The 72,089-nt window shown below is 32.2% G+C and overlaps 2 protein-coding genes across 2 annotated transcripts; both read right to left on the minus strand.

The window, feature by feature from the left end:
* Nucleotides 1-11,699: 11,699 nt before the first annotated feature.
* Nucleotides 11,700-47,421, minus strand: LOC115874420 (potassium voltage-gated channel protein eag-like). Its single transcript, XM_030889584.1, has 11 exons — nt 47,282-47,421; nt 47,038-47,181; nt 37,165-37,416; nt 35,043-35,311; nt 32,756-32,910; nt 28,683-28,882; nt 25,007-25,766; nt 22,315-22,539; nt 20,412-20,602; nt 14,276-14,560; nt 11,700-11,927 (listed from the first exon to the last, which is right to left on the minus strand). The coding sequence occupies exons 2-11, from the start codon at nt 47,179-47,181 to the stop codon at nt 11,784-11,786; spliced, it is 2,625 nt and encodes an 874-aa protein (XP_030745444.1). The 5' UTR covers nt 47,282-47,421; the 3' UTR covers nt 11,700-11,783.
* Nucleotides 47,243-52,785, minus strand: LOC115874417 (potassium voltage-gated channel protein eag-like; the record flags this gene model as incomplete). Its single annotated transcript, XM_030889580.1, has 2 exons — nt 47,243-47,403; nt 52,534-52,785. Coding segments are annotated over 2 exons (413 nt in total), but the record flags the coding sequence as incomplete, so codon positions are not given.
* Between the last annotated feature and the right edge of the window lie 19,304 nt (nt 52,786-72,089).

Below are 72,089 nucleotides of genomic sequence, written 5' to 3' on the forward strand. Positions count from 1 at the left end.
GACTAAACTTGTTTCCATGGCTAACTACGTGAAATTGTTTAAAAATTATAAGGATTGGCTATAACTCAGTAATTTTTCGATGAAAACATATTATAGCTTATATCGCTAAAAAGCTTAAAAAATGGCGCTTTTTATGAAGCCATGATCAAGGATGTGATTATCTACAACTTTTATCTGAAAACTTTTTGTCTAATATAGCTTATAATGGAATTAGGGACAATTTTTAAAATAGCCGAAATTTGTTTTTTTGGAAATATCTAGTAAGTCATGAACTTTTTCAAAAATCTGAAAGATGCATATTTATGACCCCACAAAACTGCAATTCTTTCCCCATTTAACCGACTCTCTATCTCCAGTAGTTTCCGAGATACCCATAGAGAACATCGTAGGAAACTCACCCTGTATAGCATTAAAAACTTATTTCTATATTGTAATGACTATTAGAAATTTAGTTTTATTTTTTAAAGCTTAGTATAAAAACCTATACGGTTTTGTTTTCAAATTTATATGTATGCTATTTTATTTTGTACTATATTTTCTTAAAGTTTATCTTAACTGAACCCATTTTTGTCTAGCTTAGTTTAATAATACATAATATAATATATAATGAAATAAAAATTTGCTATTTTTTAGTTTTTGTGTGTTTTTTTAGTTTTTTTTAGAAGGCCTAGTCACAGACTACGCCGGATCGTTTATGATACATATCTATTACCCGACCAGTTAAGGGTTAACCAAGTGGTCGGCATAAATTCTATTGGTAAGATGCCTAGCATGATAGCAAAACACTTGAAGCTGCCAGATTATGAGGCCTACAAACACTGGGCATTGTTTACGGAGAACGTGAGCCACACTCCTTGCTAATGCAGGGGTGATATATTTAATTTGAAGCGCCACGGACGATGGAAATCTTCGACAGTGGCCGAGGAATACTTCGAGGATTCTATCAACAATAAAATTCAAATATCAAATAAAATTTTAGAGTGTCAAATACCGGTATCAAGTACCTCTACATCAAAATTGGATAGTGTCAATATATCTCAAGCAAAATCAGAACTACCTAGTTTGGGATTAAATATTTGTTCGTGTACTGGTTGTATTAATGTTAATATTGTAAATAATAACTGAAATATCCATTAGTGTTAAATTTGATATTTGTTTATTCTTGAATATTTCGAAAAAATAATTAGTTATGATTTAGTTCTTCATTTACATGCAGTGTGCGAAATAGACATTTCGCGCATTACTTCGCGCACCGTGTCATGGTAACAATTCGCGAACCTTGTCAATTTTTGACGTTTGTTGAAAAATAAAATATTTAATAAATATGTTATTTATATCATTCCATATCAAATGATATCATTATAATAATGGCAACATATTGATTTATTTATTATTAAAAATTTAAAAAGAAATATGATCCTACTTGAATTATAATGTATTTCAAATAAACATAAAGAAATATATTTTGAAAAATTTCTTTTAAAAAGATAAAAATTCCCATATAGTCCATTCCTATACAGTTTTTTGCATATTTAAAATTAACCAATTTGAAGTAAATTAATTTCAATTGGTTTATTGAGATGTTTCAAAATTACATGTATAATATGCAACATTTATTTTTAATAACTTTTTTAAGTACTAAATTGAAAATTAAAATTAATTTTAATGTGAAATTTGACAATATTCGAAGTACTGGTCTGGAAGGAATAATAATATAGCATGTAACTTCAATTTAAGGTCGTTATATATTCGGCTGCATATAGAGGGACTTATATAGGTACCTATGTACAATATAATGAATATTGCTACGTTCAGTAGAAAGATATGCGATAGAATCAAAAACAAAATTCTATCTTAGCATCGCGTTTACGCTCCTTCTTGAAATATAATATCTATATTAGTATTATTTACAATACGTCAGCTGGCAGAATTAGAATAATATTATTTCGTTGTGTTAAGATATAAAAAAATACAAGCATGAAAATACACTTCCCCAATAAATTAACGCACCACAAAAAAGTAACCAAAAGTTTAAGTTAAGTTTGTGTCAAAACCACTTATCCGATTGGTTGAATGATAATGATAGGTTATTTTTTCCACAATGTTACTATACTAACTGTATTTTGATAAAAACTATTTTTTTAATAATACCGGGTGTAGCAATTATAACATGTTTTTTAAATAAAATTTGTACCACCCTGTAGAGTTGATCAGTTACAATATCAAGTTAAAATTAAAATCACATTTTAGCCTTATTTTTTTTACATTTTATTTTTTTATTTACTCCATTATCTTTCTTATTACATGAGAAACATAATTTAATAGGATAACTTAATTTTATTGCAAATTATTAACAAAAAACAACGAAACGAAATTCAATGAAACAATTTCAATTGAAGTGTCAGTAGCGAGTATTCCCGCCTCTGGTACGAATTACTGCTTGACAACGACGGCCCATACTTAAAATTAGAGATCTTATGTTATTTTGGTCCAGTTCTTCCCATATGCGAGCAAGACTTTGCCGTACGTCTTTTAAAGTATTCAAGTTGCGTTCCTCCTCTAATCTCCCAAGAGTATCCCAAAGATTCTCTATAGGATTTAAGTCGGGGCTTCGAGCTGGCCATTCCATAGTATCGATTTCGACTTCCTCTAGGTTTCTTACGACTCGAGCAATGTGAGGCCTGGCATTATCTTGCATCAACAAAAAACCTCGCCCTATATATGGCGCGTACGGTACAACATGTTGGTCTAATACCTCCAATCAGCTGTAAGAGTTCCAACACCTTTCAGCTGTAAGAGTTCCATTAACGATAACAAGTTCCGTGCGACCAGTTAAAGAAATACCACCCCAGACCATCGAAGATCCTCCTCCAAATAATGTGGTATGTGAGAAATTACACTGAGCATACCTTTCGTTAGGACGTCGATATACACGCATATACGCTTGTCATTGTTGTACAGACAAAATCTAGATTTGTCTGTAAATAATACCCTTTGCCATTCAGCCTCTAACCAGTTACGATGCTCTCTGGCAAAATTTAGCCTCGCTCTTCGATTATCTAACTAGAGAGCTGGACCTCTGGCGGCAACTTTAGGTCTCAGATTCTGTTCCCTCAGTCGCTGACGGATAGTTTCTGTGCAAACTTGTAGATCGTTAGTATCTCTGAGCTGAGTTTGAAGGGTCTGAGCTGTTACGAAACGTTGTCTTAATGTTGGGAGTCTTAAAAAACGTTCCTAAATCGGATTGGTTTTTCGATTCCTGCCTTGTCCCGGCTTGCGACAATTACTCCCAGTATCTCTATACCGTTGTATAGCTCGTGAAATGGTTGAGTGAGTTACATTAAATCGTCCACCAATTCTTCGGTAGCTATAAACTTTCTCAGACAATATAAAAAAAAGATAAGGCTAATGTAAAACAAAGATAAGGCTAAAATGTGATTTCAATTTTAACTTGATACTGTAACTGATCAACTCTACAGGGTATCACTAATTTTATTAAAAAAAAAACACGTTATAATTGCTACACCCGGTATTAGTATAAAAAGGGGTTCCTATCAAAATACAGTTAGTATAGCAACATTGTGGAAAGAATAACCTATCATTCAAAAAAAAAATCGCCCAAATCGGATAAGTGGTTTTGACAAAAACTTAACGTAAACTTTTGGTTATTTTTTTTGTGGTGCGTTAATTTATTGAGGAAGTGTAGTTTTAAAGAAAAAAAGAACACTTAAAAGCTTCAAAGTTAAGTGTATAGGTGTTTAGTTAGAAAGAAAAAAGGGTGAGTCTATACAGGGTGTCCGAACATCGACAGAAATACGTTTTGTTTATAACATTCAGTACCCCTGTTAATTAACACTAAACTTTTATTAAGTTGTTTATAATTCAGCAAATATAATTTGTATTATTATTTAGAGTAAAATCTTTAATGTTTTTTAAAGAATAAATTTAATTTACTATAGGTACATCAGAGTCTGTGATATATTTATATACAGTGTGGTCTTTAAAAAAACGTAATTTTTCTTTCAGTTGTAAAAACACAGGCTAAAACTAAAATATTTTATACAGATTGTCCAGATTTCGTCATCAGTAAAAGTTTGCTTAGATAAGTTTACATTTCAGTTAATTCATTTAATATAATGTGTATTCGATTATACACGTACACTTATAATACCTGTTATACTAAGGCTGGCAAAGGTTAGTCTTGGGTCGATATTTCCGTATGTAAGAAGAGTACAATGCGTTTATAATGTACTGAACAAAGAGAGAACAGTAAACACGTTGCCAAACAAAAAAAGTCAGAAACACTTGCATTTTTGGTAAAAATAAGTGGAACTGAGTTGTAATTAAGCGTTCGACAGTGGTCGCGCTATTAGAACTCTTTATAAATAAAAAAGTTGCACGATTGCTGAAAATTGCACAAAATTTTTGCACTAAAAGTAAATGGAGTTTAAAATTTTTGAATGGAAAAAAACAACCTTATCGAACCTTTCTTATTTAAAATAAACTCTGAATTCAAAAAATTGATATCTCAAAAGTATTAAAAATGAATATGTGAAACTCTTTATAAATAAAAAGTTGCACGATTGCTGAAAATTGCACAAAAATTTTTGCACTAAAAGTAAATGGAGTTTAAAATTTTTGAATGGAAAAAAACAACCTTATCGAACCTTTCTTATTTAAACATATTGTAAAAGATCCGATCCTCAAAATAAAAAAAGTTTCAATGTCTAAAGTGGTTCTAAAAATATGGTGTTATGTGTTAAAAAGTTGAGTTTTTAAATTACCGCGACACCCTAACGATATTCTTATAATTTATTTTCAGATGCTCAGAAACATATCTAATTATTTTATCTAGTTATCTTTTGAAAAGAAGTCGTTTAAAAATAAGCGGTTTGCGATTGTGATTTTACTTTACTTGATAAGGAAAGGCATACCGGCAACGCCGCAACAGCACACCGTCGGATTTCTCTCACTCCTACTTAATAAGATACCTATGCGATTTACTTCCACACATGTAAATACCGACCCAAGAGTAACCGTTCCCAGCATGGTAGAAACTAATAGTAAAATTGACATGAAATATATTAGGAACACCTTGTACAATACACCTGTTAGAAAACGAAAATATCACACTCTCTATATTCTGTACAATTCCAGTGGTCTGTAAAATCGACTTATTTTATATTGCACTATATGTATACACTGTACAAAGTAATTTAACCAACTAGTTTTTTAATTTTTTTATAATTTTATTTTATTATATGCAAAATATTTTTAAAACTGTGTCTAGTGGAGTGCCCAGAGACTTTTACCTCGGAATTCAATTACTGTGAATGTATTTAATGTGAAACTTTCTGTATTGCGTTTTATAGATAAAATACTAAAATGTTTACCAATTTTTCTTTGATTGCTTTTAATTTTTTATTTTAGTAATTTTAGTAAATTCTTAATTATTTCCTTCTTAATATTTTGATTTTTTTAATTCTTTTTCTAAGTAAATTTATTGAAATAAATAAATCTCACGCATAAGCTATACCTATTCTGTTTATATTCTAATCATTGAAATTTTGATTGAAATCGAATTATACAGGGTAGCGCGTCATATACGACGCGGTTTTTGCAAGGAGAACAAAAGTTTGTATTGAAGTGAAATTTTGTGAGCTTAATTAAGTCACTTTAAAGCATTTTCTAAAATTATGTAGAGTTCTACAGGGTGTCCCAAAAAAAAAGATACACATCAAAGTTATGTTTTTGTAATGGAACACCCTATATAGTAATTGATTTTTGGATTCTAATAAAAAATAAAGGTTTGTTTCATTAGAAAAGTATACGACTAAAATGTATAGTTTTTGAAAGCTTTGAAAAATGGGCACCTTAAAACTTTGATGTATTTTAAAGGTTAATATATTTTATTTTAATGGGCCGATTTTGATGATTTTTTAAGCAGTGTTTTGCCAAATTATTTGACTATTTAGTATCTTTTTCTAAATTAAAAATGAAACTCCTCATCTGTTAAATATACGAGGGAAAACATAATATTTTGGTGAAAGTTTGAAACACCCTGTGAAATATGTTAAAACAGCAAGAAATTTAAAAATTATTTTATCATCTAGATACATAATTTCTCGATGGTTTGTTTTTTGGTTCATCTCATTAGATTTATTTTTGTTGGAAATATTCGGTTTTAAAGAAGGCGCTAACATTTTTTCGTAATTTTTACATTAAGACCTTTTGGGTCTAGTCAACACATCTAGTAAGTTCTGGTCCCGAAGCAGGCCTTCTTGACATAAGATTTGCTTCATTTAATCTTCTTCTTGTAATCCGTTAGTTAATATGTACGGTCCTTAAGTGCAATTCATCATCAATTTGAAAAGCTGGCAAACGACGGTTTCTTAGCCATACACTTACAATAAGTCGATCGTCTCGATTAGAAGTTGTCATACGAAGGTTCCTGGACGTCTAGATTGACATCCTCATGGACGTGGTCATAATTCAAAAACCACTCAGTATACTCTATATATGGTATTAAGGTATTTTTGGAACCGGAATTTTATAGCAAATTCACTGAACTCGAATAAATATATATCATTTTACGTATATATTTTACTCACCCTACAACAATATTTTTGAAATGTGAACTACCATTAAACATATATTTTGTAAGAGATTTGGAGTGAAAATCTCAAATAGGAATCCTGATACAGAGCTTTTCCGGAATACGGAGCTATCTTGTATGTATGCATATGTGTGTTTATTCAAATACTAAAGTGAGAGCAACGACTTTAAATGGGTAAACTTTGTAATATATCTTATTAACAATACAATGCAAAAAGTTTTATAAAAATTCGTTTACAGTAAATGAATTCCGAGGTTTGTATCCCATAAGGGCTTAAAGCACTCCACTATCAAGGTAAGCGTAAAAAATTCATTTCGAGCTCTAGCTTATATTTAAGAATAAGATTTAGAATATAGGTTGGAATAAACGGTTTTTTTTGGGCTTAATTTATTGAAATTATTTTAGTTATTGCAAAAGACATTAGTAATTCTGAATTCTTCAGGAAATAAATCAGAATATAAACTAGTTGCATAAACCACCATGCCTTACGAGACAATTATCATTAGAAAATCTATTGCTTAAATATAATTCAGTTTGGTGACATGTATTCTCGAGGGATGTCTCACTTAAGGGTAAAAAATGTACATGTACTGCCAACCGAGTGCCAATGACCGCGAAGAAAACTGCCTATGTCTGCCATATATAATTATAGTCGACTGACACCAACTACTGCCAGCGACTTCCAAGAACATGTACAGGGTATCCCATTTAGGTTGAAATCACACGGTATGTTCGTTATTAGTAAAGATAGGAGGATGCGGTTTGCACAAACCTATTCCAGTTTTTGTCAAACGGAAGATGCCGTAAACAAAAATGTTTTTAGCTCTTTTCGTTTCTGAACTACAGAATCTTTTTGAAAATTTTGCAATTTGGGACAGCCCCCGTATCTCCTTTATTGTCTATGATATCGAGAAGGTGAAAACAGTTTCTTGTAGAACTTTTTAGGTAGAATACAGTAGGGTAGTCTGTTTTCCTACGATTTTTTTTTAGAAGATATGAACTAAAGTTATGTTTTTTCAAATGGAACACCCTGTATATTTATAAATCATATCCGCAAGGCGTGTATATATAAGGTGATACAGGGTGAACCTTGATGAGTTTCTAAGAAATATATATATCACTCTATATGCATTTATTTTCACTATTTACTGCAATATTTAAAATATATCATTTTATTATTAGTGGGCTGTGATAAATAACAAAAAAATCCAAAATGATATTTACTAAAATAGTCATACACATATTAAAATTTTATTTGGGATTGATATATTTTACTTTTGAACTGTTACCACTGAATCTCTGAATATAAGCATTTTTCTTTTTTTTTTATCACGGAACTTGGGTTTCCAAATATCTAAAAGCTTGCATTATTAAAGCATTTTCCAGGTGTTCGACATTGTTGTAGTTGCCACGATATATTTCATATTTAAAAAATTTCCAAAATCAGAAATCGAGAACCGACAAATCCGGGAATCAGGGAGGCCATGTATAGGTCCATTGATTCCAATTCATTGATTTGAGAAATAATTATTTAACAAAATTCTAATATGTTCAAAGTTGTGAGGGAGAGACCCATCTTGCTGAAAGTATATTTCACGTAAATTAACTAAAAGAATATCTAAAAGTTCTAGTACGATAGCTTCCAAGATTTATAAATAGCGGTAGAGAGTTAAGTTTCCCTAATATATAAAAAAATATTAGTGGCTCTCAAAATAAAACAAGAGACAGATAGCAATATACTTTTAATAATTCTTTAATTCTTTTAATAAAAACCTTTAAATATTGCAGTAAATAGTAAAAATAAATATAGGGTGATATATATTCCTGAGAAGATTATGGCAAGCCAAATCATATAATTTATAAATATACAGGGTGTTCCATTTAAGAAAACATAACTTTAGTTCATATCTAAAATATTTTTTTTTCGTAGAATAACAGACTACGCGACTGTATTCTACGTAAAAAAGTTCTACAATAAACAGTTTTCGCCTTCTCGATAACTATAACAATAACAGGACACACAGGAGGCGCCCCCAAATTGCAAAATTTTCAAAAAGACCCTGTAGCTCAGAAACGAAGAGGGCTATGAAAATCTTGTTTACGCATCTTTCGTTTGACAAAAAAGTGGGACAGGTTTGTGCAAACCTCACCCTTCTATCTTCACTAATAATGAAAATATTGTATGATTTCAAACAAAATGGGACACCCTATACATATAGTTTTCACAGTGGGACACCCCTCCTGTATTCTAGTAAATATTTTTTATTCTACAAAAGAATATTCAAGAGCAGGCAACGCACTAGAGAGCTTGTTATGCAATATGTTTGTCAGCAGGTGTCAGAGAATATTGACATTATTTGACTAACCAACACACACACTAGGAAACTTGCTGACTAAAATTCCATTCGCCAGCATATTGTCCAACATGTTCCCAAGTGACCTGCTTTGAATACATAGATTTGTAAGTACATTGAAAAAGCTATGGTATTATGAAAAAGATGCATTTCCTGTCTTTCTCCTTTTATTTTCTATGTGTATATTATACTATAGGTAATAGAAATTTTATCTCTGTTCTCTTTAGTTCTATCCGTACTACAATTAATATTCCTTAACAAGAAAGGCTTTGTCACAGTGTGAAAATTTCATAATTAACTTTTTCCAAAATGTAAATAATCGAAATATATTGGAAATAGTGTTGTAAAAAATCAGTACGAAGCTTAAGAAGCTAAAGATCTCTTCTGTTTTATTTTTTTTTGATTTTGTAAATCATTTTTTTTATATCTCAGCCTTTTGTTAAATGCGTTACCATACGATCGAAAAAAAAAACGGCGTCAGAGATGGTTGGAAATGAAGATTGCTGTCATATTATAGGAAATATTATATACCCGTAGTTAATGTCATTGATCGTAATTTCAAAGCCGATTTGACGCCGCTTTTTTTCGATCATACCCCCGATATGAGTAAAAATAAATTAGGTAAATACGAACAACTTAATGAAATATATTTACTTACTATTTATTAATTTCTAATAAATAGTATAAAATATCGAATAATAAAGAAATAAGGTGTCAGAGTGGTCGTTGAAATAACGTTGATAATAATTTCTGTCTAATCGACTGCCGTATGGCATTTATTAAATATCGAGAAGATAGCTTTAAAGGAGTATATTATTTTTTATTTTGGAAAAAAATAATCGTGGCTAAATTTTTTTTTCATTTAAATATAAAAAAATTGGCGCCGGGAGGCACGTATAGCATTATAGCCCATATTAAAATATATTAACAAAAAGTTGGTAGGCAGTTCTTTTAGTTTGAAAGTAAAGGAATTTTTCCAATTTTTTTTATCTCAAAAACTGCGACTCTGACTGATTTTGATGTTATTACATATTTTGTTGCAAATATTATTCCTAATCTTAAATTGAAAACCGCGTTTCGCTAGCTACTGTAATTTTGGAGTTACGATTTTTTAAATTTTTTAATCCCCTCCCATACCTCCTTACCAATACCCCACCCCCACCAAAAACTAATGGCCAGATTCTCGGGTGCCACAGTATTTTTTGCCAAATTTGGTTAAAATCGGTTTAGCGGTTTTTGAGTTATCGTGTTACAGACGGATAGACGAACAGACGGACAGACACCATGAAAATAACTCATTTTGAGTGAAATTAAAAAAACTTTTTTTTTGCCGATCTTAATAGCCTACCATACCTGTTAATATGGTCGGCTAAAAATACATATAGACTTTGACGAAAATTATCATAAATTATTTTTTTAAGGACCACTTTGATCTCTTAAATTAAAAAATAAAACACATAAATATAGAATGCTTTGATAAAATAACTTAAAAAGGGCTAAATATTAAAAACTTTAAACTTTTTTTCAACTTTTCTCTTGAACCTCTATTCGTTCTCGTGGTTGTAGTATACACAACTTTAAAGGCAATTTGAATAAATATTTAGAAAAAAACTAAAACCTAAAAAGTGAAAAAATAATATTTAAATGTGTAGAATTTGTAGAAATATTTTGTGTCAAAATTGTCTTTTTTTCTCTTTCTCTCTTTCTTCTCTCTTTCCTCTTCTCTCTTTTTTTTTTCTTGCCGTCAGTCGAAACAGCCCATTATGCGTATGAATTTTCCTGTAACAACCAAACACTCAGATAATTTACTCTAAAGGTGTCTACACATTTAAACACACAAACTGAGGGCACACGACTTCTTGCTTTGTATGTTTTATTTGGTTGAATCGCAATGGTTTTGAGCATTAAAAAAGCCCATATTTATATATTTTAAAATATTATCTTTCATATTTATTTTTATATTCCCTATAGCTTTCCCTAAATTAATAAAAATATAGGATCTTCCTATGCGCAGTAGTGAAGGCAATGGGTATCGGCAGCCAGACGGGCCGCATGCTGTTCCAGAGAGCATAGTAAAAGATATATCAAAGAGCCAGACGTCTTAAAATACTTTCTCGAAAACGTTGCTAGCTCTTAGATTATAAGAATTGAATTGTGTTCGACAGTGGTCGCGCTATTAGAACTCTGAATTCCAAAATCGATATCTCGAAATCTATTATAATAATAAAATAATTCATTGTAGTTTTTCAAAAACTTTCTTAACATTTCTGCTATATTTTCTTCGTAGACAGTACGTGAAAATTGCTATGTACTAAAAGTAAATGGATGGGTTGTTTAAAATTTTTGAATGGTAAAAAACAAACTTATCTAATTTTTCTTACTTAAACGTATTGTAAAAGATCCGATCTTCAAAATAAAAAAAAATCAATATCTAAGTTATGGCGTGTTGTGTTAAAAAGTCGAGTTTTTAAATTATCGCGATTACTGACGTTTTATCGTTATAAAAAATGGACACAGGAACAATATAAGCACGAACGAATATTCGTGCGCGTTCAGCTTGTGTGTGCTCAGAACCGTGCGCACCTTTGTTATATTTTATACGAGAACGAATAGGTTAAACATAGAAGCAACGCAACTAACCATATTAAATCAAATTAGTTGTCGGTTTAAAAGCTTAAAACTCAAAATGAACTAATTTAGACCCAACTATTCGCATCGTGATCATCGTTATCCCCCTTGGCGAAGCAGCTCAAGCCGCTTTTGCGCCGTTTAAAACAGAAGCGACCTTCGACATGAGTTAAACTCAGCGACCGTTAGAGAAACTCCTTGGGTTTACGTGAGGACGGTGTCTGGACCTGTTCCTGTAGCATCTTGGTCGTTTCTGTGGGACTGGTTGCCGAACTCTCGGGTGAAGTTGGCTTGCCCGTGCCAGTTGTAGTGGTGGGAGTTGTCGGCACCTAATAGGGAAGTGATGTTAGTGAAGAGAGTTTGTAGTTCTTCACGAAATACTTCTGGATAGAAATTGAATGCAGGATTGATGGAAATCGAAATAAATGCTTACAGTGCTCATATTACGCATTCCTTTCATAGACAAAGATCCAGTAGACGTAATTTGCGTGTAGTGTCTATCAGCGCCAGGTCAACTGAGATATACGACCTTGATCGATCTATTAATTGAGATAGTAATTTCCTGGTACGCTAGATGGCGTATCAAGTTTTTATAGTTGCCTAAAAATAGTTTTTATAGTCACCTAAAAACTGACAGAAAGGAAGATAATACATTTTTTTTCTTTTTCTGCTGATCTAAATCAATTTTTTCCAAATTTGATATCAGTAAATCATCAGCTGTTTATTATTATTTCTGAACCTCCGATCTTCATTGTTGTAATTAATGAATTTTTCCACTGTATTAGTGATTTTAGATCTTTATTGCGACAGGTGAGGAAGTAATTTGTGATAAAAAACACCATTTTGCATAGACCGAGTTAGTAATTTGTGAAAACATTGTTATTTTAAATTAAATTGTTTCAGGTACCTACGTACTTTATTACAAGATTCGCTCAGTTTTGTATTACAATAATTTTTGTAAATACTTCTATTTTTATGAATATTCAAGTTACTTTTACTCTTATTTTTTTGGAAAAATAATGTACGTATAACACTATTTCATAGAAGTTTTTTCGAAGAAACTATTTCAAAGTAGGTTATTTATATTAGGTTTATTAATAAATACCTATCTTATAGTTTGAATTGAGTTTTATTCTTTATTGTAAAATGTGTGATAGAACCATTTGACACTACAACATTTTAACTCCTTTTTATATTATAATACCTATCAGTTATTTGTTGATTGATGAGTATTTTCTTTGTTCCCAGTACAATCCAATTAACACATAGGAACACTAATATCGATTTATAACGCCTGCCGATAGTACCGGTACCGCTGGCAGAACATAAGAAATTACCAAAACAGAAAACGACACACGACTCCGCTCGGACTTGGCTTCCTTCTTTGAATTTCGACATAACACAATAGGCTGACCTGGCTGACAGATGACAGTATTGGTACAAACTAGCGATACTAGCGTCGCGCGCGGCTTGTACACCAAAAACAGATGTTCGGAAAGCCAATATGAGGGTGCATAGCCTGGAACTAATGAAGGTGAAATTTTGTGCTTGGCTCAGAAAAATAAATAATCATAGAGTTTGAATGTATTACTGGTGTTTGTATCCTATTATAATATCACTATACTAAAGTGAGATACAAAATCAGCCACGGTGAACTCATATAATGTGTTTCAATAAACATGGGCCATCTCTCGTGGAAAGATTCCTCGCGTAAAAATAAGATTTATTTTTCATATCAACATAGGTCCGATTCTGCTTTGTTTCGTAGCTACAGGGTGTTAACATTTTAATATTTTTTCGATTTATTATAATTCCCTTCCGAGTACTTTCAGTGTTTCGAATGAAATTTTGAGGGTAAAAGTTACTATAAATGGGACTTTTTTTAAAGCTAAAAAAGTGTGGACATATTCACCAGGCACGTGCATATGGGTTATCACTGGAATATTTTTCTAAAAAAAAAGCATGTACGCCACTGACTGTTTTTTTCTCTTGTTAGCGAAATAGTGTAAGCAGTTTAATACCGATTAAAAGTTGTCTCTTGATATTTTATCAATTTCGGCCTCGTTCGTGAGATAAACGCAATTTTATTAATTTGCCTTGATCCAAGTCTAACAGAAACCTTTAAAAAAATTTAATATCATTAACTTGGGAAAGTTTTAAATAAGAACTCATTTTTTCCTCATGAAAAAATATGAAAAAATGTTCCTATAAATATGGGTATGGAAATGCATAGTTATAGAGTTACAGAATGTTAAAACTTATGGACACTTTCTTAGCATTAAAATATGTAGCACTTATAGTAACTTTTACCTTCAAAATTTCATTCGAATCACTAAAAGAACTTGAAAGAAAATTATAATTAATCGAAATATTATTAAGACTTTAACACCCTGTAACTACGAAATAAAGAAGAAGCGAATCTACGTAGATATGAAAAATAAATCTTATTTTTACGTGAGGAATCTCCCCACGAGAGATGGCACATATTTTTTGAAACACCCTGTATATTACTTAGGAATAGCCAATCTAATCAACCGATAGTAGATTAGATTGGCTATTGTGCTAGTAGTAATTAAAGAACTAAAAATATAGAACTAAAAGTAGAACCATAAGAATAAGTGATAAAACATTAAAATAAAGAAGTAAGTTTAAAACTTCACTAATTTGTTATTGTTACCTTTGGCGCCGATCCTTTCATTCTCGTCTTCGACCTTCTTTTCTTCAGTATGATGGGCCCGAGACCTGTACCCTCGACCCCACCCACGCCCTTCCCTGGCAGAAGGTCGGAGGGTCTTTCCAGTGGCGTGGAAGACTTCTTCACTGACAAGTTATCGGTCGAGTCGTTGGGCGATTGGGAACTGGAACTGGTCTCGGGACTGAGACGCTTCAGGATTTCGCTCATCATCTCCTCCATGTGGTTCATTTTTTGGTTCATCTTTTGGATCTCGAGTTTTACGTCTACCTGGTGGCGCATCAGAATATATTCATTCAACAAACTCTCAAAATAATCTGTCAATAATAATTTTTGTCCACGACCACTTAATAATAAATAAATATTCTACTTCCTAGAAGGAATATGGTGCCCATAATAGAGTGAAATATAACAGCTGATAACAGTGAATAATTATGATAAATCCTTTGAATAAGAAGACTAAGGAAGGAGCATATCAAAAATCTTAGGTCCACAGCGATGAGCCTCAAATATGGCCGACTTAAATTCCGGTTTATCAGTGCCGTTCTAATTTTATTTAAAAAATGTAAAACTATGATGTAGGGTAGACGTGGGGTAGACTCAATAATATGTTGTTTTATTTGACGTTGTGAATAAATGTTGGTAGTTATTAAAATTGTTACAAAAATATAGAATTCTAATAAAAATAGATAAGTTATAATAATTATTTATTAACACAAACATCCGATACGCTACTGCAGCAGGTAAATCTGGTAAATCAAATTGATGTATCTAAATTCTTTGACATCTAATCTTTGACAAGTAGTAAATAAAAGCAAAAATGCAAGAAAAAATATATAATTAGTTAATTTAAGTGAATTTTATAAATGATCGGTTTACTACACATATGTATGTTATATAGTCACTTACTAGCGAAAAGGTGTTCCATTATTTCACTCGATTTTTGCCGAGATCTACCGCACGCTACACAACCAACTATTTTAGAGTCTTTTTCGATAAATCGCGATAGTGTCACTGTTAATTTAAGTTCTGCCACAATTTGCATCTAGATTTACTACCTTTAAACAACTATCAGTAGTAGAATAAATAATAAATAACATAAAATAAGCTCCGTAAAGACTGACAAATCCATAAAATTTCAAATGAAATTCAAATGTGTCAAATGAATCGTCAAACAGAACTGTCTAGGATCCCCACCCTAGAGTGCTTTTTCCGCCCACCATGCATGAATACATGGATAGCATTATGCTCCTTCCTTAGTCTTCTTATTCAAAGGATAAATCACCCTTTGCATTTACTTTACATTTGTTGCTATGCCAACATTCACAACATCCCCATGCACAGCATGGATGATTTGACGTTTTATCTTTTCTTTTTATTAATTTTGACATTTAAAATTGTCAAATGTTAAGTAGGTAGCGATTATTAAGTGGTATATCAAGAACTCGTTTAAAATCAAAAAATGAATTATGAGAGTGATAATGAGCCCTGTGGACCACCAGAGATAGCAGAGGCGGCCAAATTAACAAGTCTTGGATTGCTACCACAAAAGTCTAAGGATCATTACATGCCTGCCTATAAAAACTTTCTAGACTGGAGGATTGCTAAAGGCATAAATTCGTTTTCCGAATCCGTGTTATTAGTATATTTGTTGCCATTGTAACGGAACAAAAATCAATCTCCTGATTGACTAAAGAATGTTGGTACGATATTTTCATGCAAAGAACTTGAAATAATATTAATGAAATTCAAATACATATACATATAACTTTAAATAAAACACAAATTACCAACTTTAGTTACACAAAACAACAAAAAATCAGATGCTGGTACTCCAATTTATCGTTCTCCAACAACTGTACTCAACTAAAGTTGGTAGAAGTATGTGTTTTATTGCAAAAAACTTAAAGCAGCATCAATAAAATTCAAATACATATATAACGATAAATAAAACACAAATTACCAACTTTACTTACACAAAACAACAAAAAGTCAGCTACTAGTGGTACGATCTATCATTTTTCAACAAATTTATTTTACTAAAGGTGGTAGAAAAAAGTACTAATAATGTCGTAAAACACATCTAATAATAAACTTCCCAAATATTTGAAAATAGAATAGTTCAAGATGACTGCGACTCTCGATGCATAGCAACTGATAATATTGACGTTTTTATTATCTTTTATTTAATTTTGACGTTTGAAATTGCCAAATTTTAAGTAGGTACTGACCTTTTCCTCTAAAACATGAATACAATAATTAATAGTAAGATTAACATTAAAAATACAAATTCAAACACACGTCATAATTATTATAATGGCCGTGGACAAAGTATAGTATTCAACTCGCAATTTATAGCCATTATTCACTCGGGTGACTTGCGCCCCTCGCCTACGGCTTGTGACGCAAACGTCACACTGCGTGAATAATGGCTAGCATAAATTGCTCCTTCAATAATATACTAATATTTTTTAGAAATATAGAGAAAAAGACTGAACGAAAATATATAATTAAAATGGCTCTCGCTAGTTTTAAAACCATAATGGGTGTTTTAAATCTTTACCAATACTAGTAAAGGAGCATCAGAAAAATGTATTGACAGGATATAGCTCTTAATATATGTTAATTCTTTAAAACTTATGTTTATTATTTAATGTACTGTTCTAATGAAAGTACTAACACAGAGCTTTATTTTACACGTACTTAACTAATATAAACGGAAAAATATATATGTAGAGACACAAATGTTATGTCCTTAAAAGCTCTAAAAATAATGCATAATCTTAAAGGTCATGATTCACATTTTATTATATTATAATTACCTATTGAAAAATTAAATATCCCTAAATATAAAGAGTGGTTTCATCTTTTTTATATAATAATGGTTAATTTTGATATAATAATGTGATTTTATGTTTGTTTGGCGGCAATATCTGTGGCATATTTTTTCAAGAGGTACAATTTATGTTTGGACAAATAAATTTTACAATTAAGCGCAGTGGATTAAAGGCTGATTCTCACTATACCTTCCGTTTCCATTCCATATCTCTTCCATATCCGTTCCGTATTTTTTATTGTATTGACGCTACACGTAAGCTTCCGTTCCGTATCAGTTCCATACTTTTTATTGGACAATTTATATCATTACGAAAGTTTTATTTTAAAAATTTGTATCGTTTGAAGAGATAATAGATTTAATTAACACGGGAAAGAAGTTGACAACACTGTCTGGGATACGGTTGAGTCCGTCCGCCAAAAACATGTTTGCAAGGAAAGGATATGGGACAGAAGGGAAACGGAACGGATAGTGTGCTTATTGTCCTATTAATTTACATGATATATTATTTTATGTTAACGGAAGGGGAAACGGAAGGTAGCTGATACGGAAGGTATAGTGAGAATAAACCTTTAGTGTTTGTTTGAAAGTACTATACAACAATAAAATTTTAATATTAATCCTAATTTGCCAGTATGTTTGACGAAAACAAAAATGGCAAATAAAATAACTATTTCTAATTATGACATTTAAAGGAACGGTTTTTATAATCCTCTGGCGGTTTTAAAATATGTTTCAATTCGCTACTTAAGATTCTTTTTTCTTCTGCAACCTTATAGATTCATATGTCAGACAATTTTTATTAATGTCACTGTTTTGTATACCTACTGTATAAGCCGTGGTGTTAAAAGAGTTCATTTGGATTTCCGACGATAGTTTTCAAATTTGTGTTCTATTTGAAAGTTTTTGTAGTATATTTAATGGACAAATATATATTATGAGTAAAAAATATGTTATACATAATACATATGTGAAGCTGTCCGCAATAATACGAAATTAGTCTTATTCTAAAAAGAAGTCCAAATAAATAAAAGAATGAAAAACTCTAAAGTATGTTCCACAAAAACAAGATGTTATTAAACCATAATAAATAATTAACATCCAAATAACACATTATTTGTCCTATTTTATTTTTTTCTGTATTTTCTAATTTATACAGGTTGAGTCTTAAATAAGTGCAAAGAATTTGAGAATGGTATATTTCGATTTCGACCCCAAAAATACGATTATAAAGTTTTATAAGCAATTTTTTTTTAAACTTGGAATATTTTGAAATAATTTTTTTTTTAATTTTGAGTTAAAAAACATAATTTCTTGTTAATATGAAAACATAGGTAGTAGATTAAATTTACAAGAAAGAAAATATCCAGTGGCTCTGAAAATTTAAGCAAAACTTCTTTTTTGAAATATTCAAAGTAAAATAACTCGGTTATTTTGGACTTATTTGAAAAATTCTAAAAAGAAAATACCTTTCTTTTATCGAGATCTAACAGCCCTGAAAATATTTACCCTTATTTAAGACTCACCCTGTATATCAGATAGCGGAATCCACGAAGTTTATCAGATCTAAGTTGGTAACTAGTGAAGATTCGTCGCTAGTCGCTTAAAAGTCTTTATTTGTTCAAGAATGTCTTTTGATTGTAATAGCGATAGGTAAATTCATTATCACATTAGTATTTTTTCATATCAAATGTATGTAATCATATCATACCATGTATTCATAATCAAATGAAATACTTAATATTGCCATTGTGTGATATCAAAATTATAAAAACTCTTGTATTCAACACGTTGGGAGACATCAATTTGGTGTAACTCATATCTTTTCCAAAACTTCATTCGTTACAAAAAATATTATGGTTCATACATTTAGTTTCATACAGGGTGGCCCATCGAAAACGTTCCGCAAGGCATAACGGCCAGGGTAATTTTTTTTTCAGAAAATCCAAAAACACGTCAATTTTGTTTGTGAGGGGGACAACTTTTGTCCCAAAAATTATTGCAAAATCTTCAATCCTCTAAGCGGGGGTGTTATCCCCCAACTTTTTTCAAATGGGAAGGGGGGTCAAGTAGCACCGCAATGAAAAGAGCTTTCTATTCTCTATATTTCCCCGCTTCGTTTTTGAAAATCGGTCGAGTCATTGAGAAAAGATGAAGGATTGAAATTTGAAAAGTTTATTTAAACATTTATCAGACTAAATGATAAGGATAAATTCCTTCGACCAATTTGCTGCTTTTTCTTATTATTTCTAGATGTTTACGCATTTTTTCACTTGCCACAAGGTTGAACGATCAGGTGCGGTAGTTGCTAGATAGCTGTTCTGTGACTTGTGCGTTGAAGCTCTTCTCAATATCGTTAAACTTTTTAACAATTATGGTGTACTCACTTGCAGAAAAAATGGATATAATCGAACTTTATTTTAAAAATAATGAATGTGGCAATCGGTTTGCGCAGATATTCAATGAACGCCATCCTGACAAACACCTTTATGGCAAAATTGTTCGCGATTTAGTAGCAAAATTTCACGAAACTGATTCCGTTATGAATAAAAAGAGGCAGAGGGAAAATCCTGTAGTAAATGAAGCTATGGAGGTATTCGTATTGGGCCAAGTTGCCATGGGTAGTACGCTGAGTACAAGAAAATTGGCCAATGAGACCGCGACCGGCGTGAATCGTACAAGTGTCCAAACGATATTAAAAAACACAAGTTCCAACCGTACAAAATTCAGTTGGTACAAGAAGTCAACGAAGACGATTTTGATAGTCGCGGGCTGGTATTTTTGGAAATTCTAGTGTGGGTCAGTTTAACGATATTGAGACCGCACCTGATCGTTCAACCTTGTAGCAAGTGAAAAAATGCGTAAACATCTAGAAATAATAAGAAAAAGCAGCAAATTGATCGAAGGAATTTATCCTTATCATTTACTCTGATAAATGTTTGAATAAACTTTTCAAATTTCAATCCTTCATATTTTCTCAATGACTCGACCGATTTTCAAAAATGAAGCGGGGAAATATAGAGAAGAGAAAGCTCTTTTCATTGCGGCGCCACTTGACCCCCCTCCCATTTGAAAAAAGTTGGGGGATGACACCCCCGCTTAGAGGGTTGAAGATTTTGCAATCATTTTTGGGCCAAAAGTTGTCCCCCTCACAAACAAAATTGACGTGTTTTTGGATTTTTGGAAAAAAAATATCCTGGCCGTTATGTCTTGCGGAACGTTTCCGATGGGCCACCCTGTATATAAATATAAGAATATAACTATCGTTTTATAGATAATACTTACTTTAAAATCCATCAGATTGGTAAGTAATTCCTTATATTCTAGTGGAGCGATTGGGTCTGGGACGGTTTGATACATTGAGGCTGTAGAGGGATCTCTTAAACCACAGTCGTAACTCTGCATTTTTCTTAGGGATAAGTTTCGGGGAGGTTCGACTTCATTCATTTCATCGATGGTGTCCTGCCTAGTTATGGCTAAACGAAATACAATAACTCAATAGCAGTGACAGTAAATATTAACATATTTGCAAAATGAGATTGTCAATAAAATTGTGAGGTAAGAACTGGTTTATATTTAAATTTGTTAAATGTATTTTTTCGATATGTTAATGTATATATACAGGGTTGTTCACCACATACGACACGGAGTATAGTAGCTAAACGATTAGATTTTTACAAATATTGTAAGTTTTGGGTTCGTTGAAGGACTATTAGAGCTACAATTTAAAAATATTTTTACAAGATACAGAGTGTCGCAAATAAACAAAAAATATCAAAGTTGTATTTTTTTAAATGGAACACCCTGTATATTATTACATTTTTAGTTTCTACGATTAAAATAAAGATAAATTTGATTAAGGTTTACCGCACTTTAATCTTACCGTTTTTGAAATATTTTCAATTTTGTGAAATTGCACTTAAAATTTTATGGCTTCATTTCTCCATGGGTATCAAAGTTTTTAATACTAAATATTTACTGAAGTTATTTATTGATCAGTTATTGTGCTGCAATAATAAAAAATATACCAGCTTATACAGAGTGTCTAAAATTTTATTTTAAATAATCACTAGCTTTAAACGGCAATAACTTGTTTAATTTAAATGGAACACCCTTTATATTTAATGAGAATCAGATGCACATTTTAGTTGTCTATCAAATTGTATTATACCATTTTTTACCTATCTCTTTGTTTTACTGAGTCTTAGTTGCGTTTTATATTTTAATTACAAAAATCCTGGAGAATATTTTGAAAGCGCAGCAAAGGACCTACCTCAAAAACCTCAAAATCATATCTCATTATACAATCAATCATATCTCATTAACAAAATATTCAAATTAATTTTGGAATAATATTTTGGAAATGGCCCATTTCCCCATTGCGCATTTCAAATGGGGAAATAGTGAAAATTCTGAAAGACCAATTTGCCGAGCCAATGTCCAGTGTAGTGTACACAATTTTGGGTGGCAGTTTACCCCTTGCTGCAATGTCACAAAATTGAAAACATTTAAAAAACGGTAAGGTTTAAGTGTAATAAACCTTAATCAAATTTACCTTTATTTTAATCGTAGAAACTAAAAATGTAGTAACAGACAGGGTATTCCATTTAAACAAAACAACTTTGATATTTTTTATTTATTTCGGACACTCTGTATCTTGTAAAAATATTTTTAAATTGTAGCTCTAATAGTCGTTCAACGAACCCAAAACTTATAATTTGTAAAAATCTAATCTTTTAGCTACAATACTCCGTGTCGTATGTGGTGAACAACCCTGTATATTTTTACGGATTATGGCGTAGGTCTTTATGTTGCTAATTTGGAATACTATAAATGATGCAAATTTGGAATAGTCCAAATTATATTCATCTTGCTGCTTTTCGATTATATATTACACTATAGCCTAATCTGCTTGATGAATTTTAACATATAAGGTGTCGATAAATTTGTTTTAACCTGATCTTAATTACAGAAAAGATATAGGGTAACATGAGCAAGAATCAAAAGACAGGAACAAATAGTGAATCTAATGCAAGCTGAATTATTTCGACCTACTCAGAACTCACTTTAGAATTTGATTTAAATGGAGAGCCAGAAGATCAGGAGACTGTAGCTTTGTTTGGGTTGAGAATGTAGCTATCGTTTAACTAATTTCTTAGGTACTGTGTTACCTGTTACGTGACCTCACCTGGATTTGAAGTGGCCGATACTTTCTGTAACTTGGGGAAAACCTTATTTCCCGATCCAGCAGTTGGCTGACTTCCAGAACTACCTGACGATGACGAACTGGGTCTATCTTTCGGATCTTTTGCGCTGAGACTACGTTGAAAAGCGGTACCGGCTTGGTTGGAACTCTCTGAGCTCGAATCTAAGCTGGCCGAACCCAACAAACGGCCCCATTTGCTCCCCCGTACTAAATAGAACATTATGAATTAATTATTTTGCATTTTTATAATAATAATAATAGCTCCCGTATACGCTATATACGGCTATTAACGCCTTGGGAGTAGCAAGGTACAGCTTGCCATGCTAGAGCCATTCGGTATTCAAGGAAGGTAATGCGGCTAGCACTACGCTTCAACCGCCTATTATTACCTCAGGATTGTAAGTCCCAAGTACTCATTTAAGGCTGAGTCGACCTAGGAACTGTAGTAAAAAATAGTCGGCCGATGAAATGCCGGGTGTAGGATTCGAACCCACTACCTTGAGATTGATTGACGAGAGGCTGTACCTCTACGCCGCGCCACCGGGCACCTCGTATTTTGCACCAATTTTGTATTTTTAAATTAGTTTATACTATACAGGGTGTTTCAATATACCGTGGACATAGACCTACTACGTATTGTTGGAATCAGTTGTTTTCATTGAACTCAATCTTTGTTCATCTCATTATACATAATATGTTAAATCAATATATTAAATTTATGAACAAGAAAGAAATAGTGAGGAAAATGTATAAAAAACAAGAAAAAGACTAAGCGGCTCAGCCCCCAACAACTCGCAACCGTATACACCATATAGCCTCAATACGGTCAATTTTATGTTTTTTGTGTTTTGGGATCGGTTTCATCGCTTCCTGGTTCCTTACCGTACTGATGAAGCCTGAAGGCAGTAACATCAGTGTGCACTAGTGTAGGTGTGTAGTTGTGTGAGTGTCAGAGTGTGCGTGTCTGCACTGGTGTACACTGGTGTATACGGTTGCGAGTTGTTAAGGGCTGAGCCGTTTAATCTTTTTCTTGTTTTTTATATTAAATTTATTTAATATTTCCGTATAATCTAATTATCAATCCATTATTGTATTCTAAATAATTCGATAATAAATCACCTAAACAACAGTCAATAGATAAACAAAAAATGAATTAAAAAAAATATTTCTGTTTTAACTTCCAAGAATGTAATAAAACAGCAATATTTCCCACACCAGTAGATATCATATCTTCCGTTCTATCATTATTGCTAAAATACTATAATTAAAAAAATATATAAAGACATTTTTTCTCATTTCGCTCTGTTGGGCTTTGAAAATAATAATGCCAAAGGTCGCTTAATTAATTTTAAAAATTAATAAGTTGTTCAGTTCAGGTCAATAAGTTGTTAGCGTTCATTGAAGAGATTTGTTTCTATTTTTATTGATAAATCTTACAAATTGTTATATATCACAATTTTTTTCTTTTTAATTTATTTTTTCAATAAACCTGATATTTTTAAAATAATAGACCAATAATAATAATTTAGTGCTATTGTAATAATATTTTTGCATTTTCTCTGCCTATACCACATTTTAAATCGATATTTTAAAAAAGGATTTATAAATTTTCCTCCGATATATTATTCAGATTACAGTTTATTCCATGTTTGTACTTTAAGCTATCGCAACTTTATTACATATTCTAAAATCTCTTATTCAATTACGCAATAATATATTTAAAGCCAATAATTTATATTTTTTAAATAAATAATCTAGATAAATAATATTTTAAGATAATTATAAACAATTAAAGAATCTATACCGGGTGCGTCTCAAAAATTGCTCACCCTGTAACTTTTTTATTTTTTCAGATACAGAAACGAGGTTTGGTATGTTAGTATATGACATAAATTAGGATTGATACACGTATTAAATTCTTTTCGACCACTTCCTGTTTCGAAATGACTACAACTTTTGATTTTTAAATGGCACGCTCGGTATTTTTTTAGTTTATTCGACAGAAAATGACACTCTGAATAGATTGACATAGCATATGTCAACTTTTGACATGTTCGCTTAAAACAAAATTGTATTTTAAATTTCAATCTAGAGTGTCATGGATGTGTTAAAAATACTAATTTTTAATCAAGAAACCTTGTAAAAATATATTTGATCTTGAATGCTTTTAGTGTCTTGTCCTGGCCGGTTAAAAGATGTCCAAATCGTATTTTTAATCATATCTCAATTTTTTCAAATGGAACGAGGGTGGCTCATTGGCGTATTTGAAAAAAGTATTATTTTACGAATAATTTTGTGCCAAACACTTGGTATTTCGGGCCAAATTGTCATTGCGAATCGCATGTTGCAATTTCAAATAAACCATATTCGAAAATACCAAAGTTGACATATGATATGTCATTCTATTCAGAGGGTCATTTTCTAATGAATAAAGTAACGAAATACCGAGGGTGCCATTTAAAAATAAAAAGTTGTAATCATTTTCGGTAAAATAGGAAGTGACCTAAAAGAATTGAATACGTCAATCAAGCCTACTTTATGTTATATACTTCGTTTTTTTTATTTGAAAAAATAAAAATTTATAGGGGTGAGCAATTTTTGAGACGCACCCAGTATAATCTCACTCCTGTACTTAATTTTTTTAGTTTAATTAAAATAAAAAAAAATATGTTACCTGAACCAGGCCGCGAAAGCATTGTTTTCACACCACTATCGTCCTTCTCTGCTACAGCTGACAATTTCGTGGTCGAAACCACCCTCGTTATATTCTTCTCACTTCCTTCCTCCCCACCTTTCTCCACGTCTCCCTGTCCCTGAGTGGCGGACGCACTCGCAGTTGCAGCAGCTTGACTCCGATCCCTCCGGAACTTGGAGAAGATTTTCCTCACGAGGTGGTCTTGGTTTTGATCGAGCTGGGGTTCGTTTTTCCTTCTCTCCGCTAGTTCTTTTTCCCTCTTGACGTCTGCCACCTTCCGAAATATTAACCGGTGCCGTAAATTGTACGTTAATATTAAGTTCCTAGCGAAACTGTTCGCGAACGCTTGGTAAAAGTCTAATACTTCCAGGAGTTTATCTCTTTTGATGGTGTGCAAGTCGCAGTAGGTCAAAGCGCGGACATTCGCTGCCGATTGGCCTACTGCGTTGTCTTTCCAAAACGAGTCTCCGAAAACATCTCCCTTGCCCAATATGGCCACCACCTCGTCGTCTTGGATGACTTCCAGAGACCCGGTTACGATAAAGCATAAGGAATCGATGGATTCTCCCGTATGATAGAGCAGGTCTCCTGGAGCGGAATGGGACATGGTGAAATGCATGGCGAGGGCCCTAAGACAACCGTCGGAGGCTAAGCGAAAAGCTGGGTGTTCGTTGAAGACTTTGCGGTTTAGGTGGACGCAGATGTCGGCTTTCATGTCTTTTGGACAAAAATTTAACACCTAAAATGTGAAATATGAATAAGTGAACCATAATTTTCAAATATATTTAAGAAAAATTATAACTAAAGCTTCATTCAGAACCTCGTAATTAGTGGTTTCAATTAGCGTAGAAATTTGTTCCTCTAATATGAATGGAAGTATTCAGAACGTCAAAATTAGTGGTAGGAATTACTCAAGTTTTCCACTAACTTTCCACTAATTTGCGACGAATGTCATTTTGGCCTTTGATTATCATCCGTCAACAGAAAATGTGGTTAGAAATCAAAAGTTTATTGTTTTATAAGCTAAATACTAGGCAATAGTAGGCTAAATACTAGGCTAATATTACCGCAAGTTGTTACTAGGATATTCTATTAATTTTAATTATGTGTTTTAGACATTGTGAATGATCGCAAACTTGAAACGATAAAGTGTAATTGAAACCACTAATTTATTCCACTAATTGCGAGGTTTTGCATGAAGCTTAAATCTAAAACCAATTCGTGTTATACAGGGTGGTCCACACTATATTCAGGAAACTTCGGCAGCATATTCTGCAGATAAAAATAAGTAAAAAAGTTAGTATAAATGTATGTTCTACCGGATGATCGAAAAAAAAACGGCGTCAGCAATGGCTATGAAATGAAGATCGCTGTCATTTTATATGTAAATTTATATTAACTCTCATCGATCGTTATTTCCCAGCCACCTGGATGCCGTTTTTTTTCGATCATACGGTAAAATGCTTATATAGTTTCGGAAATACAGGGTGTAGAAGTGTCATTTTTATTTCTATTTTTTCCAAATAATTTCTGAAGTAACTTCAATATTTAGATAAAAATTGGTGTCTAGAATTTTTTTGATATGATAAATTTGATATTGATGTCAATATGACTCCTATTTGCAGGGGGCGCCATCTACATGTATTTTAACAGTTTTGAAGAGTAATAACTTTTCGTCCGTACCTGTATAAAACTATTGAATGAAAAATTATACATTCCGGTGATTTTTTGCGCGAAAAACGTCTCTTAATAAAAATCGCTGCGAGCAACCGTTCTCAAGATATTTAGAATGGAAATAGAGTAGATACTTGTCATTATTGACAAAAAATAAACGTGTTGAGTATACAGGGTGGTATATACATTGGTATGTGGGAAACCGTAATAGATACGAAGATGGTTAAATTGGGGCAAAGCTGCTCCTTGGGGTGTTAACCAAGATGCCATCAAAAAAGTTTTAAAAATTTCAAGGATTTTGGAAAAAACGTATTTTTTTGAAAATCAATTTTCATTTTTCCTGTCGTTACTTTCTCGAAAATTAAAAAACTAATTGCACATTCTCATAGCTACTTTATTAGGACTATCTGATAGTATTTTTAGATTTTCAAATTAGCTGATAATTTAGAGGCCAACTTATTTTTTTTTTAAATACCACACTTGTTACTTTTTTTTTGTTTTGGATACCTTAACAATAACAATACTATTTAATTATTATTTAAAATAATTTGAAGTCCGACTCTGGTTTTTTTAATTATTTAATCTGATTATATTCATCGCAATAATATTGATCAGCGCAAATTAAAATTGAATAAGGAAAATCGAGAAAAATTGAAAGATTTAAATAAATAATATCCAGGTCAGCAATTTAAAGATATTATTTTTAACTTTTCTTATTATGAATTTGAAATCTCAGTGTATGATCTAATAATATGCATAATATTAATCGTAGTTATTATAAATAAATCAACTTCTACAAACTAGTTTCTAATGCTTCTACATGTTCGAAAGGGTTACAACCATCCATAAAGCACAAATTTATTTTTCGTTCAATCTTATTTATAGCTCTTTGAACATATCTTCTCCTTATGGACGACATGAACCTCGCTGGCCATTATACTGTTCTACCATTTCGAATCCAACTTCCAGTGAAATTATTTGATTGTTTATATTATATTATATTTTTATTATTTATTTTATATTATTTTTTATTATTTCATTGCATTTGATTTTCCGTATTTAGTGTTTTACCCCAAGTCATTGTTAAGTTTGAAAGCTTATCAGTATTGTAACGATGAATAGATTAAATATTAAAAAAACAGAACCGGACTTGAAATTAGTTTAAATAAATTGTGTTCAAATGTCAGAAACCAAAAAAAAATGAAGTGTGGCATATCATTGTACTCAGGAGACAGAGTTCTTGCAAAACCTTAAAAATTCTATCAGACAGACCTAATAAAGTGGCTATGAGAATGTGCAGTTAGGTGAACATCCTAAAGCGCAACTTTGACCCAATTTAACCATGTTCGTATCTATTATGGTTACCGAGATACCAATGCTCGTACCTCGAATTTGTAGCACCCTGTATAGTTAGTTGACTGAAATCACAAATTTGGGAACTTTCTATTTCAAATATTTCGAGAACCCTTAATTGGTGTCGATTTTTACCAAGATACCTTTTTTAAGTAATAAACGTCGTAAATGTATATATTTTACTCAGTAGTTTTATACAGGTACGGACGAAAACTTATTTCTCTTTAAACCAGTTAAAAATATGTAGGTGACGCCCTCTAGAAATAGGAGTCATATTGACATCAACATTAAATTTCTCATGTCAAAAAACTCCCAGATACCAATTTTCATGAAAATATTGACGTTACTTCATAAATTATAAAAAAAAATAATTTAAAAATAAAACTTCTGCACCCTGTATCTCCGAAACTAAGTATTTTAAGATATACATTTATACGAACTTTTTTACTTATTTTTATCTGCAGAATATGTTGCCGAAGTTTCCGGAATACAGTTCGGACCACCCTGTATAACGACGCGTATTGTGGATTGACGCGTATTAAAGGATGCTGTTTTCTCCATCTGAATGTATAAAATGGCAGATCGCCAGACTGAAGATTGAGCTACATTTAAATAATATTATACACACCTTATCCTGGTCCAAGCCTTTGGTCATTGCCCACGTTGATACAACGTAGTCCATCACCCTCTCCGATAGGGCCTTAGGGACCTCGTGCAGCTTCATAAACTCCCGCACGTTGTTGAGCATGTCGTGATACTTGGCCGTGGCCGAGGTCATTTGCTGGATAATCGTAGTGACATGGCCGAAAATGGTGGCGTAGAGCAGCGCTGAAAACCGGACGTAAGCAATTAGAATTTTAATCCTCATTACGCTGGCCAATTTTCGCGCGGGCCATTTTCAGCGGGCTTTATTAACGGTAGGCGATGAAAATAGGCTACGCAGGGAGAGTCCTCTGGGTGTCGTAAGCCCCGCTTGTCCCGCGGGAGTGTTGGCAGGACGTGTAGGGATAGCGACGAAGCCGAATTGAAAACGCATAATAAAAACGGAGTGAAGCTCGACTGTTCCGTTGTTTATGTTCCGGTGAATGGTTGAAATATTTACTTGATTACAGGGTGTCCTATTTTCGTGTTTTGCGGGGTTTCCCGTTTATATGTAGAGCTACAAAGATGCGTTTTTCACATCACAGATTTGTCGTAGCCTTCTTAGTTAAGAGTCAATTTCACTAGTCCGAAAAAGTAGCAAAATAAGCGTTAGGCATTTAGCGTTTTACGTAAAACTGGCTAGGTATTTTTACACAAATGAAGAAGGAAATTAAAAATAAAGGATTATATTATATCCGTATTGTAGCATATTTTTAGACAACTTCTTTATTTTTAAGATTTTGATGGTCAAACATCAACAAAATGTTCCTTATGTTTGGACTAAATTTTCTCGAAAATAAAACACAATTTAAAATACCGTTACAATACGGAAATAGATTGAAGTTTTGTGATTACAGTGATATAAAATTTATATAGTTTTGTAACAAATTGCTCAATATTTTATGGAAAATGCTGAAGTTCTGCAAACTTTAATGAAACCTTAATAAAAGCACGTGTGTTTGGAATTTTAGGTGTAGATTAACACGACAGGATTGGACTAATTATTAGTTCTATTATTAGTTCTAGTCCTAATTATTAGTTCTAATTCTAAGTACTAGCTAGTAAGGCTACTTCCTAGTAATAATTACTAAATACAAACAATTTTTAAAATTATTTTAAAAAATACACAAAAATTCTCCCTAAGAACGTTACTAGCTCTTAGATTATTATGCTGCCTTTATGAAGCTCTAAATTGTTAAAATGCTTAGAAGTAGCGCATTTTTAATGATTTAATTCATATTGAAAGGTGGAAACTATAATCCATCTAGGTTAATCCTTTTTTCCAAGCGCTTGCTTTATTATAAAATTATTAAAAAGATTGTTATAAAACCTAAACAATAATTGTTCACAAACTAACAATGAAGTAACCAAAATATTCGAAATATTACTATACAAATTGTAGTGTGCATTAAGAATAAGGGAGAACCATCAAATAATTTAACATGCATTTGCGCTTATTATATTCAAGGATAGAGTTTTATTTTCAAAAATTCTAATATGTTTTTTAATTCCTAAATTTTATTATACCTAGAATGCCATAAAATGTCTATTTAAAAATATTCTGTTCCCTACAGAATTGTGAGATAATAAAATATTAATTAAAAGAAAAATTAAAACGTTTTAAAAATTTCCTTAGCTTGTTTTGTTTTAGGAAAATATTTAAATTGCCTTCCACCAACTTACAGGCACAACATTAACATTTTCGTTTAAATTAAATAACAACCATTACATTATAAAGCCTGTTCAGGGAAAATTTGGACAGGTAACACCCAAAAAATTATATAAAATACAATTTAGTTATGAATTAAATTGACAGAAAATAACTGTCACTACGATGAATTCTCTCGTTGGACAGACTTTACGAGTTTCTTTTAAATATGTTAGAAACATCAAAACACATTTCATAACAAACAACATATATCGTATTATCGAATAAAAACAGCGTCAGCGATGGCTATGAAATGAACATCGCTGTCATATTATATGGGAAATGTCATCGATCGTCATTTCATAACCATCGCTGACGCCGTTTTTATTCGATCATACGGTATTTTTCCATACCTTAACGAAAATAATAAACGGAGCCAGTAAGTCAGTATAACTGGCATGGCCGCTTTTAACAATAAAAAAATTAATCGTCTCTCCGCCACAGATGTTTTAATCCTTCCTAATGATAGTGAATGTGTAATGTAATGATGATGATAATTATGTTTACAGAAACCACTATTTCTTTATAAAGTCGCTTTTAAATCTATACAAGGTGCTTTTAAAAAGTGCAAATATTTTTAGAGGTTTGGTTTGGTTTGGAGAGATTTACTATATTTTGACCCTAGAAACATGTCTATTAATAATAAATTTAATATCTAAAATTTGGCATTTTAAAAAAAATCGATTTTTTAAAATTTTTAGTTGCAAAACATAATAGTGATGGGAATACCGCATACCGGTTCCACATGAGTCGCGTTACAATAGCGACCGTTCCGGAAAAATACCGCGACAAAATACCGCGATTTTGTAACCGAGGTTCCGAATTCCAAAGTGTCGCGGTCCCCGCTAAAAATATATCTAACTTATCTATATTTGTAGACCAATGTAACTATCCGCCACTCATTTTCCAAAAACGATGACATTCCTTGTTATTTTCCATCAATTTTCGTTTAAATAAAATCAACGGCTCATATTTATGTGTATTGTAATATAATATATTTAATGTTAAAATCAGGAAGAAAATCAAAACCACTGTCAAAAAAAAATGTTTATTGGCCTAATCTAACCTTAAAAATAGATATAATCAATAAAACTTATATAAATGTATAAAAGCAAATAAAATATTTTTATTTTATTTTATTTGCTTTTGCGTTTCATCTTTCAAACAAAGCTATTTTATAACTTGCCTAGTACATACCAAAAATCGCTATTTCGAAAGTAACGTAGCGACGGGAGCACCAACGCCAATAGTAACCGACCAAATCGCGACAGGCAAAACCGGAACCCTAGAAGCGCTCCAGCGACTGCTGGAACGAAGTACGTCGCCGCCAAGGTCGAGCGTCGATAGCTAGTTACAGCAGGGACCAGTTAGTTCTGCCCGCGACAGACGGAACTACAGCTCTAGAAGCGCGACGGCTGGAGCGAAGTTACGTCGCCGCCGAGGTCCAGCGTCGATAATCAATTACAGCAGTTACCAGTTACTTCTGTTCCCGACAGGCGGAACTACGGCTCTAGGAGCGCAACGGCTGGAGCGAAGACGCGCGACGCTACGTACATACCATTGCCAGTTATTCCTCTTGGCGACCGACGAAATCGCGACGGCTGGAGCTAAACACGTCGTTATGCGGTTACTACGGTTCAAGCTAACTTCAAGAGCGATTATAAATAATTTATAATTTTGTCATCATTATGATCGTCGTTCTTCAATAACAGGTTCCTGATTCGTTGTGGAGCGCGAAACGACGTTAAAAAAATACCGCTCCAAAATCGCGTTACTCAAATACCGACACATCACTAAAACATAATATCTAATAGAAAGACGAAAACCCAGAAAAATTCCAGTTATCAAAATTTATAAATTTCAAAAATTTCAAAAAATTGATTTTTCGCTAAAATTTCGCCTTTTTTTATTTTTCAAATAAAATATCCCGATTATTTTGGGATTTCTTGTAAAACGGTAAAGAGAAAAGTTTCTTTTATCGAGATCTACCAGCCCTGAAGATATTGACACTTGTGAAATATGTTATACAGCGCAAGCCTCTAAATTGGAATAAATTACATATATCAGCTTGTTATATCAATCACAGTTTTATGTAATAATGTCTGCTTTCTGTAGACATATTTTTTATGTAAAAATATGAGCAACTTAAAATAATAATTGACATGTTCAAGCATTTTGTTTAAGTTCTGTGTTTGATACGATGAATTTATTCCACTTTAAAGACTCACACTGTATACCAACATTGCAAGATTTATAAAGAAATATATCGTTCCAATTTTTTTTTTGTTTTTTAGTTAATAACACATTTATAACCTGCTAATTTTATATAAAAAAACACAAATATAACTTACCAGCGATAATCATCATGCAAATAGTGAAAATTCTTTCGTTGTCAGTCTCGGCTGCGACGTTGCCAAAGCCTACCGACGTCATACAAGTCATGGTGAAATATAATGCGGTGACGTACATGGTCTTCCTTGAAGGTCCATTGATCAACTCCGGAGTACTGTAAGAAACATTACTAATAAGCGCTTAGATCTCATTTTCATAATTGAACAATGTATGATCCACTTCTACTTGATTTCAGTCCTTGACGTGTGAGTTTGGTAACACAAATAAATATGAACACTATAGCTGCTAATATACGTTAATTTAATTTCAGAGTGAAGTTGATTTTCATGAATTCATAATTTTCAAAATTTTTTTTTGAAAAAAATTTTGGCTTTTCGCCTACAAAAATTGTTCTTCAGTATTTGTATTTAGAAATGATAAATATGTTTTTCTTTGTTCTGTTTATTTTTATGACTCTTCTGAAGACGGAGATATACCTAATCAAAAGTTAAGCATTTTTTGTCTGGTAGGCAAATTTGTTTTATTAGTAAAATACCACTGACAAGCTGATTTTCTTCCAGTGGTGATAAAGACAAATTTCTTTTTAAGGTGTAGACATTATTTTCCATTCTAAAACAGTTCGTTAGGTATTTTTCCTTTTTATAAAAATTAACATAACTAACTTTTAAAGAACGGCTATTAAAAAATAGATATTAGTTTTTCAACTTTATTCAGTTATTGCTCGCTGTCGTTTATAACAGTAAAATTATTATAAAAAAAATTTGTTTTATTTTAAAGTAACAAGATTATTATTTTTGTGTAATATAGCTCTATTCAGCAATTTGTGTAAATGCACTCGACAAGAAGCTGCATTTTTAAGCAGCGCATTTTCAGTTTTAAATTGAAAAGAGTTGTACCGTAGTAGACGAGTTATAATGAAGCTATTAATTTTCTAAGGGAATGCATATTAAAACAGGTGAACTGGTTAAAGTTTAACGAATTATACGATATAAGGCAACATTTTATAATAAGGAAAATCGTTATATTCAAAAAGTTATTTGAATAAAGCAGACGTTGACCTTGTTTTTGATTGGGGAAATCATAACTAATAATGACAGTGGAGTTGTTTTCAGTATTTGTATAAAATTTGTTTGAAAGTTGAATGTAAAGTTCTATTAGTAATAAAAATGAGTTTGGGTGCTGTATGCTTTAATGAATTTAATATCTAGTAAGACCACTGTTATGTCTGCATCGTTATTTTTCATTTTCTTCTTTATATATACAGGGCGAGTCTTAAATAAGTGCAAATATTTCCAGAGCTATTAGATCTCGATAAAAGAAACATACTTTTTCTTTACCGTTTTTCAAATAAGTCCAAAATAACCGAGTTATTTAAATTTAAAAATTTTAAAAATATATATGTATGTTTTGCTTAAATTCTGAGAACCAGTGGATCTCTTCTGAGTGTTCTTTCTTGTAAATTGAATCTATTACCTATGTTGCCATATTATCAAGAAATATGTTTTTTTAAGAATCTTACTTAAAACTCACCCTGTATATAACGATACCAATTAAACTTTTAGTTACGTAATCGAGGGCGCGATTTTTAAATTCATTGTTGCCAACCATAGACATATTCTGCGCCGGGCTGACTAACTGGAATTTAAATTTCCAGCTGAGGATTCAGGTGGTAGCTCTGCTGTAAAAAATGTCAAGTTGTGACATTTATTTATTTATTTCCTGACACTCGTTTTTAAACTATAGTTTTGTATTACGAGTTTTTGGTTTAAGTGAATTTTGTTGTGATTAAACGTTTTTACTACCAGATTTTGCAGTCGAACATTGTTCTTTTTAGAACCTCTTTTAGTGCGAAGTGTAAAAAATGACTTAATAGTCGTAGCAACCTTATTAGAATATTCTGAACGGGAAAGCGGTAGTAATGGCTCTTTATGTTTCGTAAGTGCTGTTAAGCAGGTGAGTTTTGTTGATGTAAATAATAACTGTTTATATATTTATAATTAATTTACTTTTGTTTCCTAAAATATTTTGATTAAAAGAAAATTTTTAAAAGTGTATAACGCTGTGCCGGTGATCACGCGACTAAACCTTTATTTGATATGATCTATAGTTCGTATATCTTAGTTCTTTTCGTTTTGTACTGAAATGTTCTTCCATTAATCTATTTGACTTAGATATTAGCACTTTTGTTATACGTATCTATTAGATTGCCTATTAATTGCAAATTAATAGGCAAGCAATTTAAGTTTATCTACCAATATTTTTATTAATAAATCAAAACTTATTTACCTTGAGTCATTAGCCCAAACGTACGAATACGGACTTTGGGTAATATTCGCTAATTTCCACAGCCAACTGTACTGAACTCCGTTGTCCGCGTCAGATCTTCCTATTGAGTACCATATACACGCGAGCCAATGAGCTACCAGCATATAGAAACACAGAAGAAGGATCAGCATGGCAGCTCCGTATTCTAAGTACCGATCCAGTTTTCGTACTACCCTTCCTAATCGCAGAAGCCTCACTACTTTTAGAGCACTAAATAAACTTCCGATGCCCTTAGATAAAAAAAAATATTAACTAACTTTATAAAACCACTTTGAAAAAAAAGGTACCTAAACCGTTTTGCTAAAAAGCGATAATACTGCGATAATTGAGTACTGGTATGCTATACTGTGAGCAAATATCTTTGAAGAAGCACACCAGATCGAAAACAAATACATAAAACATCTACCATAAAGTTTTGAAACAACTTAAAGTGTTAAAATAGAGCAAAATATATTATTACCGTCGATTGAAGAAATAAGAAGATGCGCAACCTTATGGGCGATTTCGTGGTACAAAACATGTCCGAGATGTAGCTGGCGTTACATACCGTGCTGGCAACTGTTACTTTTGGGTCGGCATTTACATGTGTGCTGTTGCGGCGTTGCCGGTACGCCTTTCCCTGTCAAGTGAAGTAAAATCACGATCGCAAACCGCTTATTTTTAAAAGACTTTTTTTCGAAAAGATAACTAGATAAAATCATTAGACATGTCTCTGAGCAACTGAAATGGAATTATAAGGATATCGTTAGGGTGTCATTTTTTTGACGAGAAAACGTCAGTAATCGCGATAATTTAAAAACTCAACTTTTAAACACATAACACGCCATAACTCAAGAACCACTTTAGATATTGAAACTTTTTTTATTTTGAAGATCGGATATCTTACAATATGTTTACATAAGAAAAATTCGATAAGATTTTTTTTTCATTCAAAAATTGTAAACAACCCATCCATTTACAGCATAGCAATTTTCAGCAATCGTGTAATTTTTTTATTGATAAAGATTTTCACATACTGTCTACAAAGAAAATACAGCAGAAATATTAAGAAAGTTTTTGAAAAAAGTACAATCAATTATTTCTAGTAGATTTCGAGATATCGATTTTTGAATTTAGAGTTCTAATAGCGCGACCACTGTCGAACACCAACTCAATTCCAGTGTTTCTAGCTTGCACTTAAAATTTTTCAAGCTATAGGGAAAATTACAACGACTCGTTAATAAATAAACAAATAACGTATCACGAGACGTAATTAAATCGTGAAGCTGAGCGCATGATGTACACCTTTCCCTGGAATTTTAATTACGACAGAGGTACTGATTGGGTCGACCGGTCACTGCGACAAATATGCTTTATCCCCTTCCACGTCTCTTAGTAATGTGCGCATTTTCTCAGTATATTTCATACGTTTGGCGTGTTTACTGTTCTCCCTCTATTCAGTACATTATAAACGCATTGTACTCTTCTTACATACGGAAATCTTGACCCACGACTAACCTTTGCCAGCCCTTAGTATCTGAAATTTAGTTCAGTTCTGTGCCACTGCATGCTGATAGTCGTTTACAGCGCAGCGGATAAATAATACTGTACCGTAGTTCTGCTTTCAGTCTTCAGAGTGGGTGGCTGCCGGAGACAATGTTGCCAGAATAATTAGGCAGGTGCCGGATTAATCCGTAGAATTACGGATTTTCGGAACAGTACGTTAATAATACGGATTTTCTATCATTAAACAATTTAATATACTCGTAATATTATATGATTAAAAATGGGTGGCGTCATAGTTGGCTTGGAAATGAAGATCGCTGTTATTTCATATGAAAAATATTATGGTAAATGTCAATAGTTATCATTTCCAAGCCAACTAAACGACTTTTTTCGATCATATGAAATATTCAGTACATATAAAATATTTTTTATTTTAAAATGTTTTATGCGTTGGCCGCAGAACGAGTAGAGACTCCACCGTACAGCACTTGAGACGAAAAATGAAATTAAATCAGCCTTGTTATAAATTTGCCCATTAGGTTGCGTATCTTTCCAATTCTTTCAATCAACGTTATTCCAAAAATAATGTGTCACTTACGTCTTCATCATGATCGAAAGCATTAAACACGTCGTAGGGCAGACAGCTGAGTAGATCGATGATGAACCAACTCTTAAGGTAGTTCATCCTGATGACCTTGGGATCTGACACGACCTCGCCTCCGGGGCCGACGAAGGTCGTGTGAAAATTAAGAACTATGTCAATAAAGAATATCACATCGACAATTGAGTCCACAACCAGCAGAGAAACGTCTTCTGACGTCTTATTCTTAAATGCTACATTGTAAGGAACCTAAAACCAAACTAGAATCAATCAAAACCAAATCAAACCGTAGTATACAGAGTGATTCGCGGCCATGGTACGTTAAATATTTTCGGAAAACCGGTGATAGGATTTTTTGAAAATTTAGATTTTTATATAAAGACACCTGCTCCATCTATCTAAATTATTTTGAGAGTTACTGTGCCACCTTGTATTAAAAGTAGTAGCATCTTTGCTATTTTAAATGGAACATCCGTCCCAGAAATAAGTGCAAGAATTTTAACTGGTAGTATAGTTCAACCCCAGAAACACGCCTATGAAGTTTTTTTCGCGAAAAAAAAATTGAAAATTCGAAATTTTTTGAAAAAATTTTTGGAATTTTTTTAGTTTTAAAATAAAAGACATAATTTCTTGATAATATGGCAACATAGGTATTAGATTAAATTTACAAGAAAGAAAATCCAGAAAAGATCCAGTGGTTCTCAAAAATTTTAGCAAAAATTTTTATTTTTTTTGGAAATTTTCAAAATAAAATAACTCCGTTATTTTGGACTTATTTGAAAAATGATAAAGAGATAATATGTTTCTTTTATGGAGATATACCACCCCTTAAAATACTTGCACTTATTTCTGGGACACCCTGTATTTACCTACAAGGTCGCTGATATGAATGGGTAAAAAATTTAAGTATACAGGGTCGGTCATTCAGTAGTGGCACATCAAAGCTTCATTTTTTTTAAACGGAACCCCTGTATATTATTGCCATATTTCAATTCCTCCTTCAGTTCTAGGCAAAAATAGAAATACACACAACGTACCTCAAACCAACCGTTTCCGAGTTACTGACTTTTGAAAATATCACTTAAACAATTTGATTTAATTAATTTCGATGTGTTTGGTTTTATTTCACGATGCAATTCTGACGACACTGTGATACTTAAGAGTATTTGACATTAGTTTTCTAGTTAACATTTATAGATGTATAAAACGAGATTATATCAAATCTGGAAGTTACAAAATTTTTGTTTAACATTTCAAAACCAAAACTCGATATCTCGGAAACGGTTGGATTTAGGTACATTATGTGTATTACAATTTTTGCTTAAAATTGAAGGAAGAATTGAAATACCCAATAGTATACAGGGGGTTCCATTTAAAAAAAATGTATATTGGAGGTGCCACGACTTTATGACCGACCCTGTATACTTAAATTTATTACAATATGTTAGGCATTTAAAAACCTTATAACTTTTGTATTTAACTTTTTGTCGGACCTCTTATACCTTGCCCAATAATCGACCGTTTCCATACATATCAGCGACCCTGTATACATATCTAACAGTTTTCGAGATAAAAAATAAACAGTGTAAAATTGACAAAAACATAATCTTGAATAGCTTGGTAAAATCATAAAATAAACATTTTTAAGTTGAAATTTTGGTTATAAGTTAACGAAACTCGACATATAATATTTGATGTGCCTAAATCAACGATTAGATTTACACAGGGAGAGCAAAAAATTACTTATTCAAGTTTGTTATAAAATTGCTCAGATTCTTTTTATTTTAAAATCAGCTTTTTAAAATAAAATGTTAAGCTTCATTCAGAACATCTGAATTAGTGGAATAAATTAGTGGCTTCAATTACACTTTATACTTTTTAGTTTACGATCATTCACAATGTCCAAAAAACACATTTAAAATTAATAAAATATCCTAGCAACAGCTTGCGGTAGTCTGTTGTATCCATGAGAAAGCATAATATTTAGCTTATAAAACAATAAACTTTTGATTTCTAACCAAAATTTTTCTTGACGGGTGATAATCAAAGGCCAAAATGACATTCCTCACAAATTTTGAAGTATAATTAGTGGAAAAGTCAATGGTTTGTTAACTTTTTCCACTAATTGAAAATTACTCCCACTAATTATTACATTCTGAATGCTTACACTAAAATTAGGTGAACAAACTTCTACGGCTAATTGAAACTACTAATTTATTTCACTGATTTCCAGGTTCGGAATGAAGCTTTATGTATATTATTTAAAAAATCAAAAGTCTCAGTAAACTCCGATTAATACTTTGCAAGTTTGAATATTTTTCATAGTAGGGTTTAGGTATAGAAACATGCTATACATATCGTTAAAAAATAATTTGTGTTTCGATATTCTAAATAGTATACATAGGCTTGAATTTAAAATAACAATGATTTGAGCGATTTTATAACAAACAGAAATAAGTATTTTTTTACCACACTGTTTGATATCTAATTGGTCGATTTAGACAGATCAAACATGCCGACTACCCTTAAGCTCCGCGCGCACTGAATAGGTATCGGCGAGAGCGAGCGGTGCGAGCGGTGCGAGAGGCGCGAGCGGCACGACCGGTCGGAAAGTCGATTGTAGCCGCGCACTGGAGTCGCATGATCGACGGTCGAGAGTACGTCACCAGCATAAATTTGAGCATAGACGAGGAGAAGTTTATTCAGATTTAGTCAAATTCACTCTTCGGCATTTCAGTACTTTTCGGCATTTCAAAAAATTATAAAGTATTATTACTATTTATATTTTTATGCAACTTTTTATATTTTATGCTTTATGATGGAAATTGATATTATTTAGATCTTAACCAAACACACATTAATATATTTAGATCTTAACAAACCACATAAAATTAGTGAAATAGAGTGGAAGATGGAGATAAAATATACTACATGACTCTTAGCTTGACCGATTTTAACAAATTTGGTATAACTCAAAAGGGTTTAATTTGTTCTTTAAAAACAAAGCTAGATATGAAAAATAGTCAAATAAAACTTCTATTTTTAGTTTTTTAATCTAAATAAGTGTCATTACAAACATTTATATATAGCTTTTATTTTAAGTTTTTAAAACTTTGTTTTAAGTCAGTAGTAAATAAAACCAAACTTGTGTTTACATTTTGTTTAATGATTGACGTTTCGACCAATTTTAATTCGGTCTTCTTCAGAATCTATAATATACGTATAAATAATTTTCTACGTTTGTGGTAAGAAAAAATTATATATTAAACACATTGTTAGTGATAAAATTGTATTGTAGGTATATTATAGATTCTAAAGAAGACCGAATTAAAATTAGTCGAAACGTCAATCGTTAAACAAAATGTAAACACAAGTTTCGTTTTATTCACTACTAACTTAAAACCAAGATATTAAAAACTTAAAATATAATAAAAAAGTCAAAGAAAATTGAACAAAGAAAAAATATAAATAGTTTTTATAGTACCGTATTATCGAAAAGGAACGGCATCAGCGATGACCATGAAATGAAGGTCGGTGCCATTTTATATGTAAATTTATATAGGAAATGTCATCAATCGTCATTTCCCATCCAACTGGACGCCGTTTTTTTCTATCATACGGTAGATATATGTACAAATATTTTATTCAAACATAAATATTATTTTCTCTATTTGAACCTTTTACGGAGCGATCAACATAGTAACATAGGATGACTATTTATCAGCTGTTATTACTAACGTCAAAACAAACCAAAAATTAAATAATATGATAAGTTTTTTGACGATATTTAAATTCGATTTTCAAAATAATGTGAGATAATCAAAACGAGATGAGAAATAAATGGGTTTAATCGGAAGGTTTTCGAAGTCAGTTATTGAATAAGTGTAGTAAACAATATAGGTTACGTGCTTGTAAGAAATTTTTATAAATAACCGCATATTAAGTATGATATGGTACACTTTCGATTAATAATTCATCGGATATGTTTAATGTAAAACCGCTCCACTAAAACCAGTCGCTCGGCGTAGACTATTCGCCCCTTCCCATGCATTCTCTGACTTCGCCTGATGGCGCGAGTACTGCCGATAGCTCGAAGCTCACCGAGCGCACCGGGCGCACCGATATGCGGTGCGCGGGCTTACATTTATTTCAACGTAAACTGAAAATTATGTGTCGCTCGCTCTCGCCGATACCTATTCAGTGCGCGCGGAGCTTTAAGGTGTACGCGCACTGAATCGGTACCAGTCCGGCGAGAAACGGCGAAGGCGGTGACTCGACTATCGTAGATAGGTAGAGGTAGGAATCTGGCCTCTACAGGCCGAAATGTTTTAGTGGACGCCGGCGCCGTCTATATGTACGATGGTCGCAGTCGCTTTTGCTGGTCGGTCCGATCCAAATACGTTTAAATAATATATACAACGGCCTCCCCAAGCAATGAGAGGATTTACGTCCCAGTATTGAAGGAGGACAGAAAATCGAGTCGAATGTTTCAAGACATAGGTTCATCCTTGTTTAGTCAAACCTCCTACAATACAAGGATAGACTTATGTAGGAAATGCATTGAAATTCTATAGCCATCCTTCAACATCGGGACAGGAATTTAAGCGGTACCCTCCGTATACTTTATTTTAAACGTATTTGGTCCGATCCGATGCAGTGCGCGCCCTCCTTTAGCCCGCGGTTACATTGAACGCGGGTCCGTGCGTTTTTTTATACGTGCGAGCTATGACGGAATTTACTCGCACGACTATTTTATTTTAGTGGTTACATTAGATGCGCGTTCATGGTGTCTTGTGTGTCGAGTTTGTCAAAACGGACGCCACTACTTTGATGCTGTCTGAGGATTTAATGTTAAAATAACTACTTATGAACAGAAGAAAATGTTGGGCAAATGATTTATATGCAAGTAAAGGGGAAGAAAATGAATATTATGTAAAATATTTCGTGAATTAAAACAGCAACCGGTCAAGTTTTTTGAATATTTCAGACTGTTTCCAGCAACATTAATATATCCTAAATAAAAATAAACCTGGTGAATACCAGGCTTATTAATTAATTTTTTCAAATTAATTAATTTTAATTATTATTTTAAAAAATATTCAAATTTTTCGGTATTTTATATTCAAATGTATTGGGCCTAGAGATATAAAAATTCCAACGTTCGGACGTGCACGTATTAAAAAAACAAACCAGTTTGTTTTCATCCGACCAACCGAAATTGACGTACGTGCACGGACGCGTAAACTCCGATGCAATGTAACCGCCTGCGTAGATACCATTTGTTTGTTTTTTGCTGCGTGCACGTCCGAGCACGTACGACCACAAAAACGCACGGACACGCATCCAATGTAACCACGGGCTTAATCTATAAACCAAATTTTAGCTTTCAATACACCGAATTTATGATTTAACTAATATTTTATTTAAGATCATGCTTTTGTAACTAAGTAGTTTCGAAAAATGAAATATACCGGGTTTAGTATTTAATATAACAAAGACGCTACCAATTTTAGTATGAAGTGGCAACACTATAACACTGAAAATAATTCAGACAGATAGAGCAGGTGCCTTTTTGCAAAAATACAAATTTCCAAAAAATAACATTAGCGGTATTCCATAAACGCATAACCTATCATCGCCGTGAATCAACCACTATAGCTTAAAAAACCACTTCACTATTCAGGAATGAACACTTTGAAAAAGCTAGTTTTGTATTTAACAAACTTCGAGACCCAACAGATTTGTTTCGAAACTTATATAGTTTATTTTATCGATTTAACTGGGAATGAATGCACCGTATTTGTGCCGCTGTTCATATCGACAGTATTTTATGCAGGTATGGGAATATTGAGCTCTAGCTATATACAAGTAAATTACTTTAATTTTAACATTTTTGAGGCAATATTCTTAATGTGTATAAATGGAATTTTGTTTTATTTTAAATATTTCTTTCTAGAGTTTTTCACGTTTAATTTTGTATACCGGGGGCGTCTCCAAAAGTGGCTCACCCCTATAACTTTTATATTTTTTCAGATAAAAAAAACGAGACTTGTTAGTATATGGCATAAATTAGCATTGATTGACGTATTCAATTGTTTTTGGCCACTTCCTGTTTCACCGGAAATGACTACAACTTTTAATTTTTAAATGGCACCCTCCGTATTTTTTTTACTTTATTCGATAGAAAATGACACTTTGAATAGAATAACTTATCATATTTCAACTTTTGATATTTTCAGTTAAAAAAATCGTATTTTAAATTTCAATCTAGAGTGCCATGACTGTGTTAAAACTAAACTAATAATTAATTAAGACGCCTTGGAAAAATAGATTTGATCGTCTAATGTTTTTCGTGTCTTGTCCTGGCCGGTTAAAATATACCTAAGTCGTATTTTTAAACATATCTTAATTTTTTTAAATGGAACAAGGGTGGTTCATCAACATATTTGAAAAGAGTATTTTTTACAAATAATTTGGTACCACATACTAGATATTTCGAGTCAAATTGTCGTTATAATCCGCAAGTTACAATTTCAAATAAACCATATACAAAAATGTCAAAAAATTTCCGGTGAAACCGAGATCAAACCAACCAAACCAAACCAAACAATTGAATACGTCAATAATTGCTAATTTATGTCTTATACCAAAGCTTATACTAACATACCAAATCGTTTTTTTTATCTGAAAATATAATAAAGTTATAGAGGTGAGCCACTTTTGAGACGCACCCGGTATATCGTACTTACAGGTAATAACACTACACACGATGTTATTATTTTATCTGCTGAGTAAAAAGACTAAAGAAGGACTCTAAAACTAATTTATATACATGAAATAGGAGAAGTCATGAGATTCATTATTTCAAGATATTATTTTACGTTTGAATATAATTTGAATTTTTGCCAATTTTTTGGGCTTTTTTGACTTTCATTATATTATTTCTCGTTTTTATTTTATAATTGGTTTTGACAAAGCCTAAAATTATTGAAAGATATTGTGTCAAGACTTGAATTATAGTGAAATTATTGTGAATCGTCAAACAAGACTTCAAAAATAGTTACACCTAAATAATAGTAAAAAAATTCTCTAGTCAGTAATTATACCGTATTTAATCAAATTAACTGTGCTCAAATAAAATAGATTGCCACAGATTCTTAAAAAAATAAGTCAGCCATAATAAAGTTCCATCACGTTGGCAGAAGTTTAGTTGATATTCCTTCCTTGTTCTTTGTATTAGACGGTTTCAACAAAATTTACAGATAAACAACGTTTGTACATATTAATTCACAGAACAAGATCGTATACTATGTATTTCGATATATTGAAGTACACAAATCCTCTAATCAAAGATGCTGTATCTCTGAAACTATTCAGCGTGAGTAAATCCGAAATTGTGTAACTTCGTCTAATCAAAAGGGATTGTATCCATCGCTATAGCTACAAATTAATCAATACTGGATGGCTGATAATAAAATTATTAGATTGATCTCAAACTAAATTTTAATAAATATTTAAAAATATTACCCAAAAAGTAATATTACGAAAGTTTTTAATAAACCTTCTGCTTTTGTTTTTTAAAATAAATCTAATTTCATTATATATTTTTTACAACTCATTCGACACGGAGTAGTGTAGCCAAATGATTAGGTTTTTACAAATAGTAAGTTTTGGGTTTGTTGAAGGACTATTAGAGCTACGATTTAAAAATAGTTTTACATACTATAGTGTCCCAAATAAACAAAAATGTCAAAGTTGTATCATTTTAAAAGGAACACCCTGTATATTATTACATTTTAAGCTTATACGATTAAAATAAAGGTAAATTTGATTAAGGTTTACCGCACTTTAATCTTAAACAATTTTAATGCTTCATTTCCCTATATAGGCGTATTTAAGTTTTTAAAACCAATTATATTGTACTGAAGCTTTTCTATTTACTAAATTATGTACTGCAATAATAAAAATGACACTACCTTATACAGAGTATCTAAAAAAATTTGTCATAAAAAATTACTAGCTGTAAACGACAATAACTTGTTTAATATAAATGCAGTGGCATAACAACAGACTCACGGGCCTGTGTGCAGCAACACAGAATATGTAACCCAAAACATATAAAATATCAAATAAATAAAAAAAATAAATAAAAACAAAACAAAAAACAAAAACAAAACTAACTAAATTAAAATAAACAATGTAAATAGGAACATGAACATGTTAAAATTATTTTTTCCTTGCTTTAGCATGGGCGAAAGTTGACACAATATTACCAATGTCTATTGTACGAGTAACTTCTTTTTCTATTGAAATAATTGCCTAAAAAAGTGGCAGTTTCGGGCACCTCTCGTAACTCAGCTGCCTTATCGTCCCCTTAATACAACCATTAGGTAACTAGAGTTTTTGTGATTTTGAGTTAACTAGTTTGGCCAGTATAATTTTTCATGCTCTTTTTGATGCTACAATTAGCTTAGTTCTATTTCTATTCGATGGTACAGAAATCCAGTGACAATACAGCAAATTTCCTTTTTTATCAAATTTAATGCTCTAATGAAAAATCACATATTTCCAGTTATTTTTATTTTGTAAAATAAAAAGGAAAAAACAGCTACAAAATTGCACAAGAACAAGTGTAAAGTAATAAGTTATTTTCGCGATAGCGTGTGCTAGTTAAGTAGTTAAGAAGACATGTGATAGATAAGAACTTAGTTCGGGATCGCCCGATTCTGCTTGATTCGCAATAGCATGTTATAGATATGGGAATGAGGCCCGGGCCCATGTGCTTCGCACACACGGCTCATCGATAGTTGCGCCACTGTATAAATGGAACACCCTGTATGTTTTACACGAATCCGATGCACATTATTTATTTGCCTATAAAATTGCATTATACCATTTGTCTTTATAATATGTTCTCTAAATTATAAGAAAATGCATTTTCTTATAATTTAGAGAACATATAAAAAAATTACAATATGTAATATGTAAGATGCTAAAAAGAAAGTAATACTGTGCCATTTGTTTACAAAAAAAGAGGATAGTTACTTATTATCTGCAAATTACAGGTATGGGGTGTAAACTAAGAACATAGTAAACATTTTTAGTACATATATGAAAAATGATAAATAGTTTGAAAAATAGCCGCACATTTCGAGGATTGTTCAAAATCGATAATAAGAAAAATCCGAAGTAACCTATTATCTTTTATACTTCAAAGGCTATTTTTAACATATTGATACCCATGGTCATCCTAGAGTTTTGGACACCCTGTATACTACGAAATATTTTTACCCAAAATCATTGCCTTCTTTGCCTTAATAAGATAATACAATATAATCTTCATCGGCGTCAGCGATGGCTAAGAAATGAAGAACGCTGTCATTTTATACATAAATTTATATGGAAAATGTTAGCGATCGTCATTTTCTATCCAACTATTCAAAAAGACAGAGTTACGGTATAATACCGTATGATCGAGAAAAAACGGCGTTAGCGATGGCTATGGAATGAAGATCGCTGTCATTTTATATGTAAATTTATATGGGAAATGTCTTCGATGTTCATTTCTCAGCCAACTGGACGCCGTTTTTTTTTCGATCATACGGTACTTAATAAACGGGTTGCTTGAAAACTAATGCGTTTAAGTAGTTTTTTTAAAATCCGTATAATGACGACTTATTATTAAAAAAAGTTTTTTCTACTTATATGTTTTTCTTTACCCCAAGAAAAAGTAACAAACAAAACTGTATTTCTGTATCTGTGTGTGTGTCCCAAACTGTAACACAATTAATCTCTTAAGACAAAAAAACCCTAATAAAATTAACCGCTACGCTACCAAACAAATACCCTAGACACAAAACCTTCTCTTACCATAATAGCGGTATAAAAAGTCAAACAGAGTATAATCCAATCCCAGATGGCTTTGAAAGCGCAGTAGTGGAGCAGAATGTGCGGGGGCGTCTTGGGAGCCTCTTGTCGGTACTGGGGCATGATGTCAGCGCTCAAACTCATCATCTGGATATGGAAAAAGCCGAACAAAACGGAATATCCAAGGCAGCGTGTAAAATAGGTGCATTTAGTGATTGGTTAAAATGCTCTGGGTGGAATAACAGACTTGAGCCAAGTGAGACTGCTTGGTCGTGTCCTTGAGGTTGGGCAGATGGGACGAAAATTGCGAGACCAGCACTGAACGACTTCTCGTCACCGATCGGGCTAGTTTCGCAAATTTTGACAGGCCTAGAAAGAAAATTATTAGAATATTTAACTCTATTTCATGCATTATAAAAACAGAACTTTAAAATTGATAATTACATATAGATTGAAATTACATATGATATTACATTCTATTCAGAGTGTCATTTTCTATCAAATAAAGTGAAAAAATACCGAGGGTGCCATTTAAAAACAAAATGTTGTAGTCATTTCCGGTGAAACAGCATTTCCGCTGAAAGTTATATTGAAAAATAATGTTTCTTTCTTTAAAGACTTGCAAAAATCTTGCAGCAGGACCTTTCAAGGTAAAGACCAAGACCATTTATTAGACTGCAAAACCAAGATCAAGACTAAGGAAGTGTTCGTCTTGGTTTTGCATTAGCTCATTACTAGTTTTGCCTCTGAATTTTTTAATATTTCAAAAAACGGTCCCTGTAAAAATATCTGTCATTATTGTCTCCGAATTAACTAGCGCAAAAAGACTGGTTAATATGCCATTCAGTTCTACCGCAAAAAAATATAGAGCTGACGATTTTAAAAGCTGATTTACGAAGTATTTTTTTAAAATTAAACTCCATCGAAAAAAGATGAATCAGGCATGAAATAAAATTCTTTAAAAAGAATCTCGAAATTTAAACAAAAACTCAATATTTGATATTTCTATTTTATCAAACTGTTCCGTAGTTCCAGAGATTTTTAAGATTTTTTTCCACGATTCAGCAATTTTAAAATTTTCTTTATTTTTATTATAGATTTTTTTATTTTATGGTCGATTCTTCATCTTTTCGCTAGTGTTTAATATCAAATAATACTTTATTAATAATCTATAAAACTCGCTAGACAGGTCAAGTTGTTCTACTTGAAAGAAATATAATTGTCAGTCAAAAATTTGGAAATTTTTGGGGTGTTATAGTAACACAGTGAAGTCATTAATAAAAAATTAGCTTTAACAAACAAAGAAAGTTAAATAAAACATTATCGTATAAAATTGAAGAAGTTTTAAACAAGATTCTGCATAAACATAACTGGTGGCCCCTTAACATTGTATATCCATCTGAATGATTCGAAGATATATAAAGTAAAAAGTTATGTTAATTATTTCAAAGAGAATATGTAATGCTCTATCCTGTTAGATTTGTTACAAATATATTTTTATTTACCTATATAGGATTTATTCCTTAGGGGCAAAGTTTTTTTTAGTTGATTATATAAAAAGCATATCCGACTTAACTGCCTACCTTCTCGTCCATAAAATACATTAAAGTTTACATAATAAAGCTATTGAATTTAATGACTTCCTCCATCTTTTCTCTATTCTTATTGAATTAATTGAGATAAATCGTAATATTAGAAGATGGCAAGATGGAGAAAAATTAGTATGTAGCATGTAATGTAGCTATTTATTAAATACTAAAAATCGTGCTCCGTAATAACTACTCAAAATGAAGAACTTTATGAAGTAAGTTCTTACGAATAAGAACTTACTTTTTTTAGTATGAGAGTTTTGAAAAATTTCAAACTTAAATTTTTCGCTAAAATCAAATAGTAAACTCATTGAATATAAAGACTAAGAAAGGAGTATTGAATAGTAATAAAAAAAACTGTATTTGGAATATCTACGGGTTTGTTGCCCTTCCCTGTTTATTTTATGTTATTTTTTTCTGGTCGAAATGCAAAGTTATACACTTTGCATCTCTAAAACATTGAGCGAGGTTTTGAATTACAGCGAGATTATTGCGAATCTCAGAAACAGACAGATTTTTGTGCCGAAATTAGTTACTTGGCGACTATTTCCAGATTAAAAACATAAAAAATAATGGACCAACATTTCTTTGGTATGTAATTATTCAGGGTGGTACGAACTGTATTCCGGAAACTTGGCCAGCATATTCTGCAGATAAAAATAAGTAAAAAAGTTTGTGTAAATATATGTCCTAAATGCTTAGTTTCGGAGATACAGGGTGTAGAAGTTTGTATTTTGGCTACGATTTTTTCCAAATAATGTCTGAAGTAACGTCGATATTTGTATGAAAATTGGTGTCTGCAAGTGTTTTAACTGTTTTAAAAAGTAGTAACTTTTCGTCCGTACCTGTATAAAACTACCGAGTGAAATAATATACATTTCCGTGACTTTTTACGTAAAAAATGTCTCTTGGTAAAAATCGCTACGAGTTAAACGTTCTGAAGATATTTAGAACGGAAATAGTCAATAATATGTCATTATTGACAAAAAATAAACACGTTGGGTAGATAGTTATTTGACTGAAATAATAAATTTGGAAACCTTTTATTTTTTTAAATTATCATACATTTTTTATTTTATTATTATTTCTTATTGATAATTTCGATTGCAAATATCTCGAGAACCATTACTCGTAGTTATTTTTACCAAGAGACCCTTTTTAGTTAAAGAATGTCGTAAATATATATTTTTACTGAGTAGTTTTATAGAGGTACGGACTAAAAGTTATTAATCTTCAAACCAGTTAAAACATAACGTAGATGGCGTCCGGTGGTCCGGAATATAGCTCGGACCACCCTGTATAATATCGTGTCGTAAGTAGGTGAATTAACTCAATTATGCAATTTCTTTTGAGTTAGTTAATAATGTTTATTTTTTTATTTTTGCATTTTTTATGTTTTCTTCTATTTTTGCCACTCTTATAATGACTGATTAATCAAATGACCTGCAATAATTGAAGCCAATCGATTTAAGTTTTGTTGAAATTTGATCTCTATTTGTTTACAATTCGATTCAAGTATATTCAATATAAATTATTATATTTCTAGATTTTTATATGCTAAATACTAGATGAAGCCTGGCGCATCGCCACGGCGCGGCATGGCATCAGGAAAAAAATGCTTTTTATTTTTATTTTTTTAATTAAATGAAAATTTTTTAATCAAAAAAAAAATCCGGCGACGATAGTTTTTAGAAGAGCCAGTTAGCTATCTTTTAGTAAAAAAAGCAACTTTCTAGAGCAAGTCGTTACTTCAGTAGAGACGACACAGATAAACATTAGCATTTTATATATGTAGATTTTCTCCCATATCAATGCTATTGTCCATTGAATTTCTATTCTATAATGTCTACTTATGTATTCTGCCTATCTAGTAAGTCACTGATTTGCAATGGACGTCAATTATTACAATATGTTACAATTAAGGTATAAGCGTACGTGACGTGAGCTGTCAATTGCGGAAGATGGCGGAGTTCCAAACCTAATATATTTAAAAATTAATTATCTGTTTAATTTTTTACCGTGAACTTTTCCTATATTTTAATAGTTATTTTTGATATTCCAAAAAATCAGAGATTATTGGCTTTATTTATTCAGATACCTATAATTTTTACAATTTTAAAAATTATTAACGTTTAATAACCCAATCTCAAACAGAACGATTAAATTATTAAGAGAAACATTTTTTCACGCGATGGTAGTAAAAATTCAAAACCTTGACACGACACGCGAGACGACACCCGACAAGGATAGCCTGAGGCTTAGAAAAAATCGTCCGATTTAAATGAAATTTGGTATGTCGATAGATTGAACCAAGGCCAACTTGACCTTGTACGACACGTATCACTGTGACAGTTAGTTTTGACGTATGAAACGTCAAAAGTTGGCGTAGTCCGATCGCAACCATATTTGGTGGGTAGGCTATGTAAGCGATGGACGATGCACACGGTCCCATCCTGCAATGTTGGACACGACGTTTCGTTACATCTTTATCAGGGTGGGACTAAGAATTTGATATTAAAGAAAAATGTGGGTCGATTTCGGCATAATTGAGGACGGGCTACAGGATGACGCCCTCGGCCGGCGTTTCGAAGCAAATGCCTCTAAATGAATGAAATCATTAGGATTTTTCTTACTTATGGGTCGATTGGAACCAAACTCGGCACGCGGATAGAGGTACCCGAACGGAGTCCTCAGACGGACAGACAATCTTTTAAAAACAATTTTTTTAAAAGTGAATTAAATTATTAATTAATTTTTAATTTATTACTTCTTTAAAATTTTAACTAGACTTTTTTAAACATGTCCTTTAAATCCTTCAATTTCATAGCTGTTAGTAAGAATATTCACTTCAAATATGCGCACATAGTGCACACACAATTATTTCTGCATTGCAAAAAACAGAACGCTACAGATAAACCGAAATTTTATCAGCCATTGCTGATAATATTTATATACCGGGTCCGTCTCAACAGTGGCTCACACCTATAACTTTTTTATTTTTTTGTTTAAAAAACGAGATTTGGTATGTTAGTATATGATATAAATTAGGATTGATTGACGTATTCAATTGTTTTCGATCACTTGTGGTTTCACCGGAAATGACTACAACTTTTGATTATTAAATGGCACCCTCGGTATTTTTTTACTTTATTCGATAAAAAATTTTACTCTGAATAGAATGACATATCATATGTCAACTTTTGACGTTATTGCATATGGTTTATTTAAAATTATAACTTGTGGTTTGTAACGAAAATCTGACTTCAAATACCAAGTGTGTGGTATCAAATTATTCGTAAAAACTGCTTTTTCCAAATAGGTTAATGAGCCACCCTCGTTGTATTTGAAAAAATTGAGATATGATTAAAAATACGATTTGAGCATTTCATCTAACTGGCCAGGACAAGACACTAAAAACATTAGATGATCAAATCTATTTTTCCAAGGCTTCTTGATGAAGAATTAGTGTTTTTATCGTATCCATGGCACTCTAGATTGAATTTTAAAATACAATTTTTTATTAAGTGAGAATGTCAAAAGTTGACATATGATATTTCCTTCTATTCAGAATGTCATTTTCTATCGAATAAAGTAAAAAAATACCAAGGGTTCCATTTAAAAAATAAAAAGTTGTAGTCATTTCTGGTGAAACGGGAAGTGACCAAAAACAATTGAATACACCAATCAATCCTAATTCATGTCATATACTAATACACCAAATCATTTTTTTTTATCTGAAAAAATAAAAAAGTTATAGGGGGTGAGCCACTTTTGAGACGCACCCGGTATACTCCTTTCTTGGTCTTTTTATTACAGTGGTGTCCCACACAATCCCTTTGTTACCACGTACCACTTCGAGAATTAAACAAATCTTATAACTTAAAATATTACTTAATATTGGATACTGTACCTCCTTTGGAATCGTCCGTCTCTATGGGCTGTTTCAGGGCCGTGATGTCCCTGAAAGTGAGCAGGAACAGAACGACCAAGTCCCTTTCGTTTTTGATCGGCGAGATCTGGAGCAGCAGCCATAGCGGTGTCTCTACGGGAGCGAGAACCACGTTTAATACACCACGTTTATGGTTAAGTACCGCAAAAAAAGATGGTATGTAGGTAAATGAGATGGAGGAAAGATAAAACTGATCGTTAATATTTATAGGATCTGCGAAGAAATAGCAAAAAGTGATTAGATACTGACTTATTATGTATGATAAAGCGGCTACAGATGAGATCTTAGTGGCATGGCGGAGTTAAAAAAGTTAGTATTAAAAACATTAAAATAAAAAAATAACTATTATTTTTCTGAGCTGCTGTGGTATTTATTCTACACTTAGATGCAAAAAAACGCAACGGAAACATTTTTGGTCAAGTTTAAATTGTTATATATGTTACTGTAAATCTCCGAAATACGGTAAAACCTAAAATAAGCGCGTTAAACCTAGGATTTACCAAAAGCATGTGGTAAAAGCCCGAAAACTATTTATTTTGCTTCTATTTCGGACTTTTACCGGTCCCAAACAATAAATCTTAAGATTTACCACACCGCATTGGTAAAAGTATGAATAAGCAAGTGGTAATAAAAACCAACCAACCCCACCAAATAACCACCTAACCAATACATTAAAACCCCCCAAATAACCAGGCTAACCAATGCATTAACACCCTCCAAATAACCAGGCTAACCAATGCATTAACACCCTCCAAATAACCAGGCTAACCAATGCATTAACACCCTCCAAATAACCATGCTAACCTAATTAGTTAATGTTTTTGGTAAATCCTAGGTTTAGCGCGCTTATCCTAGGTTTTACCGCATTTCGGACATACAGTAACAAATATAAGACTGATACGTTACAAAAATCGGTATCGTTAAACGATAATCGTTAAAATTTCAATGCCTAAGTAAACAAAAACAGAGATGTCTTTGTATATCGACATCCTTAATTTGTCGATATTGTTGCTATAAGAAAAATAATTCGTACTTTTACCAATGCGGTGTGGTAAATTCTAAGATTTACTGTTTGGGTCCGGTAAAAGTCCGAAATGGAAGCAAAATAAAGAAGTTTTCGAGCTTTTACCATTTGTTTTTGGTAAATCCTAGGTTTAGCGCGCTTATCCTAGGTTTTAGCGCATTTCCGACATTTACAGTGACATATATATTTCATATTAATTAAACTTTTAGTTACGTAATCGAAGGCGCAATTTTTAAATTCACTGTTGCCAATCATGGAAATATTCGGCGCCGTGTTGACTAACTGGAATTTAAATTTCGCGCTGGGGATTCAGGTTGTAGCTCTGCTGTAAAAAATGTCAAGTTGTGACATTTATTTATTTATTTCCTGACACTGTCATTCGTTTTGGCACTTCAATTTTGTATTACGAGTTTTTGGTTTAAATAATTATAGTGTTATATATAGTGTTGTGATACTTTAAGCTTGAAAGTGGTTACTAGCAGACCTTGCAGTCAAACATTGTCGTTTTTAAAAGCTCCTTTAGTGCGAAGTGTACAATATAGCTTAATAACCCTAAAATCTCGACGCAATTTTATTAGAATATTTTGAACGAGACAGCGGTAGTAATGGCCCTTTATGTCCCTTAAGTGCTGTTAAGAAGGTGAATTTTGTTGAAGTATATAACTGTTTAGGTTACGTTAGGTTGCAGGTATGTATACAGGGTGGTTACAATTTCGATGCTCAACATTGGCATCTCAGAAACTTCGAGAGATACGAATTCGGTTAAGTGGGACAAAAGTTGCGTAATTAGAAGTTTGACAAACACCTATGAAGAAAACCCCGGTATCTTGATTAGTTTCGGATTTATGTCAAAAAAATGAAAATAATACGTTTATTTTAAATGACAATATCTTCAGAACTATTGTATTTATTGCAACGTAAGTTGGTAGTTTTATATTTTTGACATCCGCCAATTAAATGCCGTTTTCAGAAAATGTTTAAGCCTTCTAGATTTCGCACAACAACAGTCAAGTTTCTATACGGTGGTATCTAATTTTTAATCATTATTATGTAAATTCATTATAATAAATAGATTTTTTCAAAATTCGCCGAAGATCAAGTCTGCCTTAAAAATCCAAGTGACACTTTATATGTCAGCAAGCTATTTTGTTTTTTGTGTCAATCTAGACGCATAAAAATTGTATAGTAGAGTTCAATACAGGTCAATGGAGAACCAAAAATTTTATTGTCAAAAAATGCCAGCTCAGACGTTCAAAGAATACATTACTGTGGTCTGGTTTCTCTCTAATTAAATAAGGATTTTCTTTTGCATAATAATGTGAATTTTTTTCTGTTAAATGTACCAGAATTTGTAAATAAAGATTCATCCGTCCGTAATATTTTTCTAGAAAAAGGGGCTCCTGAACACTTTCCCGAAACCATTTGCAAAATTGTAATCTTCTCTCGTGATCACCAGCATGTAAAAAAAATGTAAATTTGGTATATATTTAAATTTAAAGTTGTGATATTTATGTTTTTTGATCATTTTCCCTACATACGAATCACTTATACAACACTCGCCAGTTATTTTACTTTACTACTAGAAGTTTCCGGATTTATTTCAATCTGAGCTGGCACATTAAAATCATTAAGCCTTTTAAAATATTGCCCTCTTTTTTCTTAAAGCTACCAGCAACTGCTAAATTTCTTGAAATCCTTGCGAAAATAGTACGATGAGGCTAGCCTTTCAGGATACAATGTTCTATAACTTGCCCATGCCATATCTATATCGGAACTTCTATTATTTTTAAGTAAACATACTGTCAAGGTGTATGTAGCGCTAAACTGTATTACTGGTTGCATAACTGCATTACTGCTACATAACCGCAACGTGCATTGAGGAACCTGGCGAATTCGCCAGAAAGTAAAAGAAAATTACAGAATTCTTTAGAACGTTCCAGAAACACTCGCCAGAGGGTATATAAAGGCCCGCGCTTTGGCAGTTGACAGTTTGAAGTTTTGAAGTTTGATAATACCGCGCTTTAAATTGTGAATTAATTGGCGAAGGTGCCAGTACTGTTAGAGTAATAGTAGTTGCATAAATTGTGTTGTAAATAGTATAAGTTGTGTGTACAGAGTGAGAAAAAAAAATTCGTTAAGTATTTTATCGTGAGTTTAAATTAGTGGACCCACGGAATCCGTAACAATACATATCTCGTGTTTCCTCACTTGTGAACATATTGTTGTCTGTTAATACATTTTACACTATTTACTATAAATTTTTGTGTCAAGATTTGACACTTGACTACAATAGAGTAAACAAAAATTAACTTGTGTCATATGAAGTGTCAATTGGATTTCCAAGGCAGACTTAATCTTCTGAGCGATTTTTTAAAAAATCGTATTTTTTAGCGAATTTACACAATAGTGAATAAAAATTAGATACCGCCGTATAGATTATTTTTTACTCTATCTAATAGTATACAGATTCAAAATGGCGGCCATAAGAAAACAAAAACTTGACTGCTGTTGTGCGAAATCTAGAAGGTTTAGAAATTTTCTGAAAACGGAATTTAATTGGCCGAGGTTAAAAATATAAAACTACCAACTTACGTTCCAATCGATACAATAGTTATTATTAATAAACGTATTATTTTTTCATTTTTTTTTGACATATATCCTAAACTAATCAAGATACCGGGGTTTTCTTCATAGGTGTTTGTCAAACATCTAATTACCCAACTTTTATGCCATTTAACCGAATTCGTATCTCTCGTAGTTTCTGAGATGCCGATGTTGAGCATCAAAATTGTCACCGCCCGATATATTTATAATTAATTTATTTTCCTAAAATATTTTTATTAAAAGAAAATATATAAAAGTGGGCAACGCTGCGCCTTAATCACGTGACTAAAAGTTTATTTGGGATGAACTGTACTTGAATTCGTAACCTCAGTTTATGATAAACTTTAGTATTTTACTTATTATACAGGGTTAATCGAAGAGTTGTTTTTTACCCTATCTTTAAAACACCCTGTGCAATAATTTCGTGAAAAAGTTTTCCTAAAACATTATTTTTGAGCATTATGTTGATATTGCAAGCAATGCCAACATATTAAATCATCAATGATTTGAGTGTCGAAAATACCTAAAGATGAATTTTACTCAATTTCTTTCAATATTTTTTTTAGCCTCTGTTACTACCCTTTACATCCGCCACTGGCAGCTCTTTGAAATTTAAATACGTGGGCATGGATTTAATCCAGTGCATCCGGTTGCACCAATAACAATTAATTAGTTCAGAATACCTATACTAAACATGAAGTATTTTGTTTGTTGTTTACTGTGACTTTGGAATGTTTCATATTAGTTAAGTAATAGTCTACTTCACCAAGATTGAACATATTGAAGTGATACTAAACAACAAACAAAATAGTTCATGTATAATACGGCCCACGCTAAAACGGACTAAATGTCATAATATAAATTTTATGTATACGTAATAACATTAAAGAGTGCATTATAGGTATGCCATGATTACTAGGCTCTGTTACGGACTTTAAAATATTTATTATTCAGTATTAAATTTTCAATGCGTCTAAATTGTATTATTAATTTTAATATAACAATTCGATGAAAACGTATAAAACATTAATTATTTATAATTTATAAAATTCATAATATACAGGGTGAGTTTCCTACGATGTTCTCTATGGGTATCTCGGAAACTACTGGAGATACAGAGTCGGTTAAATGGGGAAAGAATTGCAGTTTTGTGGGGTCATAAATATGCGCCTTTCAGATTTTTGAAAAAGTTCATGGCTTACTAGATATTTCGAAAAATACAAATTTCGGCTATTTTAAAAATTGTCCCTAATTCCATTATAAGCTGTTTTAGACAAGAAGTTTTCAGATAAAAGTTGTAGATAATCACATCCTTAATGAGATTGTGTCCTCCTTTTTTTTCTAAAGCCTGTCATTTTTGACATATGATACAAACATATGTTTTTTTAAATGGAAACCATAGTTGGTCATGACTTCATAAAAGCGCCATTTTTTAGCTTTTTAGCGATATAAACTATAATATGTTTTCTTCGAAAAATTACTGTATAATAGCCAATTCTTATAATTTTTAAACAATTTCACTTAGCCATGGAAACAAGTTTAATCGCCGTTGCTCTCAGAAATGTGAAGCTGTCACATCCAAACTTTGTAAATTAAAATAAACAAAAATTGTAAATACGAATTTTTCAAATGAAGAAAAGCGTGTAGATACGTGCATCAATAGAGTGTTTCCAACATGACTTTCATTATGACCCCCCCCCCACATAATGAAAGAAATGTTAAAAATTATTTATATCATAATTATGCAAACTCAGGGATAGGAAGAGGTGGACTAATTGCATGGGCCTGCTCGTATGGTTAACAATAAGGTTTACAAAAGAACTTATGTATGAGGCACTCGAAGTGGCGATACGAGAGAAGTTTAATTAAGTCGACCGGTCCTTCCGTGAGAATAAGTAGTAATTCAGTTTTAAAAAGATGCAACTCAAAACAATGGCGGATTTTTTGAACATTTCCTAAAATAACTTAAAGTGTATGCAGTGATATTATTTTTTTAAGTTTTAGTTAGTGTAATGTAAATTCTAAAGAACCGTTTAGTAATATATTCCGATTTTTTATAAGTTATAAATCATAACAGAATAAGAATCCATACCATGTAATCTAAGTGAAATTAGTCAAAAAAGGTAAGAACTGGCTATAACTAAATTTAACTTTTCTAACAAGTCTTGAAAACTGTTCTCTAAAAAACGTAACATTCACCGGTCAACGTATCCTCGAAAATGTATGGTCAAGAAAAGTTGAACCAATAATCTTACACGCTTTTCTTCATTTGAAAAAATCATATTTACAATTTTTGTTTATTTTAATTTACAAAGTTTGGATCTGACAGCTTCACATTTAGGAGAGCAAAGACGATTAACTTGTTTCCATGGCTAACTAGGTGAAATTATTTAAAAATGATAAGAATTGGCTATAACTCGATAATTTTTCGAAGAAAACATATTATAGCTTATATCGCCGAAAAGCTTAAAAAATGGCGCTTTTTATGTAGTCATAGCCAACTATGCTTTCCATTTAAAAAAACATATGTTTGTTTCATATGTCAAAAATGACAGGCTTTAGAAAAAAACGGAGGACACAATCTCATTAAGGATGTGATTATCTACAACTTTTATCTGAAAACTTTTTGTCTAAAATAGCTTATAATGGAATTAGGGACAATTTTAAAATAGCCGAAATTTGTTTTTTTTTCGAAATATTTAGTAAGCCATGAACTTTTTGAAAACTCTGAAAAGCGCATATTTATGACCCCACAAAACTGCAATTCTTTCCCCATTTAATCGACTCTCTATCTCCAGTAGTTTCCGAGATACCCATAGAGAACATCGTAGGAAACTCACCCTGTATAATATATAATATACATATAATAATGTTTATATGAATATCCTTACTAATATAATAAACGCGAAAGTTTCTATGTATGAATGTTTGTTACTCTTTCATGCAAAAACTACTGAATGGATATAAATGAAACTTAGGCTATAAATTACGGGTAATTCGGTACTACGATAGTCTGTTAGTTCGGTGTACTTCGGTAGTTAACGTGTACCTTAGCCACAGCAAAACCTGTAGACGGGTCTGCTAGTACTACAATAAAGTGAGGTTGGAACCTTTGGCGGAGAAATATTAAAATTAAACACTACTTCGCCACTATAGACTAAAAATCAGTAGTTTTATACTGGGCGATTGTTTCGCTATTTTCAGTTAGATTCAATAAAGGTATTTCTTTAAGGCTAGCCGCTCAAATGCAATTTCAAAATGTAAAATCAAAACATTCTTATAGACCCGATTATTTGATCGCATTAATACAGATTCATAAGAATATATCGATTTCATTTTTGCAACTAATTAATGAGCCGACTCAAAATTGCATATGAGCGCCAAGTCCTAAAGGCAAATACATATATCAATACTGTTTTACAGTATTAAATCCAATCTTTTTACATACATAAGGGCAGTATTTTTACATACATAAAGTTAGTATATTGTTATGATTTTTCTGACTTTAGCAGATCCTATAAACTTAATAACCGGTCAGGTCTTGTTCTCAGTTATTTGATAACGAAATCTATTTGCAAAAAGCTGAAATGTCAAAACTAATAATGTCATTTATATCTATATACAATTAGTAGCATTTAAGCACACACTACACTAATCTTATGCTAATTAAGGAAGCATATATGTTAAACTAAAAAGAAAATAATTAGTAAGTTTCTAGCCTAAGTAGAAAATCATTGTTTCATAATATTAAAAAATGATTATTTAGAGAGTGATCCGGTATTAATCTTAGTATAATGTCGATTTACAGAGTCGGTATTAATCTTAGTATAATATCATTCTTTTGCATCGCCCACCTGAACATAAGAAATCGCATGTAAATTTTAAAAATGACTATTTAGTTTTTCCCATTTTATTTTATAGAAAAATTTATTTCAAACTTTTTAAAGAACTACTTAAAATGAAGAAAATTATTCATTTTCCATAGCTTCTACAAATTCCTTTTTTTTTCGTATTTTCAAAAAAGTATGAAATACGAAATTAATATTACTATAAGTTTACCAATTTTCTGCTTTGCTAATTATTTTGAGAAAAATCTATTTGAAAGTTTGAAAAAACAGATTTATAAATTTTGAATAAAGTATATATCGGTAAATTGATAAGTTTGAGTATATGTAAAGTGAATTTTTAAATACCTCCCTATATTTTTAATTTTATTTTACTTTTGTACCGCCTCGTATATTTCAAGGTAAAAGTTGCTTATTTCGACAGCTTATTTCGACAAACAACTCTTATACAGGGTGGCGCACCTCATTCGCCTTGGTTGATTATACGAAAACGGAAAGATGTAGAAACAAAATATTTTAGGGGTATATGTGGGGAGGTAATGTGCACAATTTAAAAGCCCTGTTAACATTTTGCTGATATTTATTTATTCTTTCACCTCTTAATTAAATCTATTACATTTTTCAAAATATACAAATTTTTAAAACAAAACTTTTGTGATGATATAAATTGTACGGAAGAATGGGAACGGAAGGTATAGTGAGAATCGACCTTTAACAGTAAGTTGTTGAAGTATTAAATTATACAAGTTATCTTTAGATTTGCCAATTTAATGAAAAGTAAAATAATGGAAAAAATTGAACTGTACAAATACAGGGTGGGCACCTCATTCGCCTCGGTTGATTATACGAAAACGGAAAGATATAGAAACAAAATATTTTAGGGGTATATGTGGGGAGACAATGTGTACAATTTAAAATTATTTTGAAATATACAGGGCGTTTCAGAACTAAGATCCATACCAAAGTGATATTTTTTCTTATGGAACACCCGGCATTTTATTTCATTTTTGGATTCTTGGGCTCAAAAAAAGACATTTATTATAAGAGTTAAATATGTTTAAAATCTTTAGTTTTTGAGATATTTAAAGATATTTAAATTTGCATGCTACAATAGTATAGGCTATTAACACCCTGTACATTACTTTTCAGAATTAGTTCTTGTGCTGAGTTTAAAGGTAGAGAAATAAACTTTACAGAAAAATGTTATTCCTTCCTTAAATGTATACAGGGGTATCAAAAATTGCTGATCTATTTTAAATATTTTGTTATTTCAAATGCAAAACTATGTATTTTTTTAAATAATTCGAAGCAGATTTAAATGCTCTTTCAAACTATATTAGGGTTTCCTATACCTATCTGGCTCAGATTTTGAATAAAAAGCAATTTTTCAATAAAATTGTAATCAAGATGGATAGTGTTGTCATGGCAAGTTTCTAGTGACAGTAGCTATTTTCAAAATCGAAATTAGTTTATGGACTTATTTAAATTTATACCAGTTTACTTTTATTTAATTTACCTACAATAGTTTAATAAATAATACTTATTAAATATGTGTTGATTATTCTATCAAGAAAAACGAAGAAGTACTTCTTTGATTTATTTTACGATGACTTGTTGATATGTATATGGATTTTCTATAAAATAGCCAATTACGGCAAATTCATTTTCTTCACTTCCAACGACAGGTTTCTGCCTAATAGGTTTTTTATAAACCACACTACCAGGCGAAATAGGACAAGAAGTTTTTCAAGGAAACTCTTATCAGGAAGATTCCTATTTGGATATTTTTAAGCATAAGCCTTGAGTTTTTAAGCATGAGTCCAAGAAGCAATTTTCCTCACAAAATTATATCACTAGTAACATATCTATTCGTTCCGCCAGCAGATACTGCTTTATTTTTCTTGATAAAATAATGAATACTTACTTATTAAACTATTGTAGGTAAATTTAAGTAAACTGTTATAAATTATAAATAATAATGTCCATAAACTAATGTCGACTTTGAAAATAGTTACTAACTGTCACTAGAAAATTGCCATGGCGACACCGGCCAACTTGATTACAATTTTATTTAAAAATCGCTTTTTATTCAAAATCCGAGCTAGATAGGTATAGGAAACCCTAATATAGTTTGAAAGAGCATTTGGGTCTGCTTCGATTTATTAAAAAAAATACAGGTTGTTACATTTGAAATAACAAAGTTTTTATATAAAATATATCCTTAAAGATCAGCAACTTTTGATAGCCCTGTATAAATTTAAGGAACCAATACCATTTTTCAGTAAAGTTTATTTCTCTACCTTTAAACTCAGCATAAGAATTAATTCTGAAAAGTAATGTACAGGGTGTTAATAGTCTATTCTATTGTAGCATGCAAATTTAAATATCTTTAAATATCTCAAAAACTAAAGATTTTAAACATATTTAACCTTTATAATTAATGCCTTTTTTAGGCCCAAGAATCCAAAAATGAAATAAAATACCGGGTGTTCCATAAGAAAAAATATAACTTTGGTATGGATCTTAGTTCTGAAACACCCTGTATATTTCAAAATAATTTTAAATTGTACACATTGTCTCCCCACATATACCCCTAAAATATTTTGTTTCTATATCTTTCCGTTTTCGTATAATCAACCGAGGCGAATGAGGTGCACCACCCTGTATTTGTACAGTTCAATTTTTTCCATTATTTTACTTTTCATTAAATTGGCAAATCTAAAGATAACTTGTATAATTTAATACTTCAACAACTTACTGTTAAAGGTCGATTCTCACTATACCTTCCGTTCCCATTCTTCCGTACAATTTATATCCTCACAAAAGTTTTGTTTTAAAAATTTGTATATTTTGAAAAATGTAATAGATTTAATTAAGAGGTGAAAGAATAAATAAATATCAGCAAAATGTTAACAGGGCTGGTACAAATGTAAGAACTTGACAACGCTGTTTCCGATACGCTTCAGTCCGGTCGCCAAAAAATGTATGGAAGAAAAGGATACGGAACGGAAAGGAAACGGAACGGATAGTATGCATTGTCCTATTTATTTACATGATATAATATTTTATCTAAACGGAAGGGAGACGGAAGGTAGCTGATACGGAAGGTATACTGAAAATCAACCTTAATGCGATAAATAATTTGATGAAAATTATGAGAATTGTAAAAAAACACGAAAATACCTAGTTCAAATATTTCTCCTACTTCTTTATTTCAATATATATAATTTTAAACAATGTGTTTTATAACAGAGGGTGCTATTGTTTAAAGTAAATGTACATTCTGTGAAATAAATCTTTTTTTCCATATCTACGTTTACATTTCAATTACATCGAAGCCAAGTATCGGGCATTCTATTGTTGTGTTATTGAATTTTTTACATTTCTACGAAAAATATTTTAAAATCTGAAATGCTGTTGAGTTTTCTTTAATATAATCGACATTCTTTTGTTGGTATTTCTATTATTCAAGTTCAATTCCATAACAAAAGAAATATTTTTCTTATTTTACATCTTTCTTTGCTTTGCTTCTGTAGCGGTGCCGAAATAAAATCTACATCTCTTATAAACTCACGTGTCAAGCTAAGATCCATATTTAAAAAAGCAATAATAATTTTGAGATAACTGCTGTGTATATTGTAATTGAAGTCAACTATTGAAATGTTTTTAAAATAATGTTCAAGACAAGCTAACCCCTTGCCTTGCATGCTGCAACCTTATGCAAAACCATTCCGACATCTATCAAAACACGATAGCCTGTCGGTGTAAAAACTTAACCGACAGATCTTCCCCTAGGAGATGCAAGAACTTGTCGTTGGTGGGGAAGCTCCTGGTCAGGTGCTGGGCGGAATCCCACTAGCGCTTGGCTTGGTCTAACAAGCATCTCACTCATCGTCTTATCCCTGGCTGTAGTGTCGTGGCCAGGGAATTGCACCAAGACATATAACGATGCCAGACGTGGCTACCCCTGCCCGTCATACCAGGCACCCTCTATTGACAGTGGTCATGTCTCGCGAGTAGAGGGTGTGGGGTGGTCTTGGCTTAAAACCGTCTGGACCAAGAGGAAACAGCCTCACCAAAAACTTAAATCCTACGATGGCGGGACCAGGTCAAAGGGATGCGTGGCTAGATAGAGGACTAGCCATTACTGGCCTCAACCTTGGGGCATCAGGGGGCACCCCATTGTATTTATCCCTTATTTCTACATGTGGGGCTCTGTAGAAGTGGAGGGACTATCCCTAGCGACTCGTGGGAACCCTATGAGATCTAGTACTAAAAACACCACCGGTGAAGCTGTGCGGAAGCCCCCTAGCGACACTGGAAACATTACGAATGAAAGTTCCAAAAAAGGGACCAAATCCAAAGGAAACTACAAGAGGGGCGGCTGACACTTGCTTGCGATCATCCTCCACAAGGGGCACACAAGCTACCACCTTCTCCAGCAAGGGTCGGGAGCCTACCTCTAGACCCAATAAGCGACACAAGCTACCGTTTCGTCTACCCGGCCTAGGTCAACCAGGCGGGCTAGATGATTCTCTGAGAGTAGGTCTTAGCGGAGCAGAAGCACGGAGATACCTCCGACTGTTCCACGAAGGACTTGCTCCAGAGGAAGCAAAAGCGAAAACACTCCTCCGAAAAGGGGAGAGTAAAGAAACCAAGAAACAACCTGACTCATCTCCATCAAAGGGCAAGAGAGGGAGCGAGAACCTCTCACCTCTTCTCCGGCAGGGAGAGAAAAAAGCCAAACCAACCTCTAACCGTGGAAGGGTGTGTACCCTCGGAGGAAGAACTGTTGTCAGAGGAGGATGGGAAATACCCTGTCCCCTCTACAACAGGGGTATTATGGGTTATAGACTGTGTGATGACTCAAGGAAGGGGGGCACACACAATAGATCTTTAAGGTCGCAGTGATTAACCCCCCCTCTTACTCATTCTACATTCTACACCGACAAATGTAAACTGAAAACTTAATAATGACATAGATTTTGATTTAATCGTTTTGTGAAACCATCAGTGTTACCATCAGCTGTAAATAAAGATAAGCTCATCGTTGTTATTATATATTGCATTATATCTACCAGTGTTACTATGGGATTTTGTCTAATAGTCAAAAAGTCGAGGATTTGCTTTATTGCAGCATGATCAACTAATGTTCGAAATTCTTAATTTGAAGCTCATGAAAAGTTTACGAAGTGGTTTCTTCAACATCATTAGAATTATTTATAACGATCCGGTAAACAACACTAGGCTAGGGCACGTAAATGGCGGCAGTTACAATATATTATTCTGCAAGGCTGCTACAAGACAAGAACCCATAGAGGCAGCACTGCGTCTTAGTCACTTACAAGCTCATCAATATAAGAATGTACGCCTAACAAAACAAAACAAATCATGCATACCCAACCTGCATTTAAAGTGGAGTCTAAGAGTTAATTCAACGCCAAAGTACACCTGGCGTGGAAACGGACGAAGAAAATCAAGTCGAAGGAATAATCGTTAACTCAGATGAAAAATTATATAAATAATACAAAAATAATAATTTGTGTGTTTATGAAATACTGTTCTAGATTAGATTATTTCTTTATTAATTTTTTACTTGCTGCTTCATCGCCAATATTCAATTTTTATGTCGAAATTTAAAAGTTCAGAAATAAAACAAAATATTTTTAAAATTTTAAACTAATATATGCGTAGATATAAATAATCAAATTAATATTACATTAAAAAATATAAATTTATTTTACTTTTGCGTTAATCTGTCAATTTTCCCGTAAAACCTTTTGAAAATGAATAATAAAACTTTTCAAATACGTCCGATAAAAACAATAAAAGCAGCTGAATATTGTCGTATGGAAATGTGGGAGTACGGATCCCGTCATAAAATATAATGGCGGCCGGATGCGAACGCTTTTTCCGATAAAAGTGACAAAAATCGCCGACTACATACCGAATTCAAATTAAAAAAGTTCAGTGGCGATTGTACAGTCCGCCAAAGGGTTTTAATATCCGTGTAGTGCGACCAAAACATGTTCCCAATTCACAGTTGCGTTCTGTTATTAATATCGGTATTTTATGAGTTAATTTTTTTTGTAGTTAATAAATAATTTATTTTGATGATTGAAATCACACTAATCACATAGATACCGTAAATCGGGGTAACTGTGGTACGATTTTTCCTTGATATACACACAACCAAACTTATATGGAATCATCTATTATCATTCATAATTTTTGAGACGTATGAAAATTTTGTGTTTGTGAATAAAACTCAGTTCTTACCAATGACTTTTAATGAAACGAAATTAAGACTTTTCTGAAACGAAATTAAGACTTAAATTTTTAATGGCCAAAAAGCAAAAACAAAAAGATTGACAATTTTAATATTCCTTGTTGTAACCTGTAGCCCTTATGCAAGCTTCTATCCGCGCTGGGGTGCTTCTTATTAAATTACCAATCTAATTATATCTGCTAATGCTACGTCAATAAGTTGTGCAAGATTTTCTGGATTGTTTCGACGAGCTTTAACCCTTCTTTTGAGCTAGTCCTACAAGTGTTCGATAGGGTTTAGATCTGGTGAACATGCAGGCCAGTCCAAAACTATATTACCTACCGTTTCAAGACATTCTCTAGTCACTCTGCTGGTATAGGGAGGTGCACATTCATCTATCGTACAAGAAGTTAAAATTATCCCCAATTGCTTTCTTCCCAAGACTAACGATTGGTTCTAGCACCAAATCAACATAAGTTTGTTGAAGTGGTAATTGGAGAAACAATGGAGTTTTTGCTCCCAGTATAATACCTCTTTAGAACTTTACAGTTCCTCCTTTATATCTTGGTACAGACTTGGCAGCCTGAAGTCTCGCTCATCTTCCTGGAGCTCTGAGAACCAGAATTCGAGTATTATCTAAATCTTAGGCCAATTCTGGTCTCATCCGAAAAAAGAATATTTTGCCAATTCTCAGTTGCCCAGTATTGATGTTGAAGGCATCAATTTAGCCGGTCAATTTTATTTTGCCGAGATAACTGTGGGATCCGTAACTCTCTCCTACTGTAAAACCCTCGATGCATTTTTCTTATGGTTTTAACTGAAACGTTCACCCCTGTAGCTGCCAGATGTTGTCTTTGTAGCTCTGGATGAGAAACATTGGTATTTATTCTAACAATTTCACACACAAGGCGGTCTTGTTGTTCAGTTGTGATTCTTTGACGACTTTATCTGTGTGTGTTCCTAATTCCAAGTACCTTGCATATGTTTTAGATACAACACACTGGGTAACGGTTACTATCTCTGCTACGTCTCTTTAGAACATTCCTTGTTCGGTGAGAGCAATAATTCTTCCTCTCTATACATCTGTTAATCCAACATAAGGCATTTTTTAAATTTTTTGGATCGAATGAAAATTACCGGACAATCGTGATTTTACTACTGAACACAAAATTCAAAAGAAAATAAATCGCAGCAGTCGTTCATTCTTTATTATCATGTTTATTTACAACAAAAAGCTTTATCTTAAAGTTGTATACCAATTCTTATCCTTGCAAAAAATTTAGTCAGAAATAAAGAGTGATTCCATATAGGTTTGGTTGTGTGTAGTCCCTGTTATAGGTATGAAATATTTAAACCTAAGCAGTATCATTTAATGAAATCAAAATCCTTAGCAGTACTTTAATTATCGGACTTTAAGCTTCATTCAGAACCACTCAATTACTGGAATAAATTAGTGTTTTCAATTACACTTTATACTCTTTACGATCATTCACAGTGTTTAAAAAACACAATTAAAATTAATGGAATATCCTAGCAACAGCTTGCGTTAGTCAGTTATGTCCATAGATAAAGCCTAATATTTAGCTTATAAAACAATCAACTTTTGCTTTCTAACCACAATTTCTCTTGACGGAAGATAATCAAAGGCCAAAATGGCATTTCTCGCAAATTTTGAAGTATAATTAGTGGAAAAGTGAAAAGTTTGATAACTTCTTCTACTAATTGAAAATGTCTACCACTAATTTTGACGTGCTGAATGCTTATATTGAAATTAAAGGAACAAACTTCTACGCTAATTGAAACCACTAACTGTAAGGTTCCGAATGAAGCTTAAAATTATCCCAAAGTAAGTAATTTTGGGACAGAAAAATTTTACATGCAAATGGCCGTAAAGAAGCATTTTGTACCAAAGAAGAACACACAGCTATATATAAATCAAGCTAAAAAATTTGAGAAAATATTTTTTTCGTAATATTAGAGCAGTTGTGTGTTGTATGTTTCTGTAAAAAAAAGTAATAAAAGGATAAGATTTTTTTACTAAAGACAGAAAACAAATAATACAGATAGCAAATAGATTAGTTACACAGGTTCTAATGATTAAATATCAATCATAAAAATAAAACAGTAGTTCTCTCAGATAGGTACAGTGAAAGCTAACAACTTATGGTCTAAAATATTGCAGCAAAAAAAGCCGAACTGATCCGAAATTTTAAAAAACTTTGGGTCACGACCGTTACAAGAATAGCGCCGAATAGTTTTACATTGTCCTTATGGGCACTTTCCAATCTAAACTTGTTTCATTTATCTATGGCAGAGTACTGATGTTGGTGCTTTTAAATTATTATTATTAGTGGAATGCTTTAAGCCTTTATTCGATACAAACCTCGGAATTCATTTACTGTGAACGAATTTTTATAAAACTTTTTGCATTGTATTGTTAATATTTAGTATTATTACAAAGTTTACCCATTTAAATTCGTTGCTTTCACTTTAGTATTCAAATAAACACACATAATAAACAAATGCATACATACAAGATGGCTCCGTATCCCGGAAAAGCTCTGTATCAGGATTCCTATTTGAGATGTGCACTCCAAACCTTTTACAAAATATGTTAGTGTCTTCTTCAAAAGCGAATATTTCCAACAAAAATACAGCTAATGAGATGAACCAAAAAACAAACTATCGAGAAAGGATGTATCTAGATGATAAAACAATTTTAAATTTTTTGCTGTTTTAATATATTCCACAGGGTGTTTCAAACTTTCACCAAAATATCAACATTTTGTTTTCCCTCGTATAATTAACAGATGGAGTGTTTCATTTTTAACTTACAAAAAGATATTAATAAGTCAAATAATTTGGCTACACACTGCTTAAAAAATTATAAAAATCGGCCCATTAAAACAAAATATATTAATTTTTTTAAATTACATCAAAGTTTTAAGGTGCCCATTTTCCGTGCCGGTGAATGTATTTACAATAGTTATTTTTATTAGTTATTAGTGTTTATGTTTAAAAGCAACTGACGATTATACTGATGCAAATTGATTAGTTAGTTATGGATCACTAAGGAGCTTACGTCACTTTAGTTAGAATATTAACCAGTTAATTTTTGCTAATCCAATTTTTTTGAGTTCTGATCGGGACCGGTCCACACCGGCCCATCTTTCCACCGGCCCACAGGGAATTTTCCCGTTTTCCCATATGGCCATCCCTGTTAATATATCTGTTTTTCTTACACAACGTTTCGGTCAGATGTATCACTGACCGTAGTCAGTGAGGCCGCAACAAGTCAGTTTCAAAAAGACTTAAATCTTAATCCTTAAGAGTCCATTCCCTAGTCCGAAAAAAGTAGCAAAATAAGGGTTCGGCATTTAACGTTTTATGTAAAACTGGCTAGGTATTTTTACACAAATGAAGAAGGAAATTTAAGATAAAGGATTATACTATATCCGTATTGTACCACATTTTTAGACAACGTCTTTATTTTTAAGATTTTGATGATCAAACCTCAACAAAACATTCGTTATGTTTGTTATCATAATTTAAAATTCCGTTACAATACGGAAATAGATTGAAGTTTTGTGATTACAGTGATATATAATTTATATGGTTTTGTAAGAAATTGCTCACTATTTTATGGCAAATGCTGAAGCTCTACAAACCTTAATCCAACCTTAATCAAAGCACGTGTGTTTGGAATTTCGGGTGTCGTTTAACACGACAGGATCGGGCTAACCCTTAGGCAGATTTCTGAAATATAATATACAGACCGGACCACCGTAGTAGTAACATAGGCAGAACCGGACGAATTAGCGTTTACCCGTCCGCCGGATAAAAAACAGGCGAAAAAATGCGATAAAATAAAAATAGGTAGATATGCGATAAGAATGTTTTTTTGTATTTATTCGTGTTTTAATAGTCAAAACGAACATAGATTCTCGCGACAGTTCTCGTGTAAAATTTATTTTTTAAGTAAAATAATGGATGTTTACGAAGTTCGTGAGAAGATTCAAATTGTAAAATGGTATTTCCAAAATAGGTCTTATCGGGATATACAAACAATTTTTCCACAAACTATTGTAAACAGGCCAATTCCATCTTTACCTACTATATCAAGAGTATAATTTTGAAAAACAAGAGTTAAGGCAAGTGTTCATTTGTGCTACCGCGGATCAAAATCCCGCGTTTTCAAGTAACCAAATTGCTGAGGTAACAGATTCTTCATCTAGCACGGTTAAAAGAGTCCTTAAAAAGAATGGATACCGATTGTATAAAGCGCGCAAAACTCAAGAAATTTTCCATGAAGACCAATTACGGCGTATGGCGTTTTGTGAATCTGTAATGGAAAAGGCCAATTTAGATAAAAACTTTATTCGGCGTATAGTTTTCACCGACGAATCAAGTTTTCCTTTATTGAGTCGTCATAACCCTACACAAGTACGATACTGGTCTCGGAAAAATTTGCACAGATATTTTGAGATACGCACGCAATATTAACTTAACTGTTGCAAAGTATTTGGACTTGTTACAGCAGCAGATTGTCCCTAGAATTCGTGAGTTATTGGGAGAAAGATTCCACAATGTCTGGTTTCAACAAGATGGTTGCCCTGCCCACAATGCCCGTATTGTTCAAGAATATTTGAATAATACTTTTCCCAACAGTTTAATTAGTGGATAGGAACTATTTTGTGGCCCGCTAGATCACCAGATCTTTCTCCTAATGATTTGTTTTTGTAGGGTTATGTAAAATCCAAAGTGTATGGTCATAATAGGGCTAATAATATGGATGAGCTTCAAGTAAAAATATGAGAGGCTTTCCAAACTATTAGCCCTAATATTTTTACGACCGCCTAGGCTTCTGTCTAGCACAAGAAGGTGGTCTTTTTGAACACTTGTTATAACTTTTTTATTTAGAGTAATATTTTAGTTTTTTTCGGGTTTAGAGAATTTATTTATTTTTAATTTTGGCTTGTAAACACACTCAAATAATAAATATTTAGGTATTTTTATTTTAAATGTTACCTTAAGTGAAGTTAAACACTTAAAATGAAAATAATAAATACTCCGCACTCCTCGCGTCGTATTCCTATTGTCACGACCGACCCATCCAAGCACAACTGCAACTGCGTACTGCCTGACCAGCCGACTAGCCGGCAGTGAATCTCTAGTATGAACGCAAATCGGGTGAAAGTAAATTCGTCCGGGAACTTGCTATGTTACTAGTAGCCTGGTCTTCTCTGTAACTTATCTATTTTTATTAAAATTACATATTTTTATAACTAGCAACCTTTATAGATGAAGTAAAATAAAACAACAAATTATTGAGTCTACCTTACAGTACATTTCTACAGGTTTTGAATAACATTAGAACGGCACTGATAAATCGGAATTTAAATGGGCAATTTTAGGACCCCGTCACGTTTGATCTAAGTATTTTTATATGCTTCTTAGTCCTTCCTTTAAATCTTTGTATTCAAAGGGACGAATGTAGTTGTGTTTACAAAAAATAATTGCCAGGAATGATAACTTAATTTCTTCTAAACATATTTATACAGTGTCAAAGAAAATGTTCGCATCATATAGCACTTTTTTAACTATTGCCTTAGGTACAATTTGATATAGTTTTTGCTTTGAAATGGATTAAAATTGTCTCAACTGTTTGTGATTTACAGAAATAAATGTCTAAAAAATTAGTTTCCTTAAAATTAGTCGAATTCCGAACAATTCTTTACAAATTCTTAGCCATCTAGATGATTTTTTTCGCTATTTT

The sequence above is a fragment of the Sitophilus oryzae genome, unplaced genomic scaffold (assembly GCF_002938485.1).
Source record: "Sitophilus oryzae breed Bouriz unplaced genomic scaffold, Soryzae_2.0 scaffold_127_pilon_pilon, whole genome shotgun sequence".
NCBI lineage: Eukaryota > Metazoa > Arthropoda > Insecta > Coleoptera > Curculionidae > Sitophilus > Sitophilus oryzae.

What these genes read in the sequence shown, in the direction of transcription:
- LOC115874420 (XM_030889584.1), bottom strand. Translation starts at nt 47,181, where the DNA reads ATGATGAGTTTGAGCGCTGACATCATGCCCCAGTACCGACAAGAGGCT. An exon ending in AAGGCTTGGACCAGGATAAG is followed by an intron (nt 25,767 to 28,682) that starts GTGTGTATAATA and finishes TTCACATTTTAG; the next exon opens with GTGTTAAATTTTTGTCCAAA. An exon ending in TGAAAGGATCGGCGCCAAAG is followed by an intron (nt 11,928 to 14,275) that starts GTAACAATAACA and finishes CTTCCCTATTAG; the next exon opens with GTGCCGACAACTCCCACCAC.